General features: G+C 40.9%; 1 protein-coding gene across 1 annotated transcript; it reads right to left on the bottom strand.

Annotated features, from left to right (window-relative positions):
- Nucleotides 1–16,027: 16,027 nt before the first annotated feature.
- Nucleotides 16,028–49,938, bottom strand: LOC124607059. Its single transcript, XM_047139235.1, has 4 exons — nt 49,832–49,938; nt 27,341–27,481; nt 26,674–27,242; nt 16,028–17,345 (listed from the first exon to the last, which is right to left on the bottom strand). The coding sequence occupies exons 3-4, from the start codon at nt 27,190–27,192 to the stop codon at nt 16,338–16,340; spliced, it is 1,527 nt and encodes a 508-aa protein (XP_046995191.1). The 5' UTR covers nt 27,193–27,242; nt 27,341–27,481; nt 49,832–49,938; the 3' UTR covers nt 16,028–16,337.
- Nucleotides 49,939–72,089: the final 22,151 nt, after the last annotated feature.

Genomic DNA, 72,089 nt, shown 5'->3' with positions numbered 1-72,089 from the left:
TCTTTGGCTCGTTACCGCGGGCAGTCATCTCGGCTCCTGACATACCGGAGACATCTGAGGCGAGGGCCGCAGATGCAGACGCATAAGCCACCGCAATCTCAGCCACGCCGGCGAGGAGGAGGACACAGCTGGCCACAATGAGCGGCGCTGAGTCGGCAGGGATGCAGACCGCCAAGTCAACCATGGCACCCTGACGATGACGCACTCCGCTGGCATACAAGGCCGGCTCGACACAGCATTGCGATGCACAGGCTGCTGGGGTGCTTCCTCAGCATTGCGGGGCCGTGTGACGCAGACCAAGGTGAACGGAGCGCTGTAGTGGAAACAAATAAATCATTTGGAAAGTTCTCACCGAGTTTTAATACTGCAGCCCTCCACTACATTTGGTGTCTTCCCGCTACATTTGGTCATTCTGATACATTTGGTGACAGAAGCCGCCACAACAATACATAGAAAACTAAAAGAGAGCAAAGAAAGGAATAGATACTGAAAACAAATGCTGAGACTGAAGAAATTAATGTAAATTATGCCCACGTGGTTGTCAAGGACTAAGGACATGGTCTATTGCCAGTTCCCACCTGCAGAGCTCTCAGACACGGGTGTCAGGGGGTGAGAATCCAGATGGTATATATATTGAAAGAGGACCCAAAGTTCTGACTGTCATGCTGCAGAGCGGAGGTCACCAAACTTGTTTCACCATGGGCCAGATAAATGACAAAAAGAGTGCGGGCCACATCATCGTTCTGCACAATACTTCCAATCCAGAATAAAAGCTCTGGGAACAAGACAAAAACTACGTTCAGCATTCAGTGTAATCTTGATGTAATGCACCAAAAACACAGATAACAAATGTATTTATTTGCTAAAAAGTTATCAAAAAAGGCGACATCAGACCCTATGTGCACATATCTGAATATCGGGAACTAAGCAGCAAAAAACATCAGTGAGATTTATCGAACTGTTGTTTCGTTTCCAAGATATAATCAATGTTTAGTATTGTTTCATCTAATCAAGTGAATTGCTTTCAAATGTTCATCAGTCAATCTTGTCAACATGGTGTCTTCAGATATTTAATTTTTGATAATATTTGCTCATTCCAAACACTGGTGCTATACACCAGCAGCAAATTTCTCTGGTTTTGGAAACTCAGCATCAAGTAAGCAGCAGTAAAATTGAACACATTTTTCTCCTATGTGCTTCTCTTTCAACAAATCCTCACCATGCAAGTCACTGAGCTCCAACTGCTGCTCAACTGGCACATCATCAATGTTACATTCAAATGAATTCTATAACAAGAATACCACTCTCAGTTCTGTCAAAATCTTAAAATCTCTCCAGACTTGACATCCTCAGGGGTTTTAGCGCAAAAATTTGAAACATTGTAAACAAGAAAAATTTTCTCCTTTCAGCTGTGTTTTGGACTGACAGCTTTCTCTAAAATCCTTTGATGATTGTGTAGAGATCACAGGCGAGGTTATCGTTTGCCTTCAAGTTTCTAGCGATGTGATGTCAACCAAAGATGACAAATTTGACAGCCAGGTAGGATCCCAGCTGTGGAGCATCTCTTCTTTTCTAGTGAGAAAAAATATCTATTTCATTTTGGAGCTTATAGAAATGGAACACGACTTGACCACAGCTGAGCCGCCTCCGTGCTGTGTGATAAGGCAAGTCATAATTCAGAAGCAGTTTCTTCACAAAAAGACTGGATCTGATGATGATGATGATGATGCATGAACTTCACTCCAATAATTACTATTTACATTACACGTGAAATATCTAGGTGTTTCTACAGAGTGCTTGCTGATGTATGAGGCAGAGTATGAACAGAGCACTTGGAATTTGTGAAGCTTCCAACTGAGTCCAGATCTGCCCCACCAGGTCTTTCCTCACTCCAGCCACGTTTTTTACTCCATCAACTGTAAGATCTCAAAGCTGCTTACACTGAAGGTTATAGTCTTGCAATTTGTTTTCCTTCCATGAATATGTTCTTCCAGTTATTTGATACATGCTGCAAACAGATACCAACTCTGCCATTATCTGAAAGTCTAAATTGATACGATGAATTGGACAGTAGAAGTCATGAAGTAGTCAAGAGATTGGTAGGCTCATCCAGCAACAGATAAAAGCATGTGAAGCTCCTAGATTTCTCACATATCTGCACTATTTTGTAGCTTTTACTAGTAACATTCATTTCCAGCAAACTTTCTCATCACGAGATTTCTTTGGCTTTCTTAATTACATTTCATGGATTCATATTTCTCAGAGCATGACTTTCCAGAAAAGTCTGAATATTTTGATAGATGTGTTGTTTCATAGCGACGCCTAGGACAGTACTATTTCAAACTGACAATACTTTTGCTGTATATTATAAAAACAGTTTCTGGTCATTTGTATCAACAAAGAAATATTTTAGTTCCCATTCTTCACTGAAAACACAACACACTGACTTCTTTTCTTTACTTAGTAGCATAATGAAGGGTGAACATGGAAGTACACATTGGATTATAAACATAACTAAAATCTTGGAATAGCACAAAATAAGCAAACATTACAATAAGCTACAAAATCTAGATACAATAATTTAAAATTGAACATAGTAAATCTAAGGCACATGGCAGCCAGAGGGCCTCACGTATGATCTCATATTCTGTTTAAAGTATTCAAATTTAAGGTATCACGTCTCACATTTCAAACATTTTTATCAAGCAAATTCAAGTATCGCTGGCTGGAAGGATGTGCCTGATCTGGCCTGTGGGCTGTAGTTTGGTGACCCATCTTGTAGAGCATGCACTGAAACAGGATAATGTGTGTGGCAAAACATCTACTACCCAGAGCATCATTCTAATGGTGCAGGAACAAAGAAACGGAACTAACAAAATTCTTTAAAGGAGAAGACCATATAATTTTTTGTTGTGGAATTGAGGGTTTAATGAATTTCTGTAACATGAGTTATGATCCAAGTCAGTGGAGGTTTTTTGGAGACTCTTCAAATTCTAGCCTGAAAGGTGTACTTTTGCGTAATGGAAATTTGTTTGGCTCAATACCTGTTACCTGTTCACAACACCAGAAGCAGACATATGAAAACCAGAAAGTTGTGTTGAAATACATAAACTATGAAAAACAATATGTGGGGATTTGAAAGTTACTAGCAGGTTCCTTGATCAACCTGCCAACTACACAAAATTGCTGTTTCATTTGTGAGTGGGACAGACAAGCCAAAGACAAGCATTGGAAGGTACACCCTCCAACCACATTCGTACAATACAGGGTGTCCACAATGAGACTCCAACATATTAATATCCTATATCTTTCTCATTTCAGATGGTGGACATGTGAATCCTGAAGGGGCAGGCAGAGCAACTCAACAAGTTTGTGATGTGCAAATTTGATATGCCAAGTGGCCGTTGTGGAGCTGCAATCAATAGTTTTGGCAAAATGGAGGATATGAAGGAGCATGCACAAGCGGTCTGGTGGTATGCAGATACAAAATCGGCGACCCAAGTGTAAAGAAACTTTTGTCGAGTTTACAAAAAAGCACCCCCATCGTTCAAGACTATAAAGAAGTGGTGTGATCAGTTTGTGGCTACTGGGAGTGTTGCGAAAGGGCATGGTGGTGGTACGCCTAGGATCAGCAAACATCATGTGGAACAAGTGCGGCAGTCATTCAGACAAAGTCCACAGAAGTCAGTGTGACAGGCTGCACGAGATTATCGCATGAAATGTTCAACAGTGCACAAAGGTCTTCATCAGTGATAACATCTGTATGCATATAAAGTGCAGGTTGTGCAAGATACCAAGCCTGATGATCGACCAAAGCGAGAAGAATTTGCATTTGTCATCTTAGATCGCATTGCCGCAGACAAGACATTTTTATCGTGCGTGATGTTTACTGACGAGGCAACTTTTCACGTGTCAGGGGCTGTCAATCGTCACAATGTGTGCATCTGGGGATCCGAAAATCCACATGTACCTAGGAACACATGCGCGACAGTCCAAAAGTTACTGTATGGTGTGGTTTGATGATAAATCACATTGTTGGGCCGTTTTTCTTTCAGGAGCTGACTGTGGATGGAGCCATCTCCTTGGACATGTTGGAACAATTTGCCGTGCCACAGATAACAGACCTGCAGCCAAATGTGATGTTTCAACAGGACAGTGCACCACCCCATTGGAGCCTTGATGTCCGAAAATTTTTAAATGACACATCCTCGCAACAATGGATTGGCCGTGGAGGTCCAATTCCATGGCCGACACGTTCGCCTGACATAACCCCCCACTCGATTTTTTCTTGTGGGGTTATGTGAAAGACCGGGTATACGCTCCACCAGTAAAGGACCTGCAAGACTTGAAACAGCACATAAGAATTGTCATCAACTCTGTCACAGAACAGATGCTCCGCCGCAACATATGGCCCGAAATCGATTACAGACTTGATATTCTTCGCGCTACCCATGACGCCCATGTTCAAGTGTACTGAACCGTCCACCTGTGTATGAAAACTTGATGAGCTGCTGTATGATTTCCCTGTATTTGTTCGTCAATAAATTGCGTCAGATTTTATGAGTTCAAATGTTGGAGTCTCATTGTGGACACCCTGTATAATAAATGAACCAACCAACTGTTCAACCAAGCAAAATACTATTACCTCCCCCTCCTCACATCCAGCTTTGATTAATGAAACAGTTCACCACAGCACTACCAAAAGATGGTGACTAATCCTGTATTTGGTAACAAGATTTCCACAAGTATCTTATGAGAAACTTAAAGAAGGACTCTCATTGGACTGCAGATATAAAACTTAAAGAAAATTTGTGTAAAAGCAGAGTGATTCTAGTGGAAAAAGGGCTCAGGTTCCGCTGAAAGTAGTGGGCAACTTTTTGGCCATCAACAAACATTCAAATTATAAAAGAAGGGTTTAAAAAATGTTGCGGAGTTTCGAGGAAGTAGAATGCAATAAGTGTGACGCCTCATTTTCACATATTGTTTTTTTTTTCTTTTTTCTTTTTTTTTTTTTTTTTTTTTTCCCTGTGAAACTTATTGATGACAGTGAAGAACATGGAGAATGGTTTCACCAGGACACCAAGGAGATTGAAAAGACATACCAGGGATGCGGAATGCAAATAGCATTTTTAAGAAAACATATACCAATGTGTTTCCTAGTGCAATGTATAAGATTTCTAGAGAGGGTTACAAAATAAGCAATTTACTTTTAATACAATTAAAAAATTTCCCTGTGGAAAAAGATTTCAGTTGACACTTCAGACATGACTTGTACAAGAATCTGAAATATAGAAAAACAAAGATCAGAACAAAAAATACTTTGTGGTTGCAGGATACAAAACGAATGAAATGAAGTGGGAATTATTTAATGCTCACTTTGATAAAAACAAGGACAGTTCAAGAGGTCCTGGATGTAACGAAGATGGACAGGTGGAAAACATTGGGGTAACATAATAAAAGATAGAGGAAATGACAGATACATGGCAAGAGAACACAGGATATTATGAACAAAACTGCCCCACAATGTAAAATAAGAGACAATGATATGAAAGGAGCAGACAGTCACGTAATATAATCAGAGTTTGACAGAGCAATGAAACATTCAAATGTAAAATTATAACACAGTGTGGGAACTAAACACTGTTTATGTTGATCCAAAAGTCTCTGCAATTTGAAAGATCTACAACATTTCATCATACTTACCAAAGGAACTATATGTGAATATATTTAATTACTGCATAATCAGTCAGGTACCACCATCTGTAAATAGCAGGTTACAGTAATATACAAACAACATAACAAAAACTCTGTGGAGGGCTGAACAAACATTGTTTTTGCTTGAGGGGACAGGTAAAATAAAGTGTTCAAAATCCTAAAAAAGAGAGGATGCAGTAAAAAAAATTATGGTGAGAATAATACAGGTGGGAAAATAAAACAAGTTGGAAATGAGATAAGGCAAAGTCTTAATTTATTCCCTTTACTGTTAAACTAGTATTGGAAGCATCGTATCAACTGAGACAGTTTGTAGGAGAACTGAAAAATGAAGGTATTTGTAAACATTTGAATTGTGGTACTACAGGGAGTTGTTAATAATCAATTTGACAAAATAATTGTTAAATGATAAACTTGCAGAAATAATTTTTGAGTAGCCTGTAAAAAACATATATCAGATGATGGGATAGGTTACTAAGACATCTAAGAACAGTCAACACTGGAAGGAATACTAAAAGGAAGCATGGATTTAAAGTTCAATGTCCCGTCAACAGTGACGTCACTAGAGATGGAGCACAAAGCTGTATATTGGGGAAAGAAATCGGCCATGTCCTTTCATCGAAGGAAATTGGCCATGTCCTTTCAACAGAACCACCCTAACATTTTCCTTAAGCTATTTTCTGAAATCATAGGAAATGTACGACTTCCCTTTACCATTATTACAAAAGAAGTCTGCTTTATACTGACAGTCGAATTTGTCTCCTCTTTCTGAAGTGAGGTAAATAATTGCTGCCAAGTTTTAGATAAACTGGTATACTACAAACACTTTAATTCATCCTAAAGTAGATCACTAATGTATAGGCTGGGGTTTAAGCTAGCCAGTTCTGCATGGATTTCCTTTAAAGCACTGTAATAATACTTGCTTTGCGGACCACTGGGTTATTCCGTGTCAACTCACCAATGCCATTCTGCTCAACCATCATGGATTTTATGAATATTCTCACATGTCCCTGATGAACACTGGTAAAGTTCAACGTCCATCGAAGCAATACTGGCAGATAAATAGTCGCTTGTTTTATTCGATGAGCAACTTTGCACAGAGTGAACATGAATTTCTGGCTTATGAACTGTTATATCTGACAATATTTTGTCAAAAGGAACGAAGTTTGGCCATCTTGTACAACTGTATGCACTCTCTTAAGAACAATAATGAAAAGAATTTTACACGCCATTCAATACGCTATACAAAATTGCCCAAAGCAATTTCGAAGTTGGCTTCTTACTCCCTTTCTCAAAAAAGATCCAGGACAGTTTTTTTTTTTTAATTTTTAAGAAAGAAAAATTTCCCTTACCAATTAATGGGTTGGGTTGTTTTGGGGGGAGGAGACCAGACAGTGAGGTCATTGGTCTCATCGGATTAGAGGAGGGTGGGGAAGGAAGTCGGCTGTGCCCCTTCAGAGAAACCATCCCAGCATTTGCCTGGAGTTATTAGGGAAATAAGGGAAAACTTAAATAAAGATGGCCTGACGTGGGATTGAACCGCCGTCCTCCTGAATACAAGTCCAGTGTACCAAATATGATCCTAGCTCCTATTGAAGTAATCCCTTTGGCTATCTACAAACATTTGCCAATGTTTCTGGGGGTCTTGGAAGCACAGAAATTTTCATCTGCAATGCTTGTTAGCTCACTTGTCACAGCCCGTTGGATGCCCACGATATCTTGATGAAGCTTTCCCTTCAGTCGCCTTTTCACTTGCACATTGTTGTTGTGGTCTTCAGTCCTGAGACTGGTTTGATGCAGCTCTCCATGCTACTCTATCCTGTGCAAGCTTCTTCATCTCCCAGTACTTACTGCAACCTACATCCTCCTGAATCTGCTTAGTGAATTCGTCTCTTGGTCTCCCTCTACAATTTTTACCCTCCACACAAGCCCTCCAATACTAAATTTGTCATCCCTTGATGCCTCAGAACATGTCCTACCTACCTTCGTCTTGTCAAGTTGTGCCACAAACTCCTCTTCTCCCCAATTTTATTCAATACCTCCTCATTAGCTATGTGATCTACCCATCTAATCTTCAGCATTCTCCTGAGCACCACATTTCGAAAGCTTCTATTCTCTTCATGTCCAAACTATTTATCGTCCATGTTTCACTTTCATACATGGCTACACTCCATACAAATACTTTCAGAAACGACTTCCTGACACTTAAATCTATACTCGATTTTAACAAATTTCTCTTCTTCAGAAATGCTTTCCTTGCCATTGTCAGTCTACATTTTGTATCCTCTCTACTTCGACCATCATCAGTTATTTTGATCTCCAAATAGCAAAACTCCTTTACTACTTTAAGTATCTCATTTCCTAATCTAATTCCCTCAGCATCACCCGACTAAATTCGACTGTGTTCCATTATCCTCGTTTTGCTTTTGTTGACATTCATCTTATATCCTCCTTTCAAGACACTGTCCATTCTGTTCAACTGCTCTTCCAAGTCCTTTGCTGTCTCTGACAGTACTACGATGTCATCAGCGAACCTCAAAGTTTTTATTTCTTCTCCATGGATTTTAATACCTACTCTGAATTTTTTTTTGTTTCCTTTACTGCTTGCTCAATATACAGATTAAATAGCATTGGGGAGAGGCTACAGCCCTGTCTCACTCCCTTCCCAACCACTGCTTCCCTTGCATGCCCCTCGATTCTTATAACTGCCATCTGGTTTCTGTACAAATTGTAAATAGCCTTTCGCTCCCTGTATTTTACCCCTGCCACCTTTAGAATTTGAAAGAGAGTATTTCAGTCAACATTGTCAAAAGCTTTCTCTAAGTCTACAAATGCTAGAAATGTAGGTTTGCCTTTCCTTAATCTATTTTCTACGATAAGTCATAGGGTCAGTATTGCCTCACGTGTTCCAACATTTCTACGGAATCCAAACTGATCTTCCCCGAGGTCGGCTTCTACCAGTTCTTCCATTCGTCTGTAAAGAATTCATGTTAGTATTTTGCAGCTATGACTTATTAAACTGATAGTTCGGTAATTTTCACATCTGTCAACACCTGCTTTCTTTGGGATTGGAATTATCATATTCTTCTTGACGTCTGAGGGTATTTCGCCTGTCTCGTACATCTTGCTCACCAGATGGTAGAGTTTTGTCAGGACTGGCTCTCCCAAGGCCGTCAGTAGTTCTAATGGAATGTTGTCTACTCCCGGGGCCTTGTTTCGACTCAGGTCTTTCAGTGCTCTGTCAAATTCTTCACGCAGTATTGTATCTCCCATTTCATCTTCATCTAGATCCTCTTCCATTTCTGTAATATTGTCCTCAAGTACATAACCCTTGTATAGATCCTCTAATACTCCTTCCATCTTTCTGCTTTCCCTTCCTTGCTTAGAACTGGGTTTACATCTGAACTCTTGATATTCATTCAAGTGGCTCTCTTTTCTCCAAAATTTCCTGTAGCCAGTATCTATCTGACCCCTCATGAGATAAGCCTCTACAACCTTACATTTGTCCTCTAGCCATCCCTGCTTAGCCATTTTGCACTCCCTGTTGATCTCATTTTTGAGACGTTTGTATTCCTTTTTGCCTGATTCATTTACTGCGTTTTTAAATTTTCTCCTTTCATCGGTTAAATTCAATATTTCTTCTGTTACCCAAGGATTTCTACTAGCCCTCATCTTTTTACCTACTTGATTCTCTGCTGCATTCACTACTTCATCCCTCAGAGCTACTCATTCTTCTTTTACTGTATTTCTTTCTCCCATTCCTGTCAATTGTTCCCTTATGCTCCCCCTAAAACTCTGTACAACCTCTGGTTTAGTCAATTTATCCAGGTCCCATCTCCTTAAATCCCCACCTTTTTGCAGTTTCTTCAGTTTTAATCTACAGTTCATAACCAATAGATTGTGGTCAGAGTCCACATCTGCCCCGGGAAAGGTCTTACAATTTAAAACCTAGTTCCTAAATCTCTGTCTTACCATTATATAATCTATCTGATACCTTCTATTATCTCCAGGATTCTTCCATGCATACAACCTTCTTTTATGATTCTTGAACCAAGTGTTAGCTATGATTAAGTTATGCTCTGTGCAAAATTCTACCAGACGGCTTCCTCTTTCATTTCTCGCCCCCAATCCATATTCACCTACTAAGTTTCCTTGTATCCCTTTTCCTACTCTCGAATTCCAGTCACCCACGACTATTAAATTTTCGTCTCCCTTCACTACCTGAATAATTTCTTTTATCTCATCACACATTTCATCAATTTCTTCATCATCTGCAGAGCTAATTGGCATATAAACTTGTACTACTGTAGTAGGCATGGGCTTCGTGTCTATCTTGGCCACAATAATGCGTTCACTATGCTGTTTGTAGTAGCTTACCCGCACTCCTATTTTTTTATTAAACCTAATCCTGCATTACCCCTATTTGATTTTGTATTTATAACTCTGTATTCACCTGACCAAAAGTCTTTTTCCTCCTGCCACCAAACTTCACTAATTCCCACTATATCTAACTTTAACCTATCCATTTCCCTTTTTCAATTTCATAACCTACCTGCCCGATTAAGGGATCTGACATTCCACACTCCGATCCGTAGAATGCCAGTTTTGTTTCTCCCGATAACGGCGTCCTCCTGAGTAGTCCCCACCCGGAGATCCGAATGGGGGACTATTTTACCCAAGAGGACGCCATCATCATTTAACCGTACAATAAAGCTGCATGCCCTCGGGAAAAATTATGGCTGTAGTTTCCCCTTGCTTTCAGCCATTCGCAGTACTAGCACAGCAAGGCTCTTTTGGTTAGTGTGACAAGGTCAGATCACTCAATCATACAGACTGTTGCCCCTGCAACTACTGAAAAGGCTGCTGCCCCTCTTCAGGAACCATACGTTTGTCTGGCCTTTAAACAGATACCCCTCCGTTGTGGTTGCACCTACAGTACGGCCACCTGTATCGATGAGGCACACAAGCCTCCCCACCAACAGCAAGGTGCATGCACATACAAGAAAAAATTTCAAAGCAAGAGGTTGGGCAAATTTGGCAATGTGAGATGGCAATAACAGAATGCCTGGTCTGATACTTGGTAACAGATAAAGCATTATTGGCTCTTGCATTGTCATGCAATAAAAACCAGTCCTGGGAATGCCATAAATCAGGACAGTGACATCAAATTGCTAATCAGAAACATTTCAAGACTTCAATGTAATGTTTGACCTGGAGGAACAGACTTGTGGTGAACTAATCCTTCACTATCACAGAATGCAATTAATATTGCTTTTTTTCTCTAAGGTTGTCATTTGACTTTTTTCGATGCTACTGATACAGGACTCCGCCATTCAGCACCTTTGACACTTCATGTGGGGGTCATACTGGTAGCACCAACTTTCATCCCCATGAATAATCTTTGACAGGAATGTGCTATCACTTCTGGCTCTATCCAGTAGTTCAGCAGAAATTCTTTGCCTTTCCTCTTTCCGTTTGTCTGTGAGGGAAGAGTTTTGCATTAAGTTTCCGTTTCCTAAATCTTCACATAAAACCTTATGACATGCGTCACAATTAGAATAAAGTTCTTCCGATATCGCTTGCACAGTTACATGACAGTCTTTTTACAATAACTACCTTATACACTCCACACTTGCATCAGTATGTGCTGTACATGGGTGACCAACTCTGGTATTGTCTTGTACTGAATCCCTGTCTTCACAAAACCTTTTGTGGTACTTGAAAACATGACTTCTTGAAAGTGACTCATGTGCATATGCTTGCTTAATCATTGTCCACATTTCACTTGGGTTTTCCCAAGCTTAACTTTTGCTCTTTTACTAACAATCATCACCCATCGTGTCACCGTAATTAATATGCCAAGAACTCAATGTGTTGCTAAGCACAGCCCTGCCACCTAGCGAGTTTGCATGGAAACATGGCCAGTCACTTCAAGGACGCACGCATACCAGGTAACATAAAAACATCATTTGTTCCCTTTTAGTACTGCAAGCTCATAAATAAAAAGAACCTCTCCTGATAAAGGGTATGAGGTACCTGAAACTATTTAAGTTCAGGGTGTATACGGGGAGGGGAGGGGGGGGGGGGGAAGCCAGATTCCCCAGTTAAAAGTACACTTTCTCCTGGGTGAAAATACACATTTTCCCAGTTTAAGCGCCAGTAAACTTTCCCTCAGAACTATTTTTATCAATCTTTGAATGGTTTAGGTTTTAGAGACCGGTGTAGAACTTCCGGGCACTTTAGAAAACGAACACACACCGGGTTGGGTGGGTGAAGACACCACACACGCATGTTTTGGGACAAGCATCTATGTGCAGCAACATGTACGCTGCCCGTTTTCGTATTACGAAAATATATATTTCAGTTCACCAATCACAGCACTTTAGTGAAATCGAGATAGTGATGCTTTTGTAAGCCAGTCATAGATCACATCACGTGATCTCAACAGCCGATGACAGCAGATCTTCAGAAGACAGGGCATGTGATGTAGTCAGACAATAGACACATCATGGTTATGAAGCGTTAACACACAAATAGGAAAAATTAATGGTTTAAATTAATGTACATAGTGTAGCTACAAGAAAAGCTAAGCTTTCACGTTCAGTATTCGTTTTCTTTGCATGTGTTACACTTTAAGATACATTGCACAAATGTGCCAGTAAAATTTTAAATAATGACGTAAATGTCTGGCCTTCAAAGTTTCACTCTGTGATTTAAGAAATTCATGGACATTCTCGTACGTAACATAATTCACCTTGCAAAAATTAAATTCACTTTGAAAGTAACGCTTTTCAAACCACCATTCGCAATATTTTCCTGCGACCTGTTAGAATTCGTTTCACCAATTATCAGACAACACCAGAACACAGGTGTTACTGCCCATGCGCAACTACGATGACGTAGGAAGCCCGTATGTTCGTAAGTATATAGCATCTACAGATCTTCCATAGCATTAAGAGATCTTGTATTATGTCATAAACGAAACAGAACATCACATGATACTCCGGGAACAATGGAATTTTGTAAATAATACTAATAGTTGAAACTAGCCAGTGGTGTGGAATGAAACAGATTTCAAATAAATTTACTGCCTCTGCGAAAAAGACTAATATAAGGCAAATTTATTTAGCAGATTGACAAAAATAACTTAATTGTTCTGCAAGGCAATTAATGCTTGACTGCCAAAAACGTGGAAATAAAATAAAATCAGAATACTGAAACTAATAACATATTTTAGCCTTCCGTAATTATGTGAATTATTTTAATTCACTTGATAGCTCCCGGCCACAGAATTATTTTGCTTTCCATTTAACACAAGAGCTGCAAATAAACCCTCGCAATTAATACTGTATGGCATTATTTGTACCTCAGAGAACAAGAACTCCCCATAAAATTTGCGCTCTTTATTGCCTATTAGTTAATAACTTGCTTTTTTTTTTGTAACATAAAATTAAATATAAGATACATGAAACCAACAGAGACAAGTGACAAACAAGATAGTACAGATTTCTTCAATCTTTAAAGTCCTAGCATTTTTTTCTCTCTAATCTTGCTACAACTTTACATGGTGTGCTTTCCTTTCTGCGAAAGGATCTATTATCTCATCAAACGTTTTGCTACATGAAAAAATGAAATGTTGTATAATACCGAAAAAACTGTTAATACAAAAAGTACCCATGGCTGGTGTGGTTTCTGGATCTGATTACATGTATTTTGTCACTGTCTGCTACGTAAAATGAAATAGGCCTGTCTAAATAGTGCAGCAATTGTAACACACACCAAACAAACAAGACCGTTTTGGCACCAACAGTCGCTTTTTTTTTTTGACACGACAGAATATAATTAATGAAGTACTAATATCAAATGCCAATTACGCCTAGTACAAGCAAAAGGCTTTATGTTTGGAAATAATTGCACATTTCATTCATAAACTCCAGCTTCTCAAGCATGAGATAGAAAAGTAGTAGTTTTATATAAATTTGGAATAGTCATATTCTTCCATTATTTGTGTGATGTCTCCGTTTCGTCTCCTTCCTTGTTCTAACTTACGATTCATTCAGAAATAAACTTAGAATATGTTCAAAAACCAACAGGGATGTGTTTAAAAATCATATGAATAATCGATAGACCAACATGCGCTGGGATACTAGGCGCTCTATGAAACAAGGTTTTTTCCCCTCAACTGCTCGAACGAACCTAAGGTAAACAGTTGTGACGTCGTGCTCATCGAAGGCAATTTGTTGTTATGTAGCAATGCACAGTCTTCCTAAAGCCTTTGACATTTTGCTGTTAGCAGACGCTTGTATCAGCACTGTGTTTTGTTGTTGTATATGGCACATTTCCTTTCCTACTTAAGTTTTATTTTCATTTTTTTCTCTCTCGTTCACGTTTTATTGCTGCAATGTTATTCTGCAGTAGAGGGATACAGTAATATCCTTTGTTAGAGTATTGTTTCTTACCAGTCAAAATTACAAAAATTTAACTGAAAACTAAAACAAAAAAAGTCCCCGAATTCTAAAAAATTCTCGGGTTTTTCCCGGTTTTCTGCTGGATGGAAAAATTCCTGGGTTTCTCCCGAATCTCGCGGGTCATATACACCCTGCTGCTATTACACAGCTATCGGGGGTGATCCCTATGGCGTGGGGTTGCCAGTTCCTATTCTTCAACAGACAGTAACAATGTCATCATGGATTAACGCAATATAGTGAAACATTACTTGTCAATTTAAAAATAAAAACAACATGCAACAAAACATGGACAACAGGTTGCTACAGTATAGCTGCTGTCGTGGTACATTCTCTCAAAGATGTCAGTCATTTACAGGTAATATTAGTGCACACTGGATAATCACACGTTTTTCTGAATTCTTTAAAACATGCTATTTTCAACTCTGATTAGTCTGAAATCAATTACGGAAAACATATTTTCTAAAAGCAAATTGAATGTATTTACTTTTGCAAATTTTATGAAAACCACATTTGAAGTGATTCCACAAAAATTTAGAAAGCAGTATGTGAATGATATTTTGTATTGGAAAACCTTATGTAACTAAGTTGTTGTGTCTAAAGTTTTACGTTTATCATACCTTTAATCAGCGAGATATAAGAAGCCAAAGTTAAAAGTTTATTCACAGAGCTATTTTTCCGACAAGTTTGCCTCAATTTATGCAGCACTGTTAGCCCATGCTGGAAACTTTCACTGTTTTTGCAGGGCTTAAAACATGTTTCAAATGAGACTGGTTTTTAAGCTCTAACCGAAAACTGTATTTATAAAAGAAGTGTTGAATATACAATATTTTCAGCTTCTCACGAAAACTCTCAGCTGTTTAATGTATTTGCAGATTATTGGAAAATAGTAGGTGTATGAAATTTTGTATTCCACATTCTTAACTATTTAGCTATATCATATTAAGTTTCATAGTTAGTGTGCGTTTGCTCTACGAGGCTACAATTTTTCATGCCACAATTTTCGCGCCCAAATCTAATTCAAATTATTGAACACGGTTTGGTTACGTTACATAATCAAATACACCATTTTAGGTGGTTAAAGCCTTGGTCTTTCCAAAATATTGCCCGAGATATAACAGCTCAAAGTTGTCAGAAATTCACACTTGCTCTGCGCAAAGTCACACGTAAGTTATAAGGGACTGTATGTGATGAATGTTAAATTTTACCAATGTGCATCAGGAACACGTGCTAATATTCACATAAAATTTTGTCAAACTCTGTGAGTGTGAAGCAAGAAAATGTTCCGAAATTAGGTGATTCGACATGGAATGACCCAAGTGCATTACCATGCTAACTGGACGGTGCGAGTTATTACCCAGTAAAATTACCTAAACTTCTCCACTGATCAAATGAATGCATTGTTGGAATTATTCTGAGTAGCATTTGTACTGTGATCATAGATTTCTACATAACAAGACATGATCCTGACACAGAGTTCTACTTTGCTTCTTTAAAGGGCTTTCTGACAATATTCTCTCTATCTGGAGTGCAAAATGTTCTCTGCTGCAAGTCCGATTATTGGTTCTACAACAATCCTTAAAGAGTTCACTGCTCTCTCAGTTAAACTTTTTTTTTTTTTTTTTTTTTTTAAATTTCCAATTTACAGAGATGCTAACGCCTAGGGACCCCCAAAAATCATGTTACAGTCATAGTCACTAAAATCTGCCTGTTGACTTATTTTGACAGAAAACATATCCACAAAGTCAAACATTTTTCTTGCACTTTTATACTCAGACATGCTTAATGGCATTATGCATATCAAATTACAGATCTACAGTCTTTTGGCCACATAGTTAAACAAATGCTCCTCCAGCTCATTTATTTTTAATGTCTCAATAAAATACACAGCAAGAGGTTCACACTACTTTTTATTATTGTAATAACATGATGATGGATTTATGTACATGAGTATGCAAATAAAAAACTAACTCATAAATGAACATGCTAAACTGAGATTACATTTTCTTTCAGTAAACAGACAAATCATTATATTTAAGGATTATCTTCCTTATAACTGCATACAAAACCTGTACTTTTGTGTATATATATATATTTTTAAAAAGATCATCATTAAAATTAGCTTACAATGGAAGGTCACACTCTGCTTGTGAACATGAATTATACTTTAAAAATGTAATATAATGTGCAGGGAGGCTTGTATTCTGGCCACCCCGGCCACTCGTCTTCACTATCACTGGAAAGACTTTCAGTACTGACATATTTTTTCTTTATCTCCACCAAATCAGTAAGAAGAAACACTTCTTCAACGTCCATATCACTGTCACTTTCCACCTTCATGTTCCAGTTTATTAGTTCTTCCACATGGTCATTTTCTTTTACAGAAACTATCTCTCCTCCTGGAATTGTATTTAGTGGAGTGACCCTAGAGTTCCACCCCAGCCAATCTTCTTCTTCTGCCTCAGAGTCGGCAGTGCTCATATGTGCATGCTGTGAGTCACTGACATTTCTATTAATCCTGCCAGAGCGTGTCTTTTCCCTATTTTTTTGGACCACATTGCTTGTCAACACATTTGAATCACCTTTGGAAGAATTCATGTGTCCTTTTTTATCACAATTTTTATTAATGGAAGCTACTTTACGAGCTTCGTCTTTTTCTGAGACAACCAAACTTTCTGTATTCTCAAACTCTGCCTCAAATGGAGTATAACTATCTTGTTTTACTTCAGAAGCAAAAGTAGAGGCAGCTTTCTCTAACTCTAGATGAAGCTCTGTTTTATCGACTTCATTTGGAACTCTGACTGCTGGTTTCACAGATGTATCACACCTGCTTTTTTTCATTTTTGTTTGTCTATATCTGGGTGCACTTGCAGAAATACTTCCTGCCTTATGAGTATCTGACGGTATCACTAAGTGACCACCACTCATTAACTCTCTTTCAGACAAACGAGATAGCCTAACTGAACACGGTCTGATTACCCCACACCAATTGTCTTCAACATTTCGGGTAAAACATGTGAGCACCTTTCCTTCTGTGCTTAAAATAGTTCCAACACTCCCGTTTTGCCTTCTGAAATTGTTAAATTTGAACTGGAAATTCTTCTTTGTTTTTATGTTCTTCTTGCTTTGTAACACCTTTGCTATATCCGCTGCTGGATGAGGCATCATCTAAAAAACCAAAAAACAAACAAATGCCTTACATGAAATTTTAAACATGTAACAACATACAATTATTCTAGAGACCAAGCAATTATGGGTTCTGCAATGCAACTGGCATTGATTCATGCAAGAGTAGACATCATTAAGCTGAAGCTGTGTATATTTACAAATGAGTGTATTCCCAACAATTTCTGATATGTCTTGTGCAATTTGAGTGTTTCTCCGGTAAAGAAAGTTTTCTTCTTTTGAATGAACATGAGTCTCAGTACAAATATTAAAGCTGCCAATTCAGAGTCAAGGGAGGGAGAAAGAGAAATCGTCCACACTTCAGCAACCACTGGGTGGCATGACAGATGATATTACAGTTGCTTCCCGTTCCATTCACATATAGAGTGTAGAAGGAATGACAGCTAAAATGTTTTGCCTATCTGACACTGTTAATTTTATCTTTATAATTGCTGAAACAGTAATCAAGTTTCTGTCATCTGTAGCAGGCCTGAAGATTGAAAGTCAGTAAGTAAGCAGACATCTCAACCTTCTCTATAACCACACCAGACATTTAGCTTCAAGTGGTGGTCTGTTCTATTAATGATAAAATGAGGTCTAATAAACCTGAAATTTGTAAGTTTTTATGCAATTTTTATAAATTCACTGCTTTGCTTTCACGAAAATCCCCCAGTTAATATATATTGTGTATGTTTTCTGTAGCTGCACTAATAACCTGAAACTAAACCACTCATAAGCACATAAATTGAAAGTCCTTTAACACTGTCAACAGTACTAAAAAGGGCTCTTTGTGGAATGTTTTTACTTGTACACAATTTATCAGTGGAAATTTCAGTACACAGTGATGCAATAACCATTTGTAAATTATGTTTTCCTATGAATTTTTGAAAACCTAAATATATGCAATTGAAATCTCTTCCTAAATATTCTTTTGACAATAGAAAATCTATACACACAAGCATCTGTTTATTAATGCTTTATCAGAGCAGATCAGCAGAGTGTGGTGCATGTCTAATCTTGTCTACACTGTTCAATTTGTCAACACACGCCAATGGATCTTTCAAGAGTAGACCATCTAATTTCAAGGCGAGAAGTGATTATTGCACCGGAAATTGTCACTGAATTGGTATAAGCCATAACAAAGTCACGTGAACACGTTTAAGAAAGAAGTGGTACAGTCACTTTTTTGTGTGTTTTGGTGGCTCAGTGCCTGGATTTCAGTTCCCAGTTTGTCTTAGTGCTTCTTTCATCTCCGGTAATATTTGTTAAAGTGAAAAATGCCGAGTTACATTGTGTTTCAGAGGCCACATTAAACTGTAGGACAACTGGTTGGGTACATCAGTTTCAAAGTTTGGTGGAAGGCAAGGGCATATACCATGCTTAGTACAGCACAGTGGTGTTTAAACAAACCTTTGAGTTGACGATTGCTTTACCTTCGGAATATACAGTGTCAAGACAGCTTTCATCATTACTGTGGATAACTTGAGAGTTGCAGTACCTGGACACTTGAGAATGACAGAGGAACCCAAATTAACGGCACAAAAATAAAAGCAGAAGTGCTGTATGCCATTTTCAAATATTCCTTTACAAAGGAAGACAGAAGGCTATTGCCCGAGTTTAATTTTTCAATCAATGCGAAGGCGAGTAATAAGATATTAGACTCATCAGTGTTGAGAAAAAAATGAAACCGCTAAACTGAACAGGTCCTCATGTTCTACATAGAATTTGTGACCAAGTTAGCTCCTCGTTTAACTGTAATATACAAATGAAGCAAAAGTAATGGATGGCACTAGGGGGAAACAAAAGGGTAAAGATAATGCTGAATGGAGTAACAGTAGAAAATGTGCAAACTTTAAATGCCTAAGAAGCAGAACAGAAAGCAGCTGTCAGCATGGCACACAAATTAAAACCAGGTGAGCAATGGAAAAAAAAGAGATATTCTGTATGGAAAGGAGAATTTTCTGCAGCAATATCGACAAAGATTTAAGAAGATGTAACAGAATGTTTTGGATGGAGTGTGCTCCTGTACAATGCTGAACTGCAGACATTGAGGAAGAAAGATAGAGCAAGGCTGAACCTTCCTAAAGATGTAGCCATGGTGAAGTATGGATATAATACTCTGGATGGATAGTGTGAAAAATGAGGGTGGTGGTAAAAAGAGTGGGAGAGCAAAGGCAATTACTGAATGTAATAAAAAGCAAACTGAAATGGACATATAATAAGAAAGGAGGTATGTATAAAGAAACAGTTTTAGAGGCGCATAAGCAAAGGAAAATGAGTTGAGGGAGGAAGAGATTTCAGACCCTGGATGATGTAATGGATGGCAGCACATATAGTCAAATTAATAAGGGAGCAACAGACCCCAGGGAATGGAGATACCAAGGACCTGCTAACATAGTACGAAACTGATGATGATGACTATAGATCGCTTAAACAAAAATGTTGTGAACAGTTGAAAGAACGTACAGGAAATAGACCATCCTATACCCTTGACATCCACCTGTTGTACAATCTTAGCATATATTCTGAGATGAAACATAATGATATATTTCATACTATACTGATTCCATATCATCATCATGCAAAACCCACCCACTTTTCTCACACGACAGCCTGAAAGCCATGGACCAAGGCAGCTACATAGACGCAGTAATTCTTGACCTCCGAAAAGCATTTGGACCGAGTCCACATCTTCAATTATCAACAGAAGCACAATCGTACTGTGTATCAAATGAAATCTTTGAATGATTTACGTTTGTCTAGTACAAGGACACACCACGAAATTTTCAATGGAGAGTCACTGACAGCTGTAGGAGTGATTCAGTTGTGCCCCAGGGAAGTGTACTGGGAGCCTTGTTGTTAATGTTGTATACTAATGACCTACTAGATAATATTAACAGCAATCTCAAACATTTTCCAGATCATACAGTTAAGTACTATGTGAAAAAAGCTTCACAAACAATGCAAGATATGTACAAAATTTTGAAGCAGTGCAAAAAATATTGTCAACTTCCTTTACATTTGTGCATTCAACATAACATAAAAATGTAATATCCTTCAACTACGATACGTCACATTTGGAAATGGTAAACTTATACAAATGTCTAGGTGTAACAATTTATCAGGATACGGAATGGAATGATCACATAGGCTCCTTTATAGATAAATGGAGGTGGTAGACTTCAGTTTGTTTGTAGGATACTGGAAAAGTGCAATCAATCTGCAAAGGAGAATACTAACGAAAATCTTTCACAATCAATCCTAAATATTGACCAAGTATGTGTGATCCATACCAAATAGAACTAACTTGAAGTACTGAATCTAAACGAATTAGAGCAGCGTAAATTTTCATAGGTTTGTTTCATAGCCAGAAGAGTTTGAAGGATATGTTGAAAATCTGAAGTGGTGGTGGTGGTGGGGGTGGTTTGTGTTTAACGTCCCGTCGACAACGAGGTCATTAGAGATGGAGCGCAAGCTCAGGTTAAGGAAGAATTGAGAAGGAAATCGGCCGTGCCCTTTCAAAGGAACCATCCCGGCATTTGCCTGAAACGACTTTAGGGAAATCACGGAAAACCTGAATCAGGACGGCTGGAGACGGGATTGAACCGTCATCTTCCCGAATGCGAGTCCAGTGTGCTAACCACTGTGCCACCTCGCTTGGTGAAAATCTGAAGTGGCGGCACTTTAAGATAGATAGCAACTATCTTGTGGAAGCCTACTTACAAAACTTCAAGAATCACTATTATGTGAGAAATTGAAAAATATGCTACAGCCTCCCACAGGTCAGTCCCTTAGGGCCTGTGAAGACAAGATTAGACTAACTAAAAAGCATAGTCATTTTTTTACACGTTCTATACACGAATGGAACAGGAGAAACCCTTACACATGGTACAACTGGAAGTAGCCCCTGCCATGCACTTCACACTGATTGTCCAGTTCTGTAGTTCACACTTCAGCAAAAGTGCTGTCTTCCATGATGACAACGCACAAGAACAATGTACACACCTAGTGAACAGCGTCCTCTGGAAGAGAAGAATCAGCTGAATGGAACGATTCAAGTTATTTGCCTACATTAAGCTGAATGAACATGCTTGGGATCTACTGACTTGAGCTGCTTATCAGCCAACTGTGACAGAGTCTCAACTGTGACTATTCATGTGCAGCCATTGCACATATCAAAACATGACTTCTTGAGTGACAGAAATGTTGATTGATTTGCTGGAATGTCTGCTCTAAGTCTATATGGCAATAACTGTTTATTTAAAACGATAACCAAACCCAGTTTTGATGCTTCTCAGAAACAGACATCTTATTTTTTCCCATGGGATGAAGTCATAACTGTTCTAAGAACATTGTATATTCAGCTATGATGAAACACAATCATTCTACCTATGGGGATGGGGGGAACACCACTGATTCGCCTAATTTGTAAACTCGCACCTAAAATACACAGAGCAGCAGCTCAAATTTCATCGTGAATCTAAAATGTTTACAGTGAAAGTGCTATGAACAGAACAGGTGTGTTTGAGTTGTGTACTAGGGAGTTTAGAGGAGACAGAATAAATGTTCATGACGAACAGAGGAGGGAAGACCTGACGAACAGAAAGAAGACCTTCCATTTCGACTGATGACTTGGTGCAAAAAAAAAATTGAGCAAACTGTTTGTGAAGACAGCCAATTGACAGTGCATGAAGTTTACCCTATGTTTCCACAACTCTTCTCATACGAGACACACACAACACACTGGGATACCAGAAACGGCACAAAATGGGTCCCAAATCAGCTGATGGAGCAGGACATGAAAAATCAGATCAATAGTGCCCACAAGTTTCTTGAGCAACTTGACCTGGAAGGCGAGGATTTTCTGAGCTCTATTGTGACTGCAGATTAAACATGAGTGGATCATTACACACGAGACGTTAAGACCAATTGTGAAGTGGTACCAAACCGATTCCCCATCTGCTACAAAATTCCCAAGCCACAATTTCATGCAAAAAGAAATCATGGCGTCAGTGTTTTGGGACTGATAATGCATCACTCTGGTCGAATTTCTGCATCCGGGGGAGACCATCAATGCACAATGATATCTTAAGATCCTAAAATAAAGAAGGATTCAAAACAAAAGCACAGGCATGCTGATGGAGGAGTGTGCTTGCTGGACTACAACATCTGTCCCCATACAGCCTTAGCCACCAAGGTGCTCTTGGCCTCATTTGGCTCAGATGTTTTGAATCACCCCACATATCCTAACTTGGCCCCTCCAGATTATCATGTGGGGGAAGGAGCAGACGAGAGAGTTCAAGGAGTCATAAAGCAGCTTGTGCCAAGAATCAACACATCCAATGAACAGGATGGTGATTATATGGAAAAATAGTCAACTAGTGCATAAACAATAACCTGTAATTTTTTCCAAATACACTTTTACTAACAACATACAAAAACCTAGCACACTTATTCGGAACGTTACAGTTGACGCCCAGCTGCCTTGAAATCTTTCCTGGTTCTCAAAATTGGATATCATGCCCATTGTATTTTGGCTTTCGAAACTAATATACCGTATACAATATGCCATTGCACTTTATACTCGGGGACATTATTCTCAGGACCACAATTTCCTCTTCATTGCCATAAATATGCTTTACAAGCACTGCGTTGAGTACAGGTCTTTCCTAAAAAGAGTCCCGGCCTGTTTGTTCTCACAATTTCACAGTGCCATTGAATTATGACATTGAAAGTGTGTTTACATTTATAAGAGTTTCATATGGCTTGCTTTATGGGATAAGCATCAAAAAATCCTCAAGCGACTCAAAACTTGAGCTCTCATTTGCTATTCCTTCTCCTGATATTTATGGATGATTAGACACTTAAAGAGTGGACAGGATTGACCAGCGATGCCAGGGAGAATCCAAACAGGCAAGGGAAGGAGAGAAATGTTACTGAATGTTACCCAGCAGCAGATTTTGATTTCACATGTGTGCTCTTTCTTACACAGTTTGCCTTTATATGGTTTTGATATCACAATAAAGTTATATAGTATGGACACGTTAACGTGGCAGTCAACTGGGAGAATTAACAAACGAGAAGTTGTGAGGAGATGAGAGGTGTGTGGGAGAAAGCCCCACCTCTGTCTTGTAGGACTGGCAGCATGGCCTGTGATTTAGGCAAGTAGAATGAACACATGGTCATCGAGATTTCAGGTCCTTTTTGGTGTCATGGGAGTCATATCTGAACCCCACATAATAGTCTATACTTGAATTGGTGTAACTAGATTCCTGGCAGTTGCAGTGGGCTGGGCACAGCTGCTTTGTGCACCATCTCAACAAATCACACACTGCAATGTTGTAAATGTTTCTATGGCATTGCCTCAGTGTTGCTGGGGCTCTATAGACAGCTAATGTTTTTTGCTGCAGCCGTTTGTGCTCTGCAACTGAAAACTGGCAACACCACTGGCAGCTGTCAGGAATCAGCTTATGCCGACTCTACAATACAATAAGAAAAGAAAACAATGGGCAACTGCACAACACAACGAGGAGTACTCAAAGAATTCAGTAACAGCTAATGCACACGTGCTTGCTGAGAATGGCAGTAGCATAAACAAAGTAGTAAGACCTGATCTCTTACCGATAATCTTATGCAACCATACTTCAACTGGAGAAGCGGCTTCAGTTTCAGTCCACACTACACATTTGATCAACTGAGAATGATACAAAGGGCGTTCAAAAAGTTTTGCACAGTCGTCTCTAATTTTTTATTTTTTTGCAGGAGGAGAATGAATTTTTTTTGTGAACATACTCGGGTGAGCCATAATGGACCGTGAAGTAGATGCCAGGTTGCAACAATGGTCAGTGATGGAGTTCCTCTTCAAGACTGGCTCCATAATTAACCGGAACCGTTACTGTTTGTGAAACTTCCTGGCAGATTAAAAATGTGCGCCTGACCGAGACTCGAACTCGGGACCTTTGCCTTTCGCGGGCAAGTGCTCTACCATCTGAGCTACCGAAGCACGACTCGCGCCCAGTACTCACAGCTTTACTTCTGCCAGATGGTAGAGCACTTGCCCGCAAAAGGCAAAGGTCCCGAGTTCGAGTCTCGGTCGAGCACACAGTTTTAATCTGCCAGGAAGTTTCATATCGGCGCACACTCCGCTGCAGAGTGAAAATCTCATCCTGTTACTGTTTGTGATTGGACAAGCTGTGACGTGCCGTCAAGACCCACAGACCACCGCTTCAGGGCCAGCTCATCAGACTACACCATGACAATGCCAAACCCCATACAGTCCTTATGACGCAGGAGAAAATCAGGAAAATGGGTTGGAAAACTGTTCCTCATCCTCCCCACAATCCGGATTTGGCTCCATCTGATTTTTACGTCTTTGGTCGTCTGAAGGCCCACCTGCCCGGTAAAAATTTGATAGTAAGAAAGACCTCATTTCCTGTATCAAGCGATGAAATAAAAGTCAATCCCCAGAATTTTGTCATAGTGCATTTATATCATGGAAAGAACATTGGGCCAGATGTGTCACAGCTGATGGAGGCTACATTGAGCAGGCTTTATGTATAGCTGAATGATCCAAGTATGTTTATAAAATTTTGTTCTCCTCCCGCAAAAAATAAAAAAAATTAGACACGACTGTGCAAAACTTTTTGAACACCCTTTGTACTTTCCAAAAACTGAGAATGATTCTATTATTAAAACACACACACACACACACACACACACACACACACACACACACACACACACAGGAATGTAGGACGAGGAATCTGGGTGCCCGCCTAGAGAGCCAACAAGTACCTTCCTTGTCAGCTGTTGAGGTAGGTGCCCCAGATGCTGGTCCTACACTCCCATGCATTTGTTTAGTATAGGCATGGTTTTGCACAACTGATTGTCATACATATATGGTTTCTTAATTATTAGGTGACACCTGAAGGTCAGGATTTAGGCGCAGAAACTGGCTGAGCAATAAATAAGAAATTACTGTCAACTGAAGCGGTTTTTTACTATCTGATCAAAGTTTTTCTGCCCACAAAAAAGTACATACACATACTTTTTGTTGGTTCTACCCCTCTCCCCCTTTTGAGACAGAACTGCACTTGTCAACGTTAATTGCTTTGAGTGTGTCGAGGTAACTGTGTATCATTCCGCTCCTACAATTCTGTTATGGTGTATTTATTCTTTTCTGCATATTTATATATAGTGTGTCCACTCTGAGTTATTCACTTTGAGTAGTGCAATTATCTTTTTGAGAAAACTCTTTTCTCTTAGTAGATTTAGATATATAACATAATTCACAGAGGAATTACAACTGTCAACTGTAGAGAAACTTATTAGGATTCTATGTTTCGTAATGGAACTTCCGAGCAGAGTTAAAAATATATACAGTACTGGGATTCTAAATCCTGCAAGTCAGAGTAGCAGAATTGTGTCCAAGTCCTCTACACAGTTTTAATCTATGAGAATTTAAAGTACTTCATATAAAAGTTTATAAAAACCAAACTCCCTCTCACAGGTTGCAAAAACATCTCTAAATGGGCTGATACCTGATTATAATTTTAGTTCATTCACTGAAATATGACAATGAGATAATGTATTTTTTCTCTTTAGTAGAGTATCTGCTGCAATGAACATTTGTAACAAGTTACACTGCATGCCTGAGAGGAACTACAGCCCAGGCATAAATGTCACAAATATTCGTAACACTGTAAATGCCAGTAAATTGTGAAATAAAAACTCGTCAGACACACAGAAAACAAGCAACAACTTGAAGTTTTGAGTTGGTCCATATGACATGCTCCAGTAACTAATTGGCAGTGCATTGCCCTACAAGGCAGTGGTCAGATCTGTGTCCCCGTCAACCAAACAGTTTTAATTCATCACGAATAATTATCAAACAATACTTGAATTCTAGATAAAGGCTAATTACAGTGATCAAAAGATTAACTGTGTTACGATTGCCACCAAATACTGTTGAGTCAACATCACACTGGAACGCGACATTTTGCTTCTCCCTCGAGTTGCCTTTCAATGATTTTTGGCATTATAAGCATAATAGAAAATGAAATTAAATAGTTATTGAAACAATATATGAAAGTAAATCAAATGAACTGAGGTATTTTAGTGAAGTAGTCAAAATCAGCATGAAACATAACTGTATCCATTACACATAAAAAATAGACAAATAAATAAAGTGGAGCAAAAAATTTGCTCGTACATACTGCCTTGAAAATGCATATGAACAGTAAAAATAAATTGATTTGGAATAACTTAGAACCATGGAACATAATGTACTGACAATTAGTGTATGCAATGCCATATGTGAACAATACTATACATTATTAGAGTAGAACAACGCTGCTGAAGACTTGTATTCTGGACAGTCTTGACAGTCTTCCTCTCTAACACTAGAACATTCTTCAGTACTTTGCAGGTTCTGTTCTACAGCTTCAAATCCTTTCAATTGCATCTTTCCCACGTATTCCTCCTCTTCAGAGTCAGGTATTTCACTGTAGCCATCTTTTGTACCCGCTGCATCACTGCTTGATTTCCTATTTCTTTTGAGGACTTGTTTATTTTGCTTATGCCTAGTCATGTTAATAAAGCCAACTGCACTTTGTCTTTTAATACTCTTCATATGTGGCAGGTTTGTATTTTTACCAACATAAATCTGTTTCTGCCAACCACGTTTTCTTGACTTTGGAAGTTTGCCTTTACTTTCTTGCGATTCTTTGAAACTGTCTTTAATTGTTTCGGTTTCACGTGCAAACGTATTTGTTGTTTTCTCTAACTCCATGAGAAGTTCCTTACTGTCAACCTCATTTGCAGGTTTAACGGTTGTTCTGCTTTTTCTCATTGTCCTTCCCACACTAATACGCTCAAGCAGAATCTCTCTCTCTTTGAAAACTGGAAAAGTGAACAAGAATGCCGAAAGTGTTTAACAATTGAATTTCATACAAATCAATTAATGCCACTGTGAAAAATTTCTAATATTCTCTAAAGACCTGTGTTTAGTGCATAATTCCCATGCGCAGAAGCTGAATTGCACTTCGCTGCGCCAGAACAGTAAATGGAAAAGTCTTCAATTGTCCACAGCTTTTATTCCAGAGATCCTCTTGTATGTTCGAGGATGAATGAGTCATCATCTGAAAGTAAATTACAATAATAATCTATAAATAATCATTATATTACAATAAAAGTGTATGTGATACATGAAAAATAGTGTGTAGGGAAAGCAATTTAACTGTTTTTCACACAAAGAGTAGTGTGGTGTGAATAAAAAAGGTATCATTAATTGAATGGCAATTTAAACACTTTAAACTAGTTGCATTAAAATTTTGAAAAACTGTTTCAGTTTCACTCATACAATGTGGCAAGGATATGATGTCACCAGGTCGTGTTGTATGCTTTACGTAAGTAAAAAAAGATGGCAACCAGGTGTTGGCGTCAGGAAAAGGCTGTTCCTATGGCAGACTCGAGGGACACAAGATTATCAGTGATAGAGTGACCCTGGCGGAAACCGCCCTGACATTGGAGTCAGTAGGCCACATGACTCCAAGACCCAACCCAACCGCCAACACACCATACATTCCAGCAGCTTACAAAGAACGTTGGTAAGGCTAATGGGCTTATAGCTATCCACATCAAGCGGGTTTTTACCAGGTTTGAGCACCAGAATGATGGTGCTCTCCCGCCATTGAGATGGAAAGACACCATCGCACCAGATCCAGTTGAAGATGATGAGGAGATGTTGCTTGTAGTCGGACGAGAGATGTTTAATCATTTGACTGTGGATCCGATTTGGTCAAGAAGCGGTTTTGGGGCAATGTGCAAGGGTACTGAGGAGCTACCATACTGTTAAGTGGGGCGTTATAGGATTCACTGTAGCGTGCAGTGAATGAGAGGACTTTCCCTTCCAGTCGCTATTTGAGAGAGGAAGGCTGGTGGGTAATTCTTCAACACAAAGGCTCGAGTACAGTGCTCAGCAATCGTGTTGGTGTCAGTAGGTAACACACCATTCACATTAAAACTGGGGACACCTGTTGAGGTCTGGTACTTGACAACATATTTGATCTTTGTCCAGACTTGGGAAGGTGACATATGGCACCTGATGGTCGAGATATATTTCTCCCACCCAACACTCCTGTTTCCGTCATTTGATAAGCTGGCAAATGTGTGCACGAAGCCGTTTAAAGGCTATGAGGTGCCCCACGTAAAAGAGCTGCTTATGCCGCTGTAGAGCTCACTGAAGCTCCTTAATTGCTTCAGCATCTTCAGGTGACAACCGAGGGACTGCTTTTCACCAGGGGCACCCTAAAGAGCGAGGGATCGTGTCTTCTGCCACAGAAACGATTGTTGCAGTCAGCTGCTCAACCATCACATTGATGTTGCCATGTGGGGAAGATTCAACGGGGACAGCAGAGGTGAAAGTTTCCCAGTCCACCTTGTTTAAAGCCCATCTGGGCAGGTGTCCGTGGGCCTGCCGCCTGGGTAGTGACAGGAAGATGGGGAAATGGTCACTACCATACAGGTCATCAAGTGCTCTCCAGTGGACAGATGGGAGAAGTCCTGGGCTGCAAACTGATAAATCAATGGCCTAGTAACTCCCATGAGCCACACTGAAATGTGTGGTGGTCCCAGTACTTAAGAGGCAGAGGTCGAACTGATACAGTGAAGTTTCGACATCTCTGGCTCAGCCAATAAGCATGGTGCCACCCCACAAGGGGTAATGGGTGTTAAAATCTCCCAAAAGTAGGAAAAGTTTAGGGAGTTGGTCACTTAATGCAGTTAATACATTCAAGGACACTGTCCCATCTGGAGGAAGATACACATTGCAAACAGTTATTTCCTGCGTCGTCCTTATTCTGACAGCCACACCTTCAAGAGGAGTTTGAAGGGGTGCAGGTTCACTATAGACTGAGTTTAGGACATAAATGCAAACTCCACCAGACACACTATTATAGTGGCTACTGTTCCTATAGTACCCCTTATAGCCACGGAGGGCAGGGGTTTGCATTGCCGGGAACCAGGTTTCCTGGAGGGCAATGCAGAAAGCAAGTGTAAAGCTTAACAATTGCTGTAGCTTAGCCAGGCGGTGAAAAAAACCGCTGCAGTTCCACTGGAGGATGTCATCGTGAGACCGGGAAGGCATGGAACATTCAATGAGGCCTCTGGGTCACCTGCTGCCACAAACTTTTTGCCTGAGCAGTCTATATCCATTGTCAAAGAGTTTGGCGAGATCTAGGTCCTCAGTGGATACCAGAATCTCCACCTCATCTGCAGATGCAGAGCTTGTAGGTAGCTGTGGTGTGGGTGCCACAGCAACTCCCTTGGTCTTGGTGACCTCCTTTTTGGATTTATCTCTCACTGCTCCTTGGGTTTCCCTGGCTGGGAGGACGCCACTGATTCAGTCTCTGGGACTGAGGATGAGTGTGAAGCCTTACAACCAGCTGCTTTTGGGCTCTTCAGCCACTGGTGGGTGTCATCTTTCCCACCGGCAGAAACCGGGGAAGGGAGTGACCCAAGGGACCCCTTCCTAGTGAGTGGAGCCGAAGAAAACTTATGCTTCTCCGGCTCAGAAGTGGGGACTGATAACCCAGAATGGTTGAGGTGGTGTTGCTCCTGAAGTAGGTGGTGCGGGAGCAAAAGGGAGGGAAGTGTCCCCAACTGTCAAGGGGGCAGGTGCAGTCTTTCGGTTCTGAGAAGCGACAGGAATGCGAGGAACTGATGGGGAGACAACTGTTTTCGTAGTGGCAGCATAAGAGGTGGTCATAGCCACAGGATGTACGCACTCAAATTTCCTCTTAGCCTCAGTGTACGTCAGTCCACCACATTAGGCATCTGATCTGGTCATTGAGAGAAAGAGTTCAGGCTGGGTATGGACAATACGCAGACAACAGAAATGCACGACACACTTCGGTTACAGAAAACTGGAAGCAACAAGTGGGTGCCCAGGACTGCACCTTCTGTACGGCATCCTATAACCAGTGTTCAGCGACATCCATAGTTGCAGATCAACTGTAGATGCAAAAGTCATCAGTGAACAGGGAGGGTGACACTGTAGACCCCACAGCTGCAGATAGACCATTGATAACCACTAGAAAAGGGGGACCCCATTCTATTGTACATGGGGAGCACTGCGGGAACACCAGCTTGAACCCGGAAAGTACAGTGAGACAAGAAGCTTGGGACAAGCACTGGGAGCTGGCTATAGAGACAGTGATTGTTGAGGGTAATGAGGATGTGGTGTCATAAGCTCTGAGCAAGTTGAAGATGACAGCGGTAATACGTTGATGGTGGGCAAAAGCTGACTGAACAGCAGACTCCAGGCAGACCATATTGTCAGCAACAGAATGGCCTTGGTGAAAACCAGCTTGGGACAGAGTCGAAAGACCCCAAGACTCAAGTTACCAACACAGCTGTTGTTTCACCATAGTTTCGAGCAACTTGCAGAGAACATTAGTAAGACTAATTGGGAGACAGCTGAGCAGCTCAATGGGATGTTCATCCGGTTTCGGTACTGGAGTGATCACGACCAATTGAGATGAAGATTCACTCTCACTCCAGACAGTTGAAAAATGGCAAGGCTATGACTTTGCTAATCCACGGATAAGAATTTGGGCATTTGGCTGCATATGTGGATGTGGCCCAGCTCTGGACTGTGTCAGGACAAAGGGATAGGCAGTGAGGAATTCGCACTCACTGGACAGAGCATTATATAGCTGTAGGTGACATGTAGTAAACAGTAAAGGAAGTCACTTCACCTGCTATTTAAGGACACAAAATGCAAGCTGTTAATTCTCAGGTGCAGGTTTTGAGCATACTGAAAAGCAAAATGTTCAGCAACAGAGTCTGGATCAGTGTAGACTTCACCATCCACAGAGAAATCAAATTTTTGCACAAACCAGTGAAGGAGGGGTACATTGTCCAACAGCAGTAACATAACTGCTCCCGGCATTTCTGTTTCTGTCACTTTATGAGATGACAGACCTTGGCACAGAAGGCAATGAGTGCTTCAAGATTCTATCTTCTGATGGGGGGATCCCAAGGAAGAGGGAACCACTGAGTCAATTGCCAATAGAATAGTTGCAGTTGTACTCTGAATCACATCAATTCTTCCATGAGGCAGGGTGCAAAGGATGACGGCAGTGCTGAAAGCATTCCAATCAGCTTTGGAGAGTATCCATCTGGGTGGGGGCCCAGGCGTGTGATTCTGAGGAAGGGTCAAAACAATCAGAAAAACGATCACTGTCACACAGATCATGGTGGACTCTTCAGTGATGGGATGGGAGAAGACCTGGGCTATATATGGAAAGGTCAAGACCCATATCCCACACTGAAGTGTGTGGGAACACCAGCATTCAAGAGGCAATGATTGAACTCTGCAAGCAAGTTTCTGACAGCTTACTGTGAACAGTAGCCACAGTTGCATTCCATAAAGGGTTGTGGGGATTGAAGTCTTCCAGTATTAGGAAGGGCGGCGGGCACTGAGAAAACAGTGCAGACAATGCATTCTGATTCACTTCATCATTGGCAGGGAGATACAGACTGCAGATGGTGAATTCCTCAGATGTCTACACACGAATTACCACAGCCTCCAAGGGCATGTTGAGTGGCACACACTTGCTGTAGACGGAGTCAAGAACATATGTGCAAACATCACCCGGCACTCTTTCATGGTCAGTGTGATTCTTAAAATAGTTCCATTAGCCATGGAGGTTCCACATTGCTTGGAAACAAGTTTCCTGGCGAGGACGGGGAAGGGGAGGGGGGGGGGGGGCACAGGTGAAATGCACAAAGACATTGTAGCTGTCATGTGGCAGAGAAAACCTCTACAGTTCACTAGAGGATCACATTCTCAGTAACCTGTAGTGGATGCAAAGGGACCAAGGAGGCAGATCATGCCTCGGTGCTGCCATCTGGTATGAAGATACACCACCAACACACATTTGTTGCGAATCACGGTTCGAGGGAGGGGAGGGGGAGGTGTCCAGAGCAATTGGCGTCACCCCAGTAACAGTCTCAAGGATACAGAGGTGGAACAACATGAGGGGTCTGACAGGAGGGGGTCCATCAAAATCTCCCTATTTAAGCGAGGACTTTTCTTGTCCTTAGACGATTATTACTCCTGTGAGGGCTAGTCTGCACCTGATTCTAGGACAGTGGAGGAACACAAAGTCCTACAACCTGCAACTCCTTCAGCCACTGGCTGGCATCTGATAGCAGGACAGCTGAGTTTTGGCAGGGGGTGTCCCAACAAATCCCTCTCTGGATATGTCTGCTGAAGGAGGACATTACTTCTCCACGTGGGGTTGTGGACTGGTATCCTCAATGGACAGAGATTTGACACTCCAAAAAGGGGTGTTGGGGACAACATCCAACCACCAAGGAAGCGGCTGTATTTGAGTGGCCTCAATGGCCGGATGAAGACATGGAGGATGCTGGCATGGTCACTAAAGAGGGCATCGTCATCGTAGCGTAGCGTACAACATTGTCTTATGTACAGGATGTAGGCGATTGCATTTCTTCTTGTCCTCCTGATATGCGAGACAGTCTAGGGACTTGTATTCCTCGTTTTCTTTCTCGCTTGAAAATGGTGCAGTCTGGTGAAACCCCCCCACAGTTGATACACATGGGGGGAGTGGCACAAGGAATGTTCATGCACAACTGACAGCCACAATTCCTACAGAACGGTTTGGCATTGCAAGCATATATGCAAATCGCTTGCACTCGTAGCATCGCATGCTAAGATGAATATACAGCTTGACCTTTACAGGAAGTCACCTTCGAAGGCCAAGACTGGTCTGTAAAAGAAGATCTCAGTGAAAAATGATACCCTGCAACATGGGAGTTATAGTGACAGGAATGTCACCCAGCTTGTTGCATGCAAGCAGCACCCGCAACTGAGCAGGGGGAGACATATTAAACAGAATGGACTCACTTTTCATTTTGAACTCACTCCCACTTCCCCAACTTGTCCCTGATGCACTCCACAAACAACAATGGGTTTGTAGTCAAAATGGAGTCCCTGTTCATCCTAAAACAAACCAAGCTTTGTGTGTGTGTGTGTGTGTGTGTGTGTGTGTGTGTGTGTTTTTTTTTTTTTTGGGGGGGGGGGGGGAGGCACAATTCTTTTGTCTTGTCTCTGAGCCTTTGCCCCTATCATGGCATAGTCAGGGAAGGGAACCTTTTGTGGTCTTACCTCTCCACATTGTCTTAGCTCCAGAAGACACTGCTGGTTACTTTACGTGCAAATCTCCTGCCATGGGATCAACCACTCCAAACGATTACCCTACCAACGGCACCACCCACCCACAGCAACAATACCCAGGCCAGTAAACTGTTGCCTGTAGTCCCTGTGCCCCAGCCATGACGGGCATATACTCCTTTGCTTGCTTGTGGAATTTTCAACTCAGGCACCAATAATAAGATTCCTGTGTGGTCAGGGGGCTACCACCGTGCAAGTACTTGATCCCCAACCCCCATCGCAACAGAATGGCTACCGTGCTTGGTTTTGAGCGGCACAAAGGTGGAATACACGCTGTATTCGGCAACCTTCAATGCATGTACCGCACTTCTGTAAAATTTAGAAAAATTGCAGCTAGTCAACCCCAACATAAGGACCATACAATTAATAACGAAAAGTTGTAGAAGGCTGGAAGATAAGACAATGTGTCTAAAACACAATTCAGATACAAGCACAATCAGCACCAAGAAAACCAGCCAATGGAAAAAAATAAATAAAAAAAGAATACGAGAGAAATAAACTTGCAGCACAGAAAGTGAAGTAGTGCTGCAAGGTCTGGGCCCTTGTGGTGGTCAACCAGGTACTCACAAGAGAGATGTGAGCCCTCTGGGGGTGGTTGGTTTATGGTATTGAAGGGACCAGACGGCTACGGTCATCAGTCCCTTTTTCCAAAACTCCAAACACCCACACAGAATAAAAACAAACAATGGAGATGACAACAGACGACACAGGACAAGAAAGACTCAGACAGAAGTAACTAAAATCACACACAGTGTGACAGTGGTTGGCTGACCATAGAGGCAAAAAAGGAAAAGCCAACCACCTAGAAACACACTAAAAAAAATAACCCAGTCTAAAATCGTAGGTCAAGGGCCAGAAAAAAAAAAAAAAAAAAAAAAAAAAAAAAAAAAAAAAAAAAAAAAAAAAAAACCACACCACTCAGATTAAGAGATAAAAGCCCCCTGCCCACATAAAATGCAAAACTAAGCCTACCATGGCAGTGTCACCTGTTAAAAGTGCAGGGAGCGTATCAGACAGCGCTAACGTCTGCCTGAGCACAGCTAAAAGGGGACAGGCCAACAAAATGTGGACCACCGTCAAAGCGGATCCACAGTGACATAGAGGTGGGTCCTCACGGCGCAGTACGTGGCTGTGCGTAGTCCGGGTGTGCCCAATGCGCAGCTGGCAGAGGACAACAGACTCCTTGCGAGAGACCCGCAAGGAGAAGCGCCACGCACTGGTAGCCTCCTTGATGGCCCGAAGTTTGTTTGGTGAAAGCAGGGTGCGCCATTCTTCACCCCAGGTGCGAAGGACATTCTGCCGCAAAACTGCTCTGAGGTCACTCTCCAAAAGCCCAATCGATAAGGCTGGTGCACCAACAGCCTGTTTGGCCAGCATGTCAACACGTTCATTGACCGGGATGCCGACATGACCTGGGATCCACACAAAGACCACAGAGCGGCCGCAATGGGCAAGAGTACGGAGGGACTCCTGGATAGCCGTCACCAGACGAGAGTGAGGGAAACACTGGCCGATAGCTCGTAAGCCGCACAGGGAGTCGCTACAGATAACAAAGGAGCACCTGAGCAGGAGTGGATATACTCTAGGCCACGAGAGATGGCGACCAGCTCAGCAGTGAAAATGCTGCAGCCAGCCGGCAATGAATGTTGTTCATAATGGCCCCCTAGAGTGAGAGCATAACCGACACTACCAGCACAACCATCGAACCGTCAGTGTAGACAACTGATACGTGGCAAGGATGGAAAGAAAGCGGCGGCGGAAGGCCTCAGGAGGGACAAAGTCCTTCGGGCCCTGTGCCAATTCGAGCCGAAGACATGGGCAGGGCACACCACGGGGGTGTACGCAGAGGGGTCTGAAAAAGAGTTGGAAGAGGGAAAACTCCAAGCTTGGAGAGAAGCTCTCGGATGCGAACTGCGATCGTACAACCCGACCGGGGCTGATGTTCCACGAGATGGACGACAGACTGAGGGAACAGGAGACGATAATTCGGATGCCCAGGCAAGCTACAAACGTGTGTAGCATAAGAGGCCAGTAAATGTTGGTGCCGAAACTGCAGTGGAGGGACACTTGCCTCCACAAGTATGCTGTTCACAGGGCTGGTCCGGAAAGCTCCAGTGGCAAGTCGGATCCCGCTGTGAGGGATGGGGTCCAGCACCTGCAATGCAGAAGGGGATGCTGAACCATAAGCCAGGCTCCCATAATCCAGACGGGACTGAATTAACGCCTGATAGAGCTGTAAGAGGGTAGATGGGTCGGCTCCCCAGCTGGTGTGGCTCAAGCAACGCAGATCATTAAGATGCCGCCAACACATCTGTTTAAGCTGCCGAATGTGAGGGAGCCCAGTCAACCGGGCATCAAAAACCACACCCAAAAACCAATGGGTCTCCACCACACCAAGAGGTTCGCCGTCAAGATAAAGCTGTGGCTCATGGCAAACAGTGCGTCGCCAGCAGAAATGCATAGTGCAGGTCTTGGCAGCCGAAAACTGGAAGTCACGCGCTACAGCCCAAGACTGCACCTAGCAGATAGCACCCTGCACCTGACGTTCAGCAGCTGCAATGCCAATGGAGTTATAGTAGAGGCAGAAGTTGTCAGCATACAAGGAAGCTGAGACAGACGTTCCCAACCGCAGCGATCCCATTAATTGCAATTAAAAACAGACAGACACTTAAGACAGAGCCCTGCGGTACCCCGTTCTCCTGAACTCGGGAGGGGGGACTATGGGAGGCCACAACTTGCACACGGAAGGTACGATGCGACAGAAAATTTCGTATGAAAATCGACAGTGGACCCCGAAGACCCCAACCATGAAGCGTAGAGAGGATGTAATGTCGCCGTGTCGTATTGTATGCCTTCTGCATGTCAAAAAAGACAGCGACTAGGTGCTGACGGCGGGCAGAGGCCGTATTGATGGCAGACTCCAGGCTCACCAGATTATCGGCGGCAGAGCGGCCCTTACGTAACCCACCCTGAGATGGAGCCAGAAGGCCCCGAAATTCGAGTACCCAACTCAACCGCCGACTCACCATGCATTCGAGCAACTTGCAAAGAATGTTGGTGAGGCTAATGGGGCGGTAGCTGTCCACCTCCAGTGGGTTCTTGCCAGGTTTTAGAACAGGGATGACGATGCTTTTCCGCCACTGCAACGGGAATTCACCCTCGACCCAGATACGGTTGTAGACAGTGGATGCGATCTGGCCCGGGAGCCGTATCAGTGCAAGTGGCTAAGGCACTTTGGAATTCCCACTAACTGAACAGAACAGTGTGGGATTCAGGGTGGCGCGTGTGAAATGAAAGGCTCCGGCATTTCAACGGCTCTTACAGGGAGCGGAAGGCCAGTGGGTAATTCGCAGAAGCAGAACTCTGAGCAAAATGCTCTGCTAAGCGGTTGGCAATTGTGTCGGGGTCAGTACAAACTGCTCCATTCAGTGAAAGCGCAGGGACACTGACGGGGGCCCGATAGCCATAGAGTCGCCTAATCTTAGCCCACACCTACGATGGGGAGGTACGGAGACCAATGGTGGAGACATACTGTTCCCAGCACTCCTGCTTGTGTTGGCGAATGATGCGGCGGGCCCGCGCACGGAGCCATTTAAAGGCAATGAGGTGTTGTAATGAGGGATGCCGCTTGTGATGCTGGAGCGCCCGCCTGCGATCTTTAATCACCTCAGCGATCTTGGGCGACCACCAGGGCACAGTCCTCCGCCGAGGGGACCCAGAAGAACAGGGAATGGCAGATTCTGCTGCATTAACGATGCTGGTGGTGACTGAGTGAACCACGGCATCAATGGCGTCATTGGAAAGAGGCTCAATACTGGCAATGGAGCAGAACAAGTCCCAGTCAGCCTTATTCATAGCCCATCTGTAGGTGCACCTAGAAGAGGGACGCTGTGGCAGTGACAGAAAGATCGGAAAGTGGTCATTACCGCACAAGTCGTCGTGCACACTCCATTGGACAGACGGTAACAGGCTAGGGCTCCAGATTGAAAGGTCGATGGCTGAGTACGTGCCATGCACCACACTGAAATGTGTGAAGGCACCATCATTTAAGAGGGAGAGGCCGAGTTGTGCCAATACATGCTCAACAGATCTGCCTCTGCCTGTTGCCACTGATCCACCCCACAGAGGGTTATGGGCGTTGAAGTCGCCCAGTAACAGAAAAGGTGGTGGCAATTGGGCTACCAGCACAGCCAGGACATGCTGCGGGCCATCACCATCTGGTGGAAGATACAGACTGCAGACAGTAAGAGCCTGAGGCGTTCACACCCGAACAGCGACAGCCTCTAAAGGTGTTTGGAGAGGAACAGACTCGCTGTGAAGGGAGTGAAGGACGTAGATGAAGACACCACCAGAGACCCTGTCGTAAGCTGCCCGGTTCCTATAATAACCCCGATAGCCACGGAGGGTGAGGGTTCGCATCACCGGAAACCAAGTTTCTTGAAGAGCGATGCAGAGGAAAGGGTGAAGACTGAGAAGTTGTCGGAGCTCAGCAAGATGGTGGATAAAACCGCTGCAGTTACACTGGAGGATGACATTATCCATGGCCGAGAAAAGCATGAAGGGACTGGGGAGGTAGATTACGCCACCTGGTCACCTGCTGCCACCGACTAGTACCTGTGCAACTGCTATCCATTGCGTCTGAAGGACCGGCGAGATCCAGGTCCTCAGCGGATACCAAATCTTGACCTCATCCTCAGATGCAGAGCTTGAAGATTGCGAAGGGGTGGGTGCCACCGCGAGTTCCTTGGTCTTAGTGTTCTTCTTCTTGGCTTTCTCACGCTGCTCCTTGGGTTTCACTGGCTGGGAGCACTTCACCGATTCAGTCTCCGGGACAGAGGAGGATTGCGAAGCCCTATGACCAGCTGGTTGTGGGCACTTATGCCACTGTTGGGCGTCAACCTTCCCACCTGTGGAAGCCTGGGAAGTGAGGCACCCAAGGGACCCCTTGCGAACGAAAGAAGCAGAAGTTGGACGCTTCTCTGGCTTAGAAACGGGGACGGACGTCCCCGATGGGTGGGGGTGGGAGGGTGTGTTGCTCCCGAAGTAGGCGGTGCAGGAGCAACAGGGGGGGGGGGGGGGGGGGGGAATAGTGCCCCCTACGGGCAATGGGGCAGGTGTTGTATGGTTCAGCGATCAGACTGGAATTCGCGAAACAGATGGGGCTAACACAGTTTTCGTTGCAGCGGCATATGAGGAAGTCATTTGCACAGGATGCAGTCGTTCATATTTCCTCTTATCCTCAGTACAGGGCAGTTGGTCCAGGGTCTTATATTCCACGATTTTGCGCTCTTTCTGTAAGATCCTGCAGTCTGGCGAGCGAGGTGAATGATGCTCTCTGCAGTTGACACAGATGGGAGGCGGGGCACATGGAGTATTGGGATGTGATGGGCGTCCGCAATCTCGACATGCGAGGCTGGAAGTACAGTGGGAAGCCATATGGCCAAACTTCCAGCACTTAAAGCACCGCATCAGGGGGAGGGATATAGGGCTTGACATCACACCGGCAGACCATCACCTTGACCTTCTCCGGTAATGTATCACCCTCAAAGGCAAAGATGAAGGCACCGGTAAAAACCTGATTATCCTTCGGACCCCAATGAACGCGCGGAATGAAATGAACAGCTCGGCGCTCTAAGTTGGCGTGCAGCTCGTCATCAGACTCCAAAAGTAGGTCCCTATGGAAAATAATACCCTGGACCATATTTAAACTCTTATGTGGCGTGATGGTAATGTTAACTCCCCCCGACTTGTCACAAGCAAGTAACATTCGTGACTGGGCAGAGGATGCTGTTTTTATCGAAACTGACCCGGAGTGCATTTTGGACAAGTCCTCCACCTCCCCAAACTTATCCTCTAAATGCTCTACGAAGAATTGAGGCTTTGTCGACATGAATAACTCCCCATCAGCTCTCTTACAAACTAGGAACTAGGGCGAATAAGGGTCACTGCCATCCTGAGACTTACGGTGTGGCAGGGAAGGGAACATTTTGGGATCGTATTTTTGACCGTTGAATTGAGCCCGAGAATGCACAGAGACTGCTGGTGGCTGGCAACAAGCGAGAGATGATGTACCATGCTTCATTGTGGGTCATCCGCCCTGATGCCACCTACTCCGACCCACGGGCACCATCCAGCCTCAGCAAGGGCCACCTGGCAGGATGGCCATTGTCGGGAGTCCCGATACCCCAGGAAGATAGGTATCTAATCCTTGGCAAGCGTGGGGAGTTAACAGCGCAGGCATCAACGGACTGGCTACCGTGCTGGATATTAGGTGCAAGAATGTCCAAGGTTGTCGTCTCTGCAAAACGCAACACTGCACAGTACACAGTGGTAATTGCACCCAGGAACGTATCCTCGCCCAAGAGATGGAAAACGAGCAAGACAGCATTGCAACGACGAGGAAGCCGGCTAAAGTTCTCGATGCACGATGCATACAATGCACCATGTAAGGCGCCCTTCCCCAATTGGCTTGCTCTTCAGAAGAATTTGGAAAAATGGAGGTCAAACCCGAGAGGGGACCATCACATAAAGCCGAAAATTTTGAAACACTTTTTAGTCGCCTCTTACGACAGGCAGGAATACTGCGGGCCTATTCTTACCCCTGAACCCCCAGGGGTTGAAAAACAAAGAGTAATGTCTGAGTGAAACAGTACGTGGAGACAAAGCCAGTCATAAGGAGTTGATTGGACAAGGCAGAAAGTTTATAGGCATTAAGTGTGCAAAAAATAAATTCAATCAGCGGATACACTGTTTCAATGTCTGAAGCAGGCTGTTTTCTTCACCTGCAACAGCATGTCTGCCTTTACGAATGCAGAGGAAAACAACCTCCTTCCAAGGCTGGTGAACTACACCTGTTAATGGGACTTGGTTGCTGTTAAAAAAATAAAGACACACACACGGTCCAGCCACATTTATGTGACCATTCGACGTCAGTGTGCAATAACCACTCTCAGACGGCAGGTGGCAGCACTAGCAGTGGAAGGTATATAAAACATGTCAGGGAATGTGGAAAACATTGGAGCTGTTGCCTTAATGGGGAAAGGAAGCAGTTAATCTACCGTCTGAAAGGACACAATCATCAGCTTTCAGGCCACGGGTGAAAGCATTTCCACAAAAGTTAAGTCTGTGAACTGTTCGTGTGCCACCATGGTTAAAGTGTACAGTGCAAGGTAAAACTGGTGCTGAGGCAACTATTCTGCACCACAGGCCACTGATGAGAGGTGTGGACGACTGATGACAGGCATGCTGACAGCTGGTCACTGACGATGAAGGCAGGAATTTGCACATGAATACAACCACTGGAAATCCATTATGTGGAGACATGTTGCTTTTTCAGATAAGTCACATTTTATGCTCCTTCTGACAGATAGCCATTAGCTGGAACGGGGTAAAACATCTGAAAGCAAACATTCTACAACAATCACCAGAAGGTTCCAGGCCAGAGAAGAGAGTGTTATTGTCTGGGGAATGTTTTCGTGGCATTCCCTGGGTAATCTCTATAATCACTCTGGAAGGCACAAGGGATCAACACGAGTATCCATCTATCCTTAGGGACCATGTCCACTCCTATGCGCAGTTTATTTTTCCTTGGCATAGCGGCATCTAACAGCAGGACAATGTAACGTGTCACACGGCTCGCAGGGTACTCGCCTGGCCACCGACCTATGGGACCACCTGAATCCAGCTGTTCGCACCAAGGATCCTCAACTGAGAAACCTAGCACACCTATACATGGCATTGGAGTCAGCATGGCTCCACATCCCTGTTACCCTCCAGAATCTCTGACAATATTTCTGCATGAGTAGAAGAACATGGATGAGGCGAGAGGAAAGAAGAGGGATGCCACATGGTGTAATTTTACACAGTGTAAAATTTAATCATTGTTAAATCTTGGTTTAAGTATCATTACAGAAGGTTGTACACTTGGAATAGACCGGGAAATGTAGGAAGGTTTCAGATGGATGCTGGTACGGTAGTGGTTTCGAAAACAGGTTTTGGATTGAAGAACATTTCCAGAGGCAACTGTTGACTATGGTCATAATTTATTGGTTATGAATTACAGATTAAAACTCAAAAAAATATAGGAAAATAGAGAAATTAGACTTTAGGAATACAGCGGATGATGAATGGGTAGATTTGAGAGATGAAATAGTGAAGAAAGCAGATGATCAAATGGCAAAAAGATAAGGCTAAATAGAAATCCCTGGATACCATATGAAATTTTGTATTCAACAGACAAAAGGAGGAATATAAAAATGCAATACACAAAGCAGACAAAAGGGAATAGACATTCTTAAAAAATGAGATTGACTGGAAGAGCAAAATGGCTATGTGGAAAGGACAGAGGAGAAACACAGATCTGCAGACGCATGCCTTACTTTTGTGTTAATAGATGCTGTTAGTAAGAAAATTAAACAAACCTTTGGAGAAGAAAGGATACAATTGCATGAAAATCAAGAGGTCATGTGGTTACCAAGCAAAGAAGGGCCAAGTAAAACGGGAAGACATATACAGAGTGTTCAATTTGCACTGAAGACACAAAAACGACTCTAAACCTACACATTGGATAAAAAAGTTACAATTCCAATTTGTCTGTCTCAGAAGAGGACATCTAATGATACCACACTTGACGCACCACCCCACTCCGTATGCGGGTGGAAACTTTGAAATGTTCAGTATGAAACCCCGTATTTTATTGCAGATTACTATTTTATAGTAAAATCTACATACATTTTGCTGAAGCATTTTCTTCATTTTGCCAAAGATGGTACTGCAATCAGAGGAATAGAAATGGGTACATAATTGTAATTTACAACACGGTACTTCCCCTTTGCAACAAATGCAAACGACCCCCATGTTCTTTGCTGAGGTACCATTTTCCAATAAGTCTACACTCACAAACCACTGCACGTTTGGCATAACATCCCCATTGGTTATGGAAAGCTGATCATTGACTTTTGTCAGTTAACATGCGGTATGGCGTGATGGAGAACAATCTCAATGGTCTGTATTTTATTGACAGCAGGCTGAATGGGCACAAATATCAAATGTTTTTGAAACAGGAACTACCAGTGCTACTGCAGGACGTTGGCCTGGACGTTCGACAGTGTATGTGCTTTCAGCATGATGGTTGCCCAGCACATTATGCAACTGAAGGCAGGAGGTATTACAGCCGGTTTACGCTGGTCGGTGGCTCAGTACAGGTGGCCCTATTAATTGGCCTGCATGGTCTTCAGTAAAATCATTTGAAAAGAGGATCACTAAGTGTATTGAAGTTGGAGGTACTAGGTTTGAATATTTTTATGAAGAAAATGCTCCAGACAAAACTTACACTATGTGATCAAATGCATCCAGACACCTGGCTGAAAACGACTTCCAAGTTCATGGCGCCCTCCATCCTTAATGCTGGAATTCAATATGATGTTGGCCCAGAGTTTGCCTTGATGACAGCATCCACTCTCACAGGCATATATTCAATCAGGTGCTGGAAGGTTTCTTGGGGAATGGCAGCTCATTCTTCACAGAGTGCTGCACTGAGGAGAGGTATCGATGTCAGTTGGTGAGGCCTGGCACAAAGTTGGTGTTCCAAAACATCCCAAGGTGTTCTACAGGATTCAGATCAGGGTTCTGTGCAGGCCAGTCCATTACAGGGATGTTACTGATGTGCAACCACTCTGCCACAGGCCATGCATTACGAACAGGTGCTCGATCATGTTATAAGATGCCATCACCATCCACGAATTGCTCTTCAACAGTGGGAAGCAAGAAGGTGCTTAAAACATCAATGTAGACCTGTGCTATGATAGTGCCACCCAAAACAAAGGGTGCAAGCCCGCTCGATGAAAAACACGACCACATCAATAACCCCACCGCCTTCAAATTTTACTGCTGCCACTACACACACCGGCAGATGACGTTCACCTGGCATTCGCCCATACCCACCCCCTGCCATCGGATCGCCACATCGTGTACTGTGATACGTCACTCTACACAACATTTTTCCATTGTTCAATCATCCAATGTTTACACTCCTTACACCAAGCGAAGTGTTGTTTGGCATTTACTGATGTGATGTGTGGCTTATGAGCAGCTGCTCGACCATGAAATCCAAGTTTTCTCACCTCCCACCTAACTGTCATAGTACTTGCAGTGGACCCTGATGCAGTCTGGAATTCCTGTGTGATGGTCTGTATAGATGTCTGCCTATTACACATTACGACCCTCTTCAACTGTCAGCGGTCTCTGTCAATCAACAGACGACGCCGGAATGTGCGCTTTTGTGCTGTACGTGTCCCTTCATGTTTCTACTTCACTATCACATCGGAAATAGTGGACTTATGGATGTTTAGGAGTGTGGAAATCTCACGTACATATGTGACACAAGTGAGACCCAATCACCTGATCACATTCGAAGCCCGTGAGTTCCGCAGAGTGCCCCATTCAGCTCTCTCACGATGTCTAACGACTACTGAGGTCGTTGATACGGAGTACTGGCAGCACAATGCACCTAATATGAAAAACATATGTTTTTGGGGGTGTCCGGATGCTTTTGATCACACAGTGTATGTAGATTTTGCATCTGCAATAAAAAAATGGAGGTTCCCATTGAATATTTCAAAGTTGCCCCCAGCCACCAACACATGGGGTGGGCTGAGGGGTCGAGTGTGGTACTATTTCAATAGGCTCTATTCTCTTCTGTTGTCGTCTGTTTCATTCCATACATGGCCACACTCCAGAAAAGACAAGCTAACATTTAAATCGAAATTCGATGTTAACACATTTCCCTTCTTCAGAAACATTTTCTGGTCACTGCCAGTCAAAACTTTATATCTTTTCCACTTCGGCCATTGTCTGTTATTTTGCTACCACAATAACAAAACTCATCTACTACTTTAAGTGTCTCATTTCCTAATCTAATTTCCTCGGCATCACCTGATTTAATTCTATTACATTGCTTTATTCTTGTTTTGCTTTTGATGATGTTCATTTTATATCCTCCTTTCAAGATAATGTGCTTTCTGTTCAATTTCTCTTCCAAGTCCTTTGCTGTCTCTGACATTACAATGTCATTGGGAAACCTCAAAGTTTTTATTTCTTCTCCCTGAACTTTAATTCCTACTCCTAATTTTCTTTGGCTTCCTTTACTGCCCGCTCAGTGTATAGACTGAATGACACTGGGTATAGGTTACAACCCTATCTCACTCCCTTCCCAACTAATGCTGGCCTTTTTTCCGCTTTAACTCTTAACCGATGCCTGGTCTCTGTACATAGCCTTTGGCTCCCTATATTTTATACCAACTACCCTCAGAATTTTGAACAGTGTATTACAGTCAACAGTGTTAAAAGCTTTTTTTTAATTTACAAATGCTGTAAACTTAATTTTGCCTTTCCTAAAGATGTATTTTACGAGAAGTCGTAAGTCAGTATTGCCTCACATGTTCCTAGATTTCTCTGGAATCCCATCATCTTCCCTGAGGTCAGCTTCCACCAGTTTTTCCAGTCCTCCGTAAAGAATTCTTGATAGTATTTTGCAACCATGACATACTAACCTGACAGTTCACTAATACAACTGTCAGCACCTGCTTTCTTTGGAATTGGAATTATTACAGCCTCCTTGATGTCAAGGGGTATTTTACCTGTCCAGATGGCTGCCTCTCCCCATACTGTCAGTAGTTCTGCCAAGAGTGTCGTCTACTCCCAGAGCCGTATTTCGACTCAGATCTTTCAGAGCTCTATAGTATTCTTCTCATATTTCATAGTTCCCATCTCATCGTCATTTACGCCCTCTTCCATTTCTATAACATTGCTTTCAAATTCATCTCCCTTCTTTCTACCCACTCCTTCCACCTTTCAGGTTTCCTTTCTTTGCTTGGTTTCTCATCCAAGCTCTTTAATTTTCCTGTAGGTGGTATCTCTCTTTCCCCTAGTGAAATATGCTTCTAAGTGTTTATATCTGTCCTCTAGCCATTACGCATTTTCTGTCACTCTCATTTTTTCGACATTTGTACTCCCTTTCACCTGCTTTATTTTTATATTCTCTCCTTTCCTTAATTAAATTCAGTATCTACTGTGATATTTTTGGTCCTCTGCTGCCTTAACTATTTCATCTCTCAAAACTAGCCATTTGTCTTCCACTATATTTCTCCTGTTCTAATCAATTGTTGCCTAATGCTACCTCAAACTCTAGAACAACCTCTCGCTTTTTCAACTTATTCAGGTACCATCTCCTTAATTTTCTACCATTTTGCAATTTATTCAGTTTTAATCCATAGCCCATTACCAAAAAGTCTGCATTGGACACTAGAGATGTCTTGCAGTTTCTTCTTTCATGATTTTTAAATCAAGTGTTAGCAAATATTAAATTATGCTCTATGTATAATTGTACAAGGTGGTTTCCCCTTTCATTCCCCTACTCCATATTCACCAACAAATTTTCTTTCTCTTCCTTTTCCTATTATAGAATTCCAGTTCCACACCACCCGTACAATTTGTCTCCTTAACTACCTAAATCATTTCTTTACCTTATATATTTCTTCCATCTCTTCATTATATGTGGAGTTAGTTGGCATACGAACTTGCAGTACTGGCATGATCTTACTGTCTTATCTCGCCTACAATAATGTGCTGTTCATAGCAGTCTACCCACACACCTATTTTCTTATTCATTATTAAACCTACTCCCACATAACCCCTATTTGATTTTGAACTTATAACCTTGTATTCACCTGACTATAAGTACTGTTCTTCCTACCACAAAACAAATTCCCAGTATATCAAAATTCAACCTAGCCATTTCCCTTTGTAAATTTTTGAACCTACCTGCTCCATTAAAGAATCTAATATTTCACACTACAGCCAATGGAACATTGGTTTTGTTACTCCTAATGATGACATCCTACCGAGTACTCCTGCACAAGAGATGAGAATGGGGGACTATTTTAGCCAAGTGGATGCAAACATTTTAACCACAGAGTAGAGCTGCATGCCTTAGGAAAAACTTATGGCTGCAGCTTCCCCTTGCTTTCATCCGTTTGCAGCACCAGCACAACAAGGCTATTATGGTTGATTTTAAACGTCCGGATCAGTTGATCATCCAGACTGTTGCCCCTGCAACTACTGACAAGACTGCTGGCCCCCCTTAAGCAACCATATTTTTCTCAACAGATACCTTTCCATTGTGGTTGCACCTACAGTAGGGTTATCTGTGTTGCTGGGGAAAGCAAACCACTCAACCAACAGCAAGGTCCATGGTTCATGTTCACCTAAAATCTCTAAAACAAAAAATTACCCCTATTATTCTATTTATTGTAAAACAAACTTAAATGAATCAAGATTTTCTTCTTGCTAGAGATGCAGCACTGAGAAAGTAATGTTGTAAATATTTTGTATACAGGAGTTACCATGGTTTCCTAGACACTTTAAAGCGTAAGGAATTGAAAAGAAAGGAAAAGGAGGAGGAATTCCCATGGGCCAGTAGCAGTAGGTGTTTTTATTGTCCCTAGGAATACCAGATGGAAGGGGGGAGTGAGGAAGGAGATAACAGTGTTGGAGATTTTTAGCTCAAAAGTATTTCTTTTAACGCTGAAGTTAACCTCAGTCAGATAACAAAATCTTCAGTGGCTAAACTGATGAGTCATTTTCAATAGCGAATTCTGAGCCAAAAACTGTGTAAAAATATGTAGGGACTCAACATTTCCATTAAACTCCTACCATGATACTGAAAACAAATATGCTTTATGTATTCAGTGTAAGGCTTTCATGTGGTTGCAAAGAAGGTCAAGCTGCACACAAAATTTCACCAATGAGTCAACACTGTGTGATCAAACAAGCTTAAGCAAAAAGTTGGCAGCACCACAGCATTTAGTTTGACCCTCACAGTGCTTTACTCCTGTTGGAGGTGTTTTACCATTTAAAGCCCATATTCTGAAGAGAACTAAACACTTTGGTGTTGACTCACAGAGACTATACCAATACCTATTCAGGACACTAATTTTCTCCCTTTGCAAATCACGAGACGTACCTAACATTTACTGCAGTATGTCAGGGCAGTAGCCCGAACATATGTAGATTTTTTTATCATCTTAGAAGTACTGAGATCAAATTCCATATGTCATGCTAAAAAGTTTTACTAATTGACTACCTCAAATAGAAGTTGAGCTTGGGGAACTTGTCCATGATGAACATGTGATCATTTTATTTAAGTGCATCTACTCACTATGAAGAGAGAAATATTATCTATTAATAAGATGTTACAGCAATCTATTTGGTAGAAATAGTCTGTCGAAGAACAGAAAGGCTACTTAATTCCAAATAGAACTGTCTGGATACAGGATCCCATAATTTTGAAGGCTTTCTTTCACAGATAAGCGGTAATAAAATGTTATGCTGGATGTCAAAGAGGTTTTAGTTACTGCTCTTATAAAAACAGACACACATAACAAAAAAAAGTTGAAGCAGAATGAAACATCATATTCTTCAGCATTTCCATGGGGTGGTCCTACTAGTAGTAATGTAATAAATGTGTGTGCACACAGAAAGAACAGAACCTCATGATCTCAACAAGTCATAAGGCAAGCACACTGAGTCACCACTTGCTCCCAATTTCTTTCATGGGACACGGACACATGTTCACGAACCTGGAGGGAGTGCAAGGGATATAACAGGGGACTAGTGTAGCAGGGGATACAACCCGTCGGCTTTGGACAATGACGTCACAAGTCGCCAAACGAGAAGCGATTCTTCTTAGTGTTGTAGCTCCCTTCAGTAGCTGATAAGTGTTTTTTGGCTTAAAAAAAAAATCTCACGAGATAGAATAAACAGATCCACTTTATTAAGCAATCAGTAAAAAAACGAAACTGAAACATAACAGCAAAAGCGACTTGTGACGTCATTGTCCAAAGCCGACAGGCTGTATCCCCTGCTACACTAGACCTTATAACAGCATGTTCGTGGTAGCCTATAGGAGTCACCAGCAAACGTCCTTTGCATGTGCTGTGATGCAGCGCAAAACTATTACATAGGTCATCTAGTGCAAACTGTGTATAATAAAAACAATATTGTACAACAGGGACTAGCTGAAAGAGGCAATGCAGTTTTTAAGAAAATGAGCTCATACTCGGGAGATGAAGTACATATACACAAAACAAATGAAAATATGACTTTCAATAAAAACATAATATGTATATCTCCTAATTGTAGTGACAAATGCGCGTCACTTCATTTAAGCTACAAAATCAGTTGCAGCCTACGGTTCAAAAAATAAACGTTAAAGGAAATTTAACCTTTATTAATGTGAAGTTGTCAAAAATGTGAATTTGATTTTGAGCAGAAATGACTTCTTTCCTCAGTCACCAACCTAAAAAAAAAAGTTAGTCTCATACTCTCGGATCATTCCCGTAATACACGATTAGTGATCAATAATCTCACGATCAATTACACCGTGTCGTTCACAAAACCTGATCTTCATAGTCTCAGTCACTTTTCGTCGCCAAAACGAAAAAGTACAACTCCTGCACCGATTCTAATAATTTCCACAGCAGAAAGACCATTGTCATTTAATTTTCTAACGTAAACCTCATCCACAAAGCACCATTCAAAATTGCCTTCATTTTTATCCGTAATACTAAACAAAAATATCGGCAACACCTCGGGTAATATTTATTTTTTTGTCACTTTTAAATAAATAAACCATTTGTAATGTAAACAACCGTCAATACTAGGTCACCCTATTAGCGCTGATTGTATACTTCCCCCATTCTTTGCCACGCCGCAAGCCATGAGAACCTCAGTAATTGTATATACTTAAAAAGAAACAAACGAACTAATCCACGCAGAAACGACAAATTTATGCTCTACTTTTTACCATTAAATAATTCCAATCGTGTAATATCAATTCTGATACCTATCAAATAAGAAAAACAAGATAACACTGATTAAAATGCATAACAGTATCCCCCGGACTATGGCTTGCATGTTGCAATGTATGCTCTCGCGTCAGTAGCTTAATTAAACAACGATACCATAGGACATAAAAACTGTAATTTCACATCGCTTCACGAATCGACGTATTCACACCCGATAAAAACAAATTGTTTTCGCTGGAAGTAGGGGTCCTCCCCGGTCTGTCGTTTTTTGTTCGTAATTCCACTACGCAATTTCGAACCAAGTATTTCAACGAACGTGAAGATTTAACAAATTTCATACACAAGCTGCTAAAAACAGTACTTACAGTTCACCTAAACACGAATTATTGTTTACTCATAACGAACATCACATTTTACCAGCGACCATTGTGGCGCCAACTACACTCCATTCCCAACCTTATTACAAGGAAGACATACCAGTTCAGTATCCTCAAAGATGTTCAGTTAAAAACAGCTTCTTGTGCGCCTCCCACATGCAATGAAAATTACCATTGCTGCCTAAACGGCAGGTCACAGGTGGCAAATAGTGAACATTCCGTCAGATATGGTGGACAGCTGCGATACAGAATAAGCAGTCCCAGACCAAGGCAAAACAAAACCAGATCCACTCTGAGTCTGTCTTGTAGCAAGTGGCAAAGTAGTCAGCGTCTGTTCACCAGTGGTGCAGCTGAAATGTATATTCTGGCACTAATCCTTCCTATCTTATAACCCAGAGTTCACTCAATGACTCTATTCAGTCCCACCCGACTACAGGTAAAACCATCGTGGAGCATTTTGATAATCACAGTATTACTCCAGGTGTTCAATCTACCGCCAGTATTACTGGTAGGCCTACAACTGGTTTTTCGATTTCTGGGGTGGCCATATTAAAATGCATTGTGATTCAGTAGACGAAATCGGAGTCCACTGGCCAAATTAAAACCAAAATAAACACTTTTTCTGCAACGCTTAACATACAAACACTTTTGCAACCAAGTGAACTTAATAAATTGAAACATACATTAAAAGACCAGAAGGTTCAAATTTTGGAACTTCAAGAAACACGAATGATGGACAATAACATGATGGATTTCGGCGGATATCGTCTTTTTAAAAGTACAACTCTTAAAAGTATAGTTAATAATACACAACATCTGGGAGCTGCTTTTTCAGTCTCCAAAAATATTTTAAATTCAATAACGGAGGTAAAACCCATTAATGACAATTTCTCTTAAATGTGCATATAAAGCATACACTTTAATAAATGACCATATGGCAGTCAATGAGGAAAACCGTAAGAAACACAAAGAACTTAAAGAAGCTTGGAAAACTTTAGAAAGCATTATCCTGGAAATTCCCTCGAACCATGCTAAAATTTTAAAACTGATTTTAAAGAGAAAAAATATAAGAAAACGGTGGATGGATTTCCTCCCCATAAATGGACAAACAAAAATGGGTAAGGACTTTTTGAAATTTGCAAAAATTATAAGTTATAACCTTAAAATCATTCCAACACATTTTAGAAAGAACTTGGCGGGCACCCAATAAATTTATTGGGGATTTTAAGATCGATCGTGTTGTAATTTCATACCTTAACTACAAATAAATTTTAACTGTCCAAGTTAGGAAATGGGCTAATACTAATTTTGACCATTATTTAAGGCGAATAAATGTACAACTTGAACCTAAAAAATTCTTCAAAACAAAGAAAGTTATCCCAAAATTTGACACTGCTAAAACAACCCCATCTCTAATAAACGAACTTGACGAAAAGCAATCCAAAGCCTGAAAGAAAAGTTCATAAATACAGCACAAAATTTAATGCCCCTTTGAAAGAAACAGAAACACCCTTGTCGGAACGCGGATTGTAAAAGAGCAGTTAAGTCTAGGCATAGACATTCGAAACTGGAATAGTAACAAAACTGAAAATATGTACTGTAAGGAAAGAAACATTTAAATTAGTCCGGCAGACTGAAAGAAACTACGAAAATGCTCAACTATTAGAAATCGAAAAAGACTTCCAAAAGTACAATACAAGAAACTTCTATAAAATATTCAAAATAAAACTAACCGGTTACCAACCTCAAAGACTTTGTTTCAAAAATGAAAATAGCAGTTTGGCTCTTAACAACCAGGAAAATTGTAAAGTACTTGCTAATTATTTTGAAAAACTATTAAACTGTTCAGAACCAGTCAATAAATTCCAACCACAGCAGACTTATAACATCAACCCTAACTCTAAGGAACTTAGAGAAATCGAAATAACTAAGCGAATTAAGAGACTTAAAAACAATAAAGCATTTGGAGAAGAAGAATTATTTAGATCAGCTGACCCTAACACCATAAAAGAGATCACTCAACTAATAGGACGTACCTGGAAAACTAAGAAAATACCAGAGGACTGAAAAACTGCCCTAATTCATCCATTGCATAAAGAATGGTACAGAACCGATTTTAATAATTACTGGTTACATGCAAAATTCTCTTGCAATGTTTACTTGATTCATACCAAGAACGGTTAGAACCTAAAATTGATAAATATCAAGCAGACTTTAAACCAAACAGATCCTATCCAGAACAAATTCTTAATTTAAAACTAATCCTTAGGCACCAAAGGATTCCTAGTAACGATATTGTATGTACATGCGTGGATTTTAAAAAGAGTACAACTCAGTTGATTGTGGGTCTCTTTTTCAAATTTTAAAGGAACAAGAGCTCGATAAAAAATTTCTAACAATGATTAAGGAAATGTTAACCGACACTAGCTCTAAAATTAAATTCATGGGAAAAATTTCTGAACCATTTGATTTAAAGACTGGTGTTAGACAGGGACATGGACTCTCCCCATTACTGTTAAACTGTGTTTTGGAAAAAGGTAATTAGAAATGGCGAGAGAAAAAGTCGAGTCAAAATATAGATCAATCAATCAAGTTAGGTGGAAGTAGTATTAGAGTAGATTGCCTCGCCTTTGCAGTTGATCTGGCAATTTTAACTAGGGATATTACCACAGCTCAAAAACAAATTGAAATTCTTAAAGAAATTGCGAAAAAAGTAGGACTACAAATATCATTCGAAAAATCGGAATGAGCAACACTCAACAACAAGCACCAACGTTTTTGAACACGAAATATGGACAAATAAAAAGGGTTCCTCGGTTTAAACATTTGGGGGAAATCATACAAGAAAACGGTCTGGAAAAAGCTGAAACGAAGTTCGCTGTCAAAAAATGGGAATTTGCATTCAGATTAACACAAAATATTTATAACAAAAAATCACTTTCTAAATTCAGTAAACTTCGGCATTACAGTACTGTAATCAAACCTGAATGTCTTTATGGAGCAGAAACTTTAATTTTAAATAGAAAGAGGGATACTGAAGAAATTCGAAACAAAGAAAGAAATATTATTAGGAAAATATTAGGCCCCAAAATTACTGATGGAGAAACTTATAGGCTGAGAAGTAATCGGGGAATGGAAGTATACGCAGACATACATGGTGACACGAGAAAATGAAGACTTAAATTTTATGGGCGCATTAAAAGAATGCCACCCACTAAGTTGACAAAACAAATATGAAAACAGAAGTGAGGTCAAAACTGAGCCAATTAAATAGATCGCTGCGATTAGGGAGGATCTTAAAGTATCCGGCATAACTGAGGCAGACATTACAGATAGAAAAACATTCAGCCAAAAAGATACGTGAGTGGGAAGTTGGTCAGAGGGAAATTAGAAAGCAGACTGGAACACTGTGGTCTGATGAAAGAAACAGACTTCATTCTGAAAGGGTGAAACAAATTTGGAGACAAAGGAAGGCCAACCATCAAAATCGACATTTACTAATTGTGCCTCGCGTGGTCCTAATGGGCCCATATGTGAATAATAAATAAATAATAATATGGACCACTTGTGCGGAGCAACAGGTCTTAACAGTGTATGGTAGCTAATAGCACATGACATTTAATGACGCTACTCATTTAGTTAATGTAATCTCAAATTGACAGTCTTGAGCAGAAACCAGTCATTGCAGTAGTCTTCATGATAATGGCTCGATAATTACGCTATGTCTAAATACATACAAATGACACTAGCAAGTTGGGTTTAGTAAGGGGCAAGACTTGGTCCAGTAGGACCATTCGTGTGGTGCTGTTTCTCCTCTTTACTAACTGATAAAAGAATTAGCACCTATTAAATACTGTAACAGCAGTTGAGTGGTCTCTGTTAGTCAGATACTCCATGTATGCAAATCATTTAGTTCCTAGTGAGCTTGAACAACTGTCTGCAATTGCTCCATGTGTTTTCTTTGTCTGCTGCCAGCTCTCCAAAGGCAATGCAGTGTGCCACAATGCTGCACATGTTTCAAAACCAACTCACTCACTACATGTCTTCTTCCTTGAATTCAACTAAACATTCAGCAAGCCATTTAATATCTAATTGTGTTTCCTAACAAACTTTAATTAATAGTCACTAGCTAATACCTCTGGACACATCTACCTTAGGTGTTGCTAGATGTTTCCTTTGGAAGTGCAGTCGAGAAGAATGTTTCCTGCTGCACGGTTTTTCTGGGAAAAGGCATTCTTGGCAGAGAGGTGTGTGAGAGACATAACTACTGTTTATTGCTGTATGTGGCCTGCTATGCTGTGTGCTCCGGCTGATGCATTGCTGCTGTGATGTTAGCCCATTTGCTACAGTAGATGAATGGCACACACAAAAAAAGAATCTGTGCATTGCCATACAGTTTGCCCCCTGCAAGATAGGGACAGCTGGCTGACAGACATGGTGGCCAAATCCTGCATTGATCAGCACTCTGTGGCAGGAGACAGTTTGGTGGCATTGAGAAGAGACCAGTTGTTATGGCAGATGTTAAGGGGGATCATATATGGGGACCCCTGGGAGATTCACCTTGCGGGCTAAGCATGTGGACTACTGCCCACTGCACTACCAATAAAGGCTGCAGGGCATGTGGTGGTATACTGGAGTCGGGGCAGGTTGTACAATGTGGGTGACCCACTGTGCATCCCACAGTGGTAGTAAAGTGCATGCCATTGTGTGGCAGCACCACATGTTTCTGCTGTTGTAGTCCCTTGCCAGGATCGTGGGTCACACATTGCCATGTTGGCATGGACTACTGTTGTGGTGTCATTGATCTATGCTTGTGTCAGGCACGAGCTTGGCAGAGCAGGTGTCATGCATGGCTCTGCTGAGGTAGCTGGTGGTGGAAGTGACAGCACAGCCCTCGCAACAGGCATCACAGATATCTCTGATGAGGTAGGCGGTAGCGGATGTGGCAGCAATGCCCCTGTGGCTACACAACGTGTGACTCTCCCGAGCCATGCAGTGGTGGGAATGGTAGCACTGCCCCCAACGTGGGGTCCCACGTGTTGCCTGCTAAGACAGTGGCAGCAGCTGATTTTTCACTTGCAGCCTCCACTGGTAGCTTGATCTCGACATGAGGCTGTGCACATGTGCCTGAAGATTGAGCATGTATGCCAGCTTTAGATGGTCGATGGAGACCAGGCGTGGACTGACTGAGGTACTGCAGGCAGAATGGCTGCTGGTTGGTGTCACCTCAGAGTGTAGCGCATGTACATGTACAGAAGTCCTTGTGTGTGAATTACTTGTGCTCACCATGGTGGCATAGGTGTGCTGGGCAGTTGTGGAGCTATGGAATGAAGGCTGGAACACAGGTGGTGGTTGGCAGGGCTTGGCACTCGATGAGGTCTCATGGAATGATGAGTGGTTGCCCGTAGATGACTCCGATGGTAGACACACCGAAGTCAGCCTCACAGGCCACATGCAAAGATAGGAGAACTAGTGGCAGAGTGGTAGACCAGGTTGTGGTGTGCCTTGTTGAGGCACCTTTGAATGTCCTGTGAAATCTTTCCATGATGCTGTTAGTGGCACTGGTTGTGAAATGTGCAAGTGTGCTGCATATTGCAGCCAGTATTTTAAATAGGCCTGATGTGAACTGTCATCCGTGGTCCACTGTTATGTGGCAAGGGCACACAAAACATGAGACCCAAGTGTCCATGAAAGCCACAGTTATCATATCAGCTGTGATGTTGGGCAGAGGTATGATCCCTGGCCACAGGCTGAACCTGTTGATGACATTGAGTATGTGTCTGTGGCCGTTTGATGACGGGAGGGATCCAGTGAGGTCAGTATGTACATGAGTAAAGTGGTGGTTGACTGAGGGAAAGGAACAATGGGACTGTGGATGTGGTGACTTACTTTGGTATACTGGCAAGGGAGACAAGATCATACCCAAATGGTGTAGCTCTGTTGTACACTGGGCATACAAGGGCTGCGGGTGCCAAAACATGGGTGTGAGACAGGCTATGGAAGTGCTCAAAAGCTGAATGGGGGAAGTTGAGAGGCAGGTACTGACATATGCACTCTGTGGGGCCATCTGGACTGTTGGGACTCATGCAGAAGTAGCACAAGTACAATGGCAAGTAGCATAATGCTGCATAGGGAACTGTGTATGGTCACAGGTTGGGGTCGATGTGTCGCTGCATAGCCTTCGTAGTTCTTGATCAGCTGCCTGAGAAACTGTCAGGGCAGCATTATTGAGGGGGTCTGTAGTGGCACAGGAGTGACTAGAACAATCGGCGACAATGTTGTCAATGTCTGTCATGTGTTGTATGTTGATTGTAAATTGTGCGTTGTATTCCTGCTGGTGGAACTGCTGAAGGAAAATTTGGCTGCTTTCTTTTTGGCAGAAAAATATGGTGAGTGGTAGGTGGTCAGAGAAAACTGTAAAGGGGGTCTTTTAATGGAGGGGTGGAAACACTTTATCACCTCATGTGTTGCAAGAAGCTTGCAGTCATATGTGGTGTAATGCTGTTGCACCTCAGATAGCCTTGCTGAGAAAAATGACATTGGCTGGTGCTGGCAAGAGCCTTTGATATGTTGCTGAAGGACAGTCCCTATGGCAGATTGGTTGGTGTCCATAACAATCATTAAGAGGCAGGTGGGTGGGAGTGGACCAGAAGGGCAGCATTGAAGAGGTCTTGTTTTGTTAACCTGAAGCTATCAGTCATTTGCACTGGCCAGGTTTTGGGTCTATAGCCTTTAGTGCAGTCAACCTGGAGAGCAGTAATGAGCACTGCTTGTACACTAGCCACTTTCCGTAGCTGACATTCACAAAAAATTGCCATTCTGGGGAATCTTTGGAGTTCTTTACACGTTTTGGAGCGAGGGAAATTGGCAGTCACGCAATTCTTTTCATGGAGAGGGCAGGAGCTGGCTGGAGATATTCTATACCCTGGGAAGTTGATCTCCATAACAACAAAAATGCACTTTTCCTTTGGAGGTGAGGGAAAACCGCCTGGAGGTGATGGCAATGCTCCACTAGGTTGCACAAGTAGATGAGGACATCATCCAGGTATGCAAAGCAGCCCCAAAGACCACATAGGACATTATCATGGGAACGCTGCCAGATCTGCACGGTGTTGTGGAGTCCAAAAGATATATTTTAAATAGATAAAATGGCGTGATTAACACAGAAGTAAAACTGCATAATGGTCGGGAACTGTCCTGGCATTGAGGGTGCAAAAGATGCCATGTGGGTGCCAAATCCCATCTTTCTTTGGAATGAGGTGCAAGGCAGAGGCCCATGGGCTCTCTGACAGGTGTGACACCCTGGCTGCCTCGATTTTGACCTTTGTGGCCCATCGCATGAGGCTGGGGTGACAGGAAACCAGGGTGCCTGGAGTTGGCTTGGGCTGAGCTCGAAGGAAGGGGTTAGCTGAGGTCAGAATCATTCTCAGTATGATCCATGATACTATGCTCATAGGGTGCTGGCTGGATGGAGCATAGAATTACGCTATATGCAGGGTGGAGAGTGGTGGCAGTGGTTGGATGGGGTAAAAGGTGATGTTAGTAGTCAGTTCACAGGTCAGTAGTGTGGGAACCACACTGTGGATCCAAAGAACTGCTCTGATCCATCTAAGTGTGACATGGGAATGGACTGGATGGAATGGTCCAGGACATACAAAATGCACATCTACTGAGTATATGTCACAAATAATATTTTTATTCAATGAAAGAAGAGAAAAAAATAAGCCAATTACAATTATCAAATAGATGTGAGCATCTGCACTTTGGACTAAACAGTAAGAAACAAAAAGCTGGCACTGTGCATGGAGAGAACACAGGTGCACTGATGCACAATTTAAAATTTTACAAGTTATGAGTCCACAAGTAATGCAGTGAAACTAACAATATGTCTAATACTAAGAGACACATCATTTGTTACTAATAATGTGGACCAATTGTATGAGGCAACAGGTCCTAACAATGTCTGGTAAAAATAGATGACTTTTGATGATGCTACTCAAGTAGTTAATTTAACCTTAAATTTAAGATAGTCTTGAGAGGAAACCTCATGTTGTTGTTGCTCAACTACTCTACAAATGTTCAGAGGCAACAGCTCTGTCCAGTGGACAGTGTTCATGATAATGGCTTGATTATTACACTATGTCTACATATATAGAAATTCATGACATTGACACTAGCAAGTTGAGTTTAATGGTGGGTAAGACTTAGTCCAGAAGGTTCTTGAGTGTGGTGCCATTTTTCCTCTTTTCCAACTGATAAAAGGATTAGCACATATCTAATACTGTTGCAGCAGTTTAGCGGACTCTGTTAATTGAATGCTCCATTTATGCAAATTGTCTAGTTGCTAATGGCCTGAATAAGTGTTTGTAATTACTCCTTGCCTTTTCTTTGTCTACCACCAGGTCTCCAAAAACAGTGCAGTGGCTGCAATGTTGTTGTATATTTCAAAACCTACTCACCCAGTACGTGATCTTCGTGGTTGAGCCTAACTAAATACTCAGCAAGCAGTTAAATATCTGATGGCATTCTCTAACAAAATTTAATTCATAGTCACCAGTAAAACACATATGGACACATCATGTGCATTACTCAGTGTCTCCACAGGAAGTGCAGTCAAGAAGAATGTTGTCTGCTGCATGGTTTTTATGTGAAAACACATTCTTGGCAAAGAGGTTTGCGAGAGACATAACTACTGTTTGTTGTTACACATGGCCTGCAATGTTGTGTGATGTTTTGTGTGCTGTGATTCTATCCTGTATGCTACAGCAGATGAGTATGTTCACAAAAATAAATTTGTGTGTCACCATAATGTTATTATTTTCAGTGGTATTACCTTCTAAAACAAAATAATGAGCATAAAAAAAATAGTAATTAGATTACATCAGACCTCCTGGAATATCATCAATCAAATGTAACAATTAAAACACAACACCACACGCGCACCCAGCCACACACATACACACACACACGCACACACACACACACACACACACACACACACACTAATATATGTATATATATAATCTGGGACAAACAGCAGAAAGTGACCTCTGTGAAAGAGGTGTAGAAAAGCTCATTTGGGGTTATAGCTGGAAATGAATTCCAAGAAAGTTACACTCATTAGAGGATGGAGATGGAAAATCTTTGAGAGTGTAGGTTTCAATGATTGAAAATGCAAATGAGAACACCCTGGCCCCTGGGAATATTCTGTCTGTACTAGTGCTTGAGCCCCACACTCAAAAAGGCTGTGAGCTGGGACACCACCATGTAGTAGCCACATAAACCTTCATTCAACTGAAGGCATGCCTTCCTACAGAGGAGGCAGAGTCACCTGTAGAAAATACAGATATGCCTCAGTTGTGAGATGTTGTGGAAAGATGACTGCTCCCATGAGGCACTCACCAATAATTCCCATCCACGCACTGTAGCTGAATCAGTGTCAATGGTTTACTACAGCTCATAGATGTGTATTGTGAAGACTAACAATACCAACCCTCTTAAAATTAGCATCATCTGTGAACAGGATGGATATTAGAAATCCCAGCCGTATGATGGAATGTGTGATGAACCAGTAGCAAAACCAATGCTGTGGAGGCAAGTCTGTAGGTGATATGGGCTGTATGCATTGCAAGAGAAGTGATGTGAACAGTGACAGATGTTATGGAGGATGTTCCACACGGTCCATGGCTTAGCCCACCTGCCTAATGCTGACTCCAGGATCACTGTGAAAGATCTTTTCTCTCCACCTGCATGTGCATGCACCTTTTTTATTTTTGTTTATTTGGTCCCGTTGATTACATATTATACAACCAGTGTACATGTAATATAGGACAAGTCAATTGATACAATTACAGTAGTACATGAACATTTATACATCACATTTCACAGATATTTGTTTATTTAACAAGAACAATTACTTGCATGCAGTATTAAAGACTACATTATGCCAAAATCAGTTTAAGTGACTGTTTAAAATAGTAGAATAAGTGATAGTGCATATTTTTATGCTACTGACATATATAAGCAGGTAAATTTGCTTCATGGTCATGGTTTGTTTGAATACAAATTTTAACTGCATTCCTTAAGAAGAGGTTTAAATGAATGCTCAAGAGTGTGGGACACATGTGGGTTCACATTTTCTCGTAATGACATAGATAAATTTACATTTTATCACCACAATTTTAGTTAAACTGCAAGTAACAGCATCACACTTTATCTCTAAGGGAGTCCTTTTATTAGGCAGTTTCCCCCACTCTTATACCTTATAACTCTAAGTATTCATTCATTTTATAGAAAATTTGTTCGATGAGGAATAATTTTAGTTTCCGTTTGAAAACCAGTATATTATTTATTTCGTTTTTTATATTGATAGGGAGCTTATTGAAGATCTATATACCTGACTCAGCAATTCCCCTATGCACTTTGGTGAGAGTTGCAGATCCTTGGCGAAAATTTTTCACCTGTCTTGTGTCATGGTTGTGGATGTCACAATTTTTCTGAAACAATTCTCTGTTGTTGGCTACAAATAACATCAGTGAGTACCAGTATATGTACTGACCTGTGATGGTAAGTATCCTGAGAGGTTTAAAGAGACCTATGCAAGATGCCCCATGAGGGACCCCACATATTAGCCTCCCTGCTTGTTTTTGTATTCTGAAGACGTTTTCAACACCTGCAGGATTTCCTGAGAAGATTATGCCATAGGAGAGAACAGAATGGAAATATGCAAAATATGACAACAACATTATTTCCCAGTCCACTAACTGATGGAGAGCTCTTAGTGCAAAGCATGATGAGCTAAGTTTCTTGACCAGCTGATCCATTTGTTCTTTCCATCTTAGGTGACTGTCTATCTGAATACCCAGGAATTATGTATGTGTGGTTTCATTAATTTTGCGATTGCTAACATGTATTTCAGGAACTTTATTTTTTTATTTTTTGTCAGAAACTGTATCATAGTGGTTTTTGAAAGATTTAAGGTTAGGCTATTCGCAGTGAACCATTTGTGTATTTCAGTAGAGACTGTCATGGCTGTATCCTGCATTGTGGAGTTGGGTCCTTATATGAGGATACTTGTATTGTCGGCAAACATTATTATTTTTGCTCTGTTATTAATTGTGATTGGTAGATCATTAATGTAAATCAGGAAAATTAGTGGTCCAAGAATCTACCCCTGCAGGACTCCACACTTTATATTTCCCCAGTCTGATTTTAATGCTGTACCTATCCACCTTAAGACAACTGTTTGCTTCCTGTTCTATAAGTACGATTCTATCCAAGTCGAAGACTTGTCTTTAATGCCATAATGTGGAAGCTTTTTTAAGAGTGTGTTGTGATCTACACAATCAAATGCCTTGGCAATGTCACAAAATATCCCCATTGGATACCTTTTGTAATTTAGTTCACCTAAAATTTCATGTTAAGTTAAATATAGCTCTGTCTGTGGAGGAGCCCTTACGGAAGCCAAACTGTGTAGGAGCCAGTAAGCCATTTTGTGTAGTGTGACTATAAATCCTATCATACACTATCCTCTTAAATACCTTTGAGAACACTGGCAGCAGAGAGATGGGCCGATAGTTGGATATTCATCCCTTGCCCCACTTTTGTGGATTGGCATCACTACTGCATGTTTTAATCTATCTGGGAACACACCAGTTTCCATAGATTGGTTGCACAAATAGCACAGCATATAACTGATTAAGTCTGCACATGATTTTAAAATCCTACTTGATATGCCATCGTATCCACAGGAATCTGAATTTTTGAGTAATTTTGTGGTTTTTTGAATTTCTTTAGGGGTTGTACTTCTGAAATGAATTGCTACTTTAGATGTTATTTGCATGTGGTTAAGTAGTTCAATAGCTTCTGTGTCAGACTGTTTATTATGGTTCACTGTTTCTTCAGCTATAGTGAGAAAAAATTGTTGAAATCTGAGGCTACAACTTTGTGTTTATTATTGTCAGGTTTTATGTTCCTATTTGTGTCACTGTTTGTCATGTGCCATATGGTTTTTGTTTTATTGTTTGAGTTGCTAATGTTTTGTGCGTAGTGCAACTATTTGGCCTTCTTGATTACACTTTTTAGAATTTTACAGTATTTCTTGTAATGTAACTTTACTGCTGGGTCTGTACTAGTCCTCTGTTGTATAACAGTAGTTAGCCACTCTTTCCTTTTACTACAGGTTGGTTTGATTTTAATCTGTCTTTGGGGGAAAGAAGCTTCAAAATGTTTAAGGAATAAGTTCAGGAATGAGTTGAATTTCTCATTCACTGTGACAGCCAGTATACTTCCTCCCAAAGTTCATGGCATGATCTATTTCTGAACAAGCAAGTAGATTCAGCATTTATTGTTCTAACATGTTTAACTTGGTTACAATGGCCATGTGCTGTTTTTTTGCTGGCAAGTTTTAGGGTTGTCATTTGATCATTGTGATCAGACAGACCATTTGTTACTGCCCATGTCATGCATTTCTGGTTGTATGTCCATATGAATTTTGTTATTCCTTATACTCTCAAGGATCGTTTTCTGTAGTTTGTCCTCGTTTAGCAAAATCACTCTTACAAACACACACACACACACACACACACACACACACACACACACACAGTGATTTTGCCAGATAGGGACTTACTGCAGATACCTGAGGGGATAATACAGAAAAGTTCATATGGAAATATGGATATAATGCACGAATGAAAAGAAGGAAAAGAGAAAAAATTACCTGTGCACCCATGCTGGGAGATTTAAAAAAAATCTGTAACATTGCAAGACATACATTAAAAATTTATTTACATAGCCTAAAAGTGTCTTGAACTGAATTTTCTGAGTGCTAGAGTCTACAATATGGCAATAACATGTTGTGTATCTACTGAAATGCAAACACACTTGTATAATAATGGATTTCTGGGGATTGCTTTGACTCAGTCAACTACAGAATTAGGAGTTTGTTTTCATATTGTATCAACAGATGAGATTTAAGTAATTACGAAGGCTGCTTTGTGTTCAATATGATACTAGTGCATTTTAAAGGGAAACTGGAATCTTACTGGGATTTTGCCACATCAGTAGGCAACACTGACCCTTGGACATAGTGTGCCTTGTATCTGCAGACAGTTTACCCAAGTAGATAGCTTACTGAAACTGCTCTTCACTTGCCATCCCTCAGTCAATCACTGACCTCATGACACATGTAATGATGTCTGAAGTGCTGTGCATTGTTGATGGAAGTACATAGTTCACATCACACCACTTCCCAATTAAACAATTCCTTCATGTTACAGACCTCATCCTAGAAAAAGTTTCTTCTTCTACACATTACTATACAAACCACTGTGAAGTGCATGGCAGAGGGTACATTTTGTTACACATTTAGGACATTTTTGCGTTTCAGTCATGTATGGAGCTTGGAAATATTGGTTGCTTAAATGTCTCTGTGCATACTGTAATTAGACTAATCTTGTCTTCATGATACTTATGAGAGTGATACATATGGGGGTCATAACATATTCATCGAGTCACCTTTTAAAATTGGTTTAGAAAATTTCTAACTATGTTTTCATGGGATAGTTAGCATTCATCTTCAGGTATCTGCCAGTACAGTTCTTTCAGCTTCTTCTTGACACTCTCCCATTAGTCAGACAAACCTGTGATCATTCATGCTGCCCTTATTTATTTCTGTTCAATATCTGCTGTCCGTCCGATTTGGTATGTGTTTTGAGCAATATTCTATGATTGGTTGATGAGCATTTCATATGCAGTCTCCTTTGTAGACTGACTGCATTTCCCTAGCATTCTACCAATGAACTGCAGCCTGGTAGTTGCTCTGCCTATGACTGAGCCTACATCTTCATTCCATTTCATTTCCCTATGAACTGTTACACACAGCTATCTGTATGACTTGACCAATTACAACTGTGACTCACTGATATTATACTCATAAGATACTATGATGATTCATTTTGTGAAGTGCTTAGTTTTGAAAGTCTCAACATTTAAAGCAAGTTGCCTATCTTTGACCACTTTGAAATCTTATCAAGATCTGGTGCTGCTTCTTTCATACAGTATTTCATTAAAGATGACTGAAATCTCTCAGGCTACTGTTAATACTTTCTGCAAGGTCATTAATTTACAACTCAAACATCAAAAGTCCCATTACGCTTCCCTCTAACACATCCAAAGCTACTTCTACATCTGTTGACAAACCCCTATCCAAGATGCTGCATCCTCCTTACCAAAAAATCCTCAAGCAATTTACAAATTTCACTCAATAGTCCATATGATCATACGTCTGATAATAAGTGTGGATGTGTGACTGAGTCAAATGACTTTCAAAGATCAAGATACCTACCCACCTGTCTTGTTACAAGACTGACAGTATGCTGTGTGTGAAAAGTGCAAGATGGGTTTCACATGATCTATGCTTTTGGCATCCATGCTGGTTGGCATTTTGTTTGAGATATCTCATTATGTTAGAGCTCAAAATATATTCCAAAATTCTACAACAAATGACTGTAAAGGGTATTGGACAACATTTTTGTGGATCTCTTCTGCTACCCTTCCTGTAGATGGTTGTGACCTGTTCTTTCTTCCAACTACTGGGCATGGTTTTTTGTTCAAGGTATCTATGGTAGACTATAGTTAAATGGGGGGGTCCATCTCAACCACAAATTTACTGATAGTGATTCTGTTGGGCCCTGGAGCTTTGTTCAGTTTTAGTTGTTTCAGCTGTTAGTCAATGCTACTGACACTAATATCTATTTTACTTATCTTTTCAGTGCTATGAAAGTTAAACTGGGGCAGTACTCTTGGGCTTACTTTGTTAAAGGAAAGCTTTTGCTTTACTACCCTGAATTTCAGTTCCTGTCTCATCCATGACTGTTTCAACACTAACTTTGATGCCACTAACAGTCTTTACAAGTAAGCAGAATTTCTTTGGATTTTATGAAAGATCTCTTGACAGTATTCTGCTGTGATAGTCATTGACGGCTTTACACTGTTACAGCACAGAATAGTAAAGGGTAGGAAATTATTATTTTTTTATTAAAACTCATTTGCATTGCCACAGGATATATCCAACTAAGCCAGAAACAGAGGATGAAGCTGAAGCATGCCAGTATGCTGCACACATTGTGACATCATCTACCAAGTGAGAATACATGTTCAGTAGAAAGAAGCCAGTGACAGAAAACCAAGAAGGTGGAACAAGCGTATTTGCTAGATGGTGCAAGAAACTATCTCTTCCACAAGAACCTGTGGTAAGGACCTGATGTGGCAATTAACAACCAGTTAGGTGAATATGGCAGAACAAGGACACATGTGGTTATTATGAACCAAGTCTCACGTCATAGCCTCACAGTAGCTCCCTCTAAATACTTCTGTTTTTCCAGCTCTTGTCAGTTGATTATTGGGATCAATGACATTCACAGTAATTACACTTGACTTTATGATTATCATACTGCAGTGAACCTATGTCCTAATTGCTCCAGCACAGTGTATGTACTAGATGGAGATGTACTCGAGATGATGATTTTCACATGATGAACTTCATTCTGCTCACCATCTACCATCTACTGATGGAGGAACTGACAGTCTTCCAACTACACCACATTTGCAGAGTGCTGCCAGCACTGATCTTCAATGCAGAAGCCATCAATAGGCCCTTTGGGGTCCACTTCCCTGTTCAATAGCCAGGCATCTTCAGGTAGTGAAACCTATTAGGCTGGTTGGGAGGAGATCAAGTGATGACACAACTACTGATACCAGGTACTTCACTTATGGATTATCAAGAGTCATTGTAGAACCTGGAGTGAGACCAAGAACATTCCAGCAGCCAGCACTTGGCAACAGTTGTGCCTGCCTGCGGGCAACATGTCATGGTGCCAGTGTCGCTAACATCTTCTCCTGGGTGTGCAGACATTGAGTTGGTGGGACAGACATCAGCTAGAATTCAACATGCAGCTGAATCAGCAACAGCCAAGGCTGGTGCAGGAGAGCAATAAATTGTAAACATAGTGAATACATGGTTGACTCTAACAATGTTTTACTAGCATCAAAGATGCTTCACAGGTTCCAATAGTTTTCCTGGCTTCATGCTGAGGTGTCTCCACGTGGGCCCTCTGTAACACATTGCTCTTGACAATTAAACGTGTTTCATTCAGCACCTGAGTCCTTATACTTTGTTTCAATTTTATAATGCATCCTTGGTCAACTATTATTTTAAATGGGAGCCATAGTTTCTCTATATGTTCCTGCCCTGAACTAAAGGTCTTAAGTTACTATTGAGATATGACACTACTGCTTCTTTGTTTAGTTTACTGAACAGAGGTCAGGTCTATTCATTGCCACTAAATCTAATATGTTTATATCATGAGTTGGGTTCTAGGTAGTTTACAGAGAAGGAATTTAGTAATGTTTCATTGGATGGCTTGCCACACCCACCACTAACAAAACTGTAACTAACTCAATTGATTGTTGTGTGATTAAAGTCTCCTCTGATGATCTTGGTGTGATTAGTAAGCTTACATATTAGTGAACTGAGGTTTCCTCTAAACTTTTTGGTTGCATCAGGAGGTGAGTCTAGTGGTTGATAGAATGATTCTTTTATAATTTTATGGACATCCTTGAAACTGGGTCTTGACCATACAGTCTCTCAAGCAGCTACAATTTCTGTCTTAGTAGATTTTAGTATTTGGTCTGCTGTGAGAAATACATCACTTCCCCTTGCCATTAGTCTGTCCTTTTGATATATGTTCAGATTTTCTCCAAAGTCTCACTTCAGTCAACTTCATGTTTAATAAGTATTCTGTACATCTTATTCTGTGAGCTTCCATGCTTTTTAGAAGAGCTTCAAATTCTGGCACATCATTATAAATGCTTTGGCAGTTAACCAGTAGGATTTTAATACTCATGCCTGTGGGGAGCATTTCTTTGGCTCTAATCCTAATATTTCTGGATCCCTTATAGTTATCTTTATCTGGACTGGATGGAGAGCAGCCTACTACAAAAAAACCTTTGTGTGCGCACTGCACAGTCAGCTACCTAGGTAGCAGACTCTGGTGTATAATGCACATCTGACCAATTCAGGGGGACATTATAGTTCTCAACACTATGGCACAAACCCTGAAAGTCACAGCCTTGCTCACCACAATTTGAGACCATTTCCAGATAGGACCAGTAGAGCAAATAGAGAAGATTCAAAGAACAGTAGCATGTTTCATCACAAGTTGACTTAGTAGGCAAGAAAGTGTTATGAACAGTGAAATATCACAGGCTGAATCGAAGAGTTCAATACTTAGCTTGGTATCTGTCACCCAAATGAAAGGTGGTATAACTCATTTGATTTTATAACTCCTCCCTGAAACATGCTGCTTCTGATACATTTCCTAGCAATGTCAGGAAATCTGTGATGTGCTAACTACAAAATGATTTTAGCAACATTGAGAATTTAACTTCAAAAGATTTATTACAAAATTTTAGCATCATATAACACAGTCTTGACACCAAAAACTTTTTTACAACACCAAGACATGCATGGCTATCACTATACCGGTACTTGTTTTATAATGTTACAATAATGAATACGGAACATGTAAATCGTTATTTGAATCCATCTCACAAATTATAATTAAGGTTTTGCAGTTTTGTATAGCTGATTAGTAAATCCAAATATGTTTTTGAATGAACTTCATGTGTGATAATAATTTAACAGAAATACTTTCGCTGTGAAAATAAGAAATCTCATTTGTCTGAATAATTCTTCACATAAAAATGTTAATTTATTCAGTGTTATGTAAAAGTATTTGCTCCTAGCATATTTTCAATGTATTTTTGTCGTATGTTATTTGATATATTTGTTATTTTTGTATCAATATTTGAAATATAGCAGTAACTGTTTTTGTTTACATTACATGGCAACTGAGAAGATCTTTACCGTACAGTAGGCATGCAAGTCCATTGAAATAACATAGGAAGGTCACTAATTACATCACAAACTGTCTGTTTAATTTGAATAACATTGATACACAATGTAGAGAACTGAATGTACTTCACATATACAGCGAGTTATATGGGTAACACAGTTTCCAACATCAATCTGTTAATAAGGTATTGTCTCAAGAGCTGCTATTGATTTGTTCATAATATATACCCCATTCTGCCACATTACAACATGTTTATCCAACTCTAGTGTCAGATGGTACAAGAGAATCGTGTATCACAAACAACAAAAAGAGGTGTGCCACAGGGCTCCATACTTGGGCCCTTCCTGTTTGTAGTGTATGTTAATGATATGCCACAGTATTTACCCTGTAAAACAGTCCTCTATGTGGATGATACAACTTTTATCAATTCAGGACAGACTCTTGAATCTGTATGAGAAAAAAATATATAATATTTGAAAAATCGGTTCATTGGTTTAGTGCAAACTTCCTATTCATAAATGAAACAAAAACTGAGGAAATATTCTTTAATTTGAAGGTATCAAACAAAGAAAATAAGACCATTAAACTGTTAGGAATGGTGATTGACCTGAAACTTAGCTGGGATAAACATATCACATACGTCTGTTCTAAACTTGCACATGCTATGTTCCTACTTTATAAGCTTAGGAGTAATGTCAGCCAAAACTTGCTGCTGCATTCATATTTTGCTTATATCCTCCCCCATCTTTCATATGGTATTCTGCTCTGGGGGAATTCTCCCAATTCAATATCAATTTTCAGATGGCAAAAAAATGCTCTTCGATGTATAGTGGGTTTATCTCCTAGGGATACATGCAAGGAACATTTCAAAAAACTTAACATCATGACAGTTCCTTCTTTGTACATCTATTATTGCTTATTACACGTAAAAGAAAACATAGCTCAATATCCCCTTATGTCATCTGTCCACACCCACAATACAAGACAAAACCACACAATCGATCTGCCATACTCTAGACTATCCAAGATACATAATAGTTATAAATATGTAGGCCTCGAACTGTTTAATATGCTCCATAAAATTGTACAAACAGTATATAAAAGTAAATTTAAGACAACATTGGGTCAATGGCTCAAAGGTAAAGCATTTTACTCAGTTGATGAATATAAAGATTGTAATACGGCAGATTTCTTGTTTTAACATAGAGAAAGGTACCTCTGCTTGTAGTAGGAACTAAATTTGGAAAAACAATATCTAACATATAGGCATAATAGACCTATTTTGAGTGCTCTATATTTGTATCAATAGCTTAGGATAATGACATAGTATTATCAACATGTATATGATAATGACATAGTGTCATCAACATGAATACTCCCCACTTAATATAAATCTGTATAATGTTTTCTTTTTTATTGTAAAATTAACGATATATAAAATTCCAAATGTGTGCTATTGTACTACACTAACATTCATATGATTTATATATACATTGTTATGAGAATATAACCATCTTTATACTGTAATTGAACTTATTGACGAAGCCCATTGTATAATAAAATACTGAACGGCTAATAAAGATTCTTATTCTTATCCTTATTACAGATTTATGGTATTCTTGTTAAACAGTAAAAAAAAATAGATATCCAAGTGAAATGAAAAAGAAAAGTCTGAACTGGTTTACAGAAGAGCTAGCTGGAATTAGAGGAAACATGCATCTGCTGTACCAGATGCATAAGCAAGCCGCTAACCAAGGAGCAGAACTGAGCATGAACATTCATAGATCATATCTGAAATGCAAAAAATACTACAAAGCTAAACTTCTTCTGGTAAAAAAGCAAGCAGCAGAAAACTATATAGAAAGGGCTCTCAATAAATGCAAGGCAGCATGGCAAATAATAAAACAACAGAATACACCAAAATGTACAGAAACAGCTCTGATTGAACCTGAGGAATTAAATCAATACTTTTTAAACTCAGTTAAAGAAATAAGTAACAGTATTAAAGCAACAAATTCATCTACAATGGACCTTGTTGGAACACCACTGCCTGTTAACCTGGTATTTCAATCCAGGGCTGTCACACCTGCTGATGTTATAAAAGCTGTATCCAAATTTTCAGGTTCTAAAAGTATGGACTGTTATTGGTTATCAAATAACATAATTAAAAAGACACTACACTCAATTGTCAAACCATTAGCTTTCATTTTTAATAAATGTGTAGAATTTGGGGTTTTTCCACATGCACTTAAGGTATCAAAAGCTGTCCCAGTTTTTAAAAAAGAGGACAAACATCTTCCCCGAAGCTACAGACCAGTCTCCATTGTTCCAATATTCTCAAAGATATTTGAGGCACTGGTACTCACACAAATAAGCAGCTTCTTTGAAAAACACAATATCGTATGTAGCAATCAGTTTGGTTTCCACAAAGGGAAAAACACAACAGGGGCCATCTTGGAAATCATTGACCATACCTTAACAGCTTTTGAAAACAATAACATGGTATCACTGGTATTATTCAACCTAAGCAAAGCTTTTGATTGCATTCCTGTTGACGTACTAGAGTTTTATGGGGTGGGAGGGAGCACTTTAGCGATGCTAAATTCTTATTTAAGTAACCGAAAACAATTCGTTTCAGTAAGAAATGTAAATTCTTGCATAATGGAAATCAGCACAGGTGCACCGCAGGGGCTATACTTGGACCCTTCTTCTTCATTGTAACTATTAATGATTTACCTAAAAACATAGCCAAACCTGTCATGTGCTATGCTGATGATACAACACTACTTACCACACATCAGAACATTTCAGATCTGAATAAACTAACAAAAGAAATACTTGATAAGGCCCTGGACTTGTTTGCAGCCAATAAGCTCCTGAGCAATCCTGATAAAGCCCAACAACTTTTATTGGGAACATCAAATGAAGTAGGTAATAAGTCGGTAAAACTCTTAGGTACTCACATTGACTCTAAACTCTGTTGGGAGGAACATGTCAATCACATATGTGAAAAAATATCTTGGGTGGCATACCTTATCTTGAAACTAAGGGAGGTAGTGAGCTTAGAGTACCTTAGGGTGACATACTTTGGGCTATTCCAGTCACATATTTCATATGGCCTGATTATATGGGGGCACTCCCCTCACATCAAGAACATCTTGAAATTAGAAAAAAAAAGGTCTTACACATAATATGTAAAAGAGGTCATAGGGAGCATTGTCGTCCTCTTTTTTCCAGACCCAGAATACTCACAATTATGAATTTATACATCTATGTGTCTGTACTCTATATTAAAAATAATATTTCAGAATTTATTGCCAGAAGGGAAATACATGAACATAAGACCTGGGCTAAGGGTAATTTAGACATACCGCACCACAGATTAGCAAGAACAGGAAATTCCCACAAAGTTAACCCACTCAAAATGTTCAATAAACTGCCAGTTCATGTTCAGTCCATGGATATAATTTTTTTTTAAAATTAAGTGGTACAGCTGGCTGTCAAATCATCCATTCTATGACATTAAAGAATTCTTTGAGTTGTCTGAGGAGGATATTAGCATTTAAAAGTTGTCTGTAGTTAAACATATTATTGTGTGCTGTAGTTAATCATGCATAATTACATAGTGTATACAGTAAACAATACAACAGTATATTATATTAGATTATAGTATAGCTAATTGCATTAACTTTTAAAACCTATCCTGGTGTAATTTGGTACACTGCCATGCTTGAAATGTATTCTACAATGTACTGACACTTGTTTATTTTATTATTCTGTTTGTACTTGTATATCCTGTATGACGAAGCCAATATCACTGTAAAATGATCTATGGTGAATAAAATTCTTGATGCTTGATTTACTGGTAAATTCCAAGTGTACACATACCTAGATGGGCCAACTGATATATTATGTCTCCTACCATATACCTCATGGAAAGACAGTGAAGGTAGAATTGGAGGGATTCAATCTCACACAGAGGCTTACCAGTATTTGTCCTTCCCATGTACCAATCACAACATGTATGGGGGAACGGGAGAACAGGAGAAGGGGCAAGAGGGAAGTAATAGTGGCATAAAAGTACTTTCACAGTGCACCATAAGATAACTTTAAGATTATAGATATAGGTGTAGTTATTGAATTGGTATATTTATTAGATAGATGAGTGAGCTTGTAAGCACCCACCCCTCAATGCAGGAGGACACATACAGTTTTTCATACTGATCAGTTGTACAGTGTTTTTTTCTTGTAGTTATTTTTTTTAACTGAACACTATCCATTACAATGTAAGATATAGACTGTGGTTTTACAAGCTTGTACCGGCAGTA

The sequence above is a fragment of the Schistocerca americana genome, chromosome 3 (assembly GCF_021461395.2).
Source record: "Schistocerca americana isolate TAMUIC-IGC-003095 chromosome 3, iqSchAmer2.1, whole genome shotgun sequence".
NCBI classification, from domain to species: Eukaryota; Metazoa; Arthropoda; class Insecta; order Orthoptera; family Acrididae; genus Schistocerca; species Schistocerca americana.
The sequence above is the reverse complement of the archived record's forward strand: the minus strand, read 5'-3'. Positions and strand labels throughout refer to the sequence as shown.

Excerpts from the sequence above, each read along its gene's own strand:
- LOC124607059 (XM_047139235.1), bottom strand. The coding sequence starts at position 27,192 with ATGAGAAAAAGCAGAACAACCGTTAAACCTGCAAATGAGGTTGACAGT. Across the intron at positions 17,346-26,673 it reads CGTTGTTCTACTCTAATAAT|ATGATGCCTCATCCAGCAGC; the intron begins GTATAGTATTGT and ends TTGGTTTTTTAG.